Genomic DNA, 64,645 nt, shown 5'->3' on the forward strand with positions numbered 1-64,645 from the left:
CTCAGGGCTCAGCGGCAGAAAGTGCCTCCCTCGTCCTGGCTGCCCTGCCCTCTCTGCCCACGACACCCTGCGCAGGTAGCATTTATCACATCACCTCTAATTATCTGCAGTGTCTGCTAGCTCCAGGGGGTGGAGGAGAAAGGCTGAGCCTCTCTGGCCCCAGCCCCCACCCCAGGGCAGGGCCTGGTCTTGTCTCAGAGGGGCATCTGGTCTTGTCTCCGAGGGGCATCAGTCACTGACTCGAGCCTGTCTGTCCACGCCTCTCCAACCCCCCCAACCCCACCCCCGAAACTCCCCCGGGGGGGAAGTGTGCCTCTGTGGTTCTCCTGATGCCAAAACCACCCAACACTTTCCCTGCATGCCCTGCTGGCCCTCCACCAGAGCTTCTAGGAGCCCCCACCCCCTGCCACCTCATTCCTCGGCCTCCTGCATCTCTTCAAGTTGAACTCGGTTACTCTCTGAGTCCTGCTTGCAACATTTTGTGAGTTGCTGTTTCAGAAGCCTCAGGTCCACATGTGTGCCTAAACCTGAGCTAAGTAACAGCCCTCCCCATAGCTCCCCGCAGCCAGCCTAGCCTCAGTGCCCCGGCCCCAACCTCACTGGTCCTGTCCAACAGCCTTACGTCTACCCCCCTCCTGTCTGCACGGGACCCCAGCCCCCCTCACCTGGCAACTCCTCCTCGGGGTCCACAGCCACTGTTTCCCTTCTGTAGCCCCTGCTGAACATGCAAATCTGAGCACTTCTCTCTCACTAAGAACTCTTCAAAGGCCCCCACAACCTCTAGATAAATTCCTGCCTTGCTAGGGCCCCACCCCTTCCTCCCTGAGGCTCATCCCTTGCTCCCTGCTGGAACTTCAAGCTGGCACTCCTCCTTCAGACCCCAGGCTCAATGCAACCTCCTCCGGAAGTCCTCCCCACCCTGCCTCCTGGTCAGGTGTCTTCCTCAGCTCCAGTAATGCCCCAGAGTGCCCCATGGGGCCCCATCACAGCTCCCCACCCCTGTGGGCATAGCTGTTAGTTTGACTTCCTGTGTCTTAGGCTCCACAGTATCCACAGGGCCCAGTGGTCAGCACTGAGTGGGCAAATGAAGGCTGTGGGGTGGCTGCGGGGACTCAGTATAAAGCCATAGAAAATCAATTTGTAAAAACACCGCTGTGTGCTGGACTCTTTGTTGTGTCTAATCCTACAATAAGATGCCAGGCGGGCATCCTATTTTCCCCATGTCATAGATGAGGAAACTGAAGTTTGCAGAAGCTACCATAGTGACTTGAACAGCATCCCCCCAAATTCATATCCATCCGGGAGCTCTGAAAGTGACCTTATCCGGGAATAGAGTCTTTGTAGATGTCGTTAGCGTGGGCCCTAAATCCAATAACCAGCGTTCTGATAAGAAGGCCATGTGAGGGGGCAGCTGGGTGGCTCAGTCAGTTGAGCATCTGCCTTCGGCTCGGGTCGTTGTCTCGGGGTCCTGGGATCGAGCCCCGCATCAGGCTCCCTGCTCAGCGGGGAGCCTGCTTCTCCCTCTCCCTCTGACCCTCCGCCCAGCTTCTGCTCCTGCTTGGCTTGCCCTCTCTCTCTCTCTCAAATGAGTAAATAAAAAATCTTAAAAAAAAAAAAAGGCCATGTGAAGAGGGGGCGCCTGGGTGGTGCAGGCGGTTGAGCGGCCAACTCTTGGCTTTAGCTTGGTTGTGATCTCCAGATCGTGGGATCAGGCCAGCCGGGCTCTGAGCTCGGTGGGGAGTCTGCTCGAGACTCTCTCCCTCTCCCTCTGCGCCCCCCTCCTCTCTCTCTGTCTCTCAAATAAATAAATCTTTTATTTTATTTTATTTTATTTATTTATTTATTTAATTTTAAAAGATTTTATTTATTTATTTAACAGAGAGCTAGAGAGAGAGCACAAGTAGGCAGAGCACAGGCAGAGGGAGAAGGAGAAGCAGGCTTCCCACTGAGCAGGGAGCCGGACGTGGGGCTCGATCCCAGGACCCTGGGATCATGACCTGAGCCGGAGGCAGCCATTTAATCAACTGAGCCACCCAGGCGCCCCGATCTTTTTTTTTTTTTTAATTTTATTTATTTATTTGACAGAGAGAGAGAGAGCACAAGCAAAGGGAGCGGGAGAGGGAGAAGCAGATTCCCCGTTGAGCAGGGAACCTGATGCGGGGCTCGATCCGAGGACCCTGGGATCATGACCTGAGCCGAAGGCAGACGCTTAACTGACTGAGCCACCCAGGCATCCCTAAATAAATAAATCTTAAAAAAAAAAAAAGGAACGTCATGTGAGGAGAGACACACGGACACAGATAAGAAAGCCAGGTGACAACACAGGCCCGGGTGGCAGTGATGGAGATGGAAACCAAGGAATGCCAAGGATGCCAGCAACCGCCAGAAGCTAGGAAAAAGCAAAGGAAGAGTCTTCCCTAGAGCCTTCAGAGGTAGGGCAGCCCTGCCAACACCTTGATTTCTGACTTCCAGTCTCCAGAACTGTGAGGGAATACGTTTGTTGTTTAAGCCACCAAGTTTGTGATAATTTGTTATGACAGCCACAGAAAACTAACACAGCTACCTACTTTGCCTATGTTCGTACGCCCTAAAAAGGACAGGTCCAGGCGATTCTAATCAGTCCCGAGCCTACATCTGTGACCCTACCCCCCATGGAGATTCCTGGCCCTGCGGCAGGCTTACAGCACATCCCTATAGAGCCAGCTCCAAGAGAAACTGTTTCCATTGAGTGTCTGTCTGCTTCTGTCCTCCTAGTGAGTTCCCAAACCATCCTGCATCCTTCTCGGGAGTGGCTGCCAGAAGGCTCATTGTCACCTGGCTCCTCGCTGAGGTACCATAAACCTTGCAGGTACTGGGGCTTAGACTATCCCACTGGGTGGATAGAGAAGAGGCCCAAAGGTGGGGCAGGTCCAGTTCCAGCCACAGCCACACCCTTCTCCCCTTCTTCTGGGTCATCTGGACCTTGGTTCCCTGTCACTCCAGCTCCCTGTCACCACATGGGGTGGCCAAGAGCGTGGGAAGCCAAAGATGTGACTGGCACTGCTGCTTGTCTCCTGGCAGGCCCCACCTGGGGCCCAGGATGTGTCCCCAGCAAGGCCTGGGGTCCAGCTGTGTCCCTCGCACCTGACTCTCTGGCTCCCCAACTTCCCCCCTCACTGGCTGTCCAGGGGCCTGATACAAGCCGCTGAACCCTATCAGCCCTAGCGGCTGGGGGGGCAATCAGAACACACCGCTGCCCCCTCCACCCCCAACCCATCCACCAAAGAGGGTCTCCACAGACACAGATCTACAGAGCAAGGCAACTTCAGGGAGAGAGGCCAGTGGCCTTTACTTAAATATACACGGAGACTAGTAAGGAGGAATGATGCCCCCCACTCCTGAGGGCACAGCTCTGTCTCTGGGGCCTCCTACCCAATTCAGGTTAGGCCCGAAACACTCCCTAAGAGCCAACTCAACCTAACCACCCCCACAGGAGGCAGAGGGAGGCCCATCCAGGGATCCAGGCCCAGACGCCACCTCCCTCTTTTTCTGGGAAAATGTCCTCCAGGAATCTCTCAGCCAAGAACACAGAGGGTGGGGTAGGACCTGAGGGGTGTGGGGCTGGGGGGTAGTTCTCTGCTTTCCACAGGACTACAACTCTGAGCACCCCTGCATGCCACTGCCTGGGTTGCCCCCTCCGTGACAACCAAGCTCGACCCTACCTCCCCACCCCCCTGGACCCCCACCTCGGCCTTCTCATGTTTGAGGGGACAATGTCCAAGCCTGGCTCGGCCTCTGGAAGGATATGGTCAGGATTTGGGAGACAGCCCAGTTTTGGCTCCAGCCCTGAGGATGTAGAGGAGAGGGAGGGGGTTCTTACCAGGCTGCCAGCTCTGGACAGGGGTCTGAGAGGTCCCTGGGGCAAGGGGCTGCTGCGTAAGTCTCTGGTCCCGTCACCACCACGTCAGGTCAGCGACAGCGCCTGGGCCCTGGAGGAAGGCAAGCCAAGCGGTCATGCAGGTTTGCCAGGAAGGAAACCTGTGGTGCCAAGGTGGCCCCAGGACAATGCTGACTACAGAGGGGGGTAGTGGAGGCTGCTAGGTCCAGCTGGCGGATGGCAGGGGAGAAGGGGGCCCAGGATAGAAAGGCCCCAGGAGTCCCAATGGGGGTGTCCAAGCAGGCAACAACAGGGGTCAGGGTTCAGTGGATGGTCAAGTGACAAGGACACTAAGCTGTCCTCTGTCTTAAATCAGGGGCTCAGCCCTGGGGGACCACAGTGCCCAGCACCCTGTCCCCAGACACACTCCTGGAGGGCAATACTTAACCCAAAAGAGGAACCTGCATCTGCCCTCACTTACCATGTGCCCTCTGATGGCCACCCCTTACCCCACACACCCCCTGTCTGTGCTCACCCCTCCTGCACTGGTGCCCAGGCCCACTGTCCTCATAGGCTGGACACACCCTCTGGGCTGTGGGAGTTGGGGATCTGGAGGCTAGTGCTCCAAATGTCCCCTACCCAGGGAATGTGAGGGCCCAGAGCTGGGAGGGGGGCCTGCAGGGGACAGCAGGCCCCCAAGTAGGCCCCTAGAGCTGCGGTGGGTCCCTAGCTCAAACTTGATCCCTGGAGGAGCCAGGGCTCCCCCTCCTCACACTGCCTCCCCACCCCTGTCAAGCTGGAAGAAGGAAGCCTGGGACAGGTGCAACTGACCTGCTGGCCAGCCTGCCCAGAGCTAGCCCTAGGGTTAACCAGCACTCTTCATCCCAGAAATCTGCCAGGCCTGGATCAGAGGGAGCCCGAACCACCTAGGCTGCCCCGGCCTGCCCCCAGCCAGGCAGGGAGGGGCAGTAAATATTTGTCAAGCAGGAACATCTATGCAGGTGGACGGGTCATACTACAATTAATTGCCCACTGCCCGGGAAAGTCCTGAAGGCAGGTGATGGCACTGCCTAAGGCTGGCACCGGAATCCCCACACGCCCGGCCTGACTCCGAGTCCAGTGCTCTTTTGCACCACCAAAGCCACTGTTCCACTGTCAGCCAGCCAGAGGCCATGGCCAAGCGCCACCTCGTCCGGCCCTGGCTCAGCGTCTCCCCCAACGGCTCCAGGCCCTGGCGACAGAGCTCCAGAGCCCAGTCTAGCGCGGGCCGGGGCCTCTACTAGCGAGACCTCCCGAACCGAGTGTTTGGGAGCTCCGGGGCCCCCAGCAGGACCCCCCCTTCCACCGCGGCGGCCCCGACCGGGCGCGCACCCCCAGATCCCGCGCCCCCCACCGGTGCAGCCCCGGCCGGGGCGGGGCGGGGCCGGGGGCGGGGCGCAGACGGCCGGGACTCCCTTCCAGCTCCGTGCCCGCAGCTCAGCGACCATGGGGGCGCGGCTGGGCCGGCGGACCGGACCCGAGGCGGGCTCGGAAGCCGGGGCGGCGGCGGGGTGCGGGCCCGCGCCCTATGAGCGCCGGGTGCGCTGGCTCCGCGAGATCCAGTCCACGCTCCGCGAGCGGCGGCCCGAGCGCGCCCGGCAGCTGCTGCGCCTCCTGCGCCAGGCGAGAGAAGGAGCGGGCCGGCCCGGGGCTGGAGGCCGGGGAGGGGCCGGGAGCCGCGGGCTGCGGGCCTGGAAGGGGCCGGGAGGTGCTGCGGAGCTGGCCCGGGGCGCGGGAGGCAGGGCTGGCCCCGGACGGGCGCGCGGGCCGGCAGGGTTCCGAGGGGAGGGTACGACTGGCTGAAGGGGCTTGTCTGGGCGAGAGGGCGAGGGACGGAAAGCAATCGGCTAGAGCGAAGGCCCGCGAGGCTGCGGGGTGGGGTGGGGGCTGTGAGTGCGGAGGAGGGGGCCGCGACGGTGTCCACCTCTCTGGGGTTTGAGAGGTCAGTTGTGTGTGTTGAGGGTGCCCCAAGCCTGGAGCTAAGGACCCAGATTCAGGCCTTGGCGGGAGAAGGGAGGAGCGGCAAGGGAGTGGTGGGAGGGGGACGATATCTTATACTGCGGGGCAAGAGGAAAAGGACAGATCCTGGCTCCTCCAGGGTGAAGGGAGGCACTGCACAGGAGCCTGGAGAGAGGACCGTGGGAAGTGACAGCCCAGCTGGTCAGCCAGTGCGACCCACCATGAGCCTATAGCAGCTACAACTCACATCACCCATCCTCCTAACAGGCAAATCACACCCACTGAGTACATACACCTGGCATCTGTACATCACAACACCACATCTGGACTGGGGGGGTGGGGGGGGCAGTGCGCCTCTGGTCTCACACACACCAGGTACCGGAGCCAGCCCGGGGTGCCCTAGGAGACATGGGTTCTGGTCCCAGCATCACCACTGGGCAAGCCACTTCCCTCTCTGGCCATGTCCCCATCACCCACAGCAGCTGCCACCACAACCTGCCCCGTCCAGGAATCTGAAATCAGCCACGCAGGTGTTTGGCCTGCAGGTGGATGATTAGAGAAGGGAAACTGAGGCTTGGAGAACAGTGGTGAGCCTATGACCACAGAGCAGACTGGGGGGCAGCGGAGGCCGGAGCCCAACCTCTAGTCTCCCAGCCCCGCTCCCTGCTGCACTGGGTTTCCTTTCTCTAGGCTGACAGGGCTGGAAAGGTGGGGCTGGCCCTTTAAGAGGAGCTGTCCAGACCAGCAGAAGGCTGGCTGTGTCTGGGGCCCTGTCTGGGTCAGCCCAGGCTCACCAGCTAGCCCTCTCTTCTGGATCCTCCCTAGCTGGCATTTGTAACTTGAATGGTGTTTAAAATGCAAACAGCAAAGCAGCACCAAATCAGCTAGACCATCCAGAGGTACAGATCTTTGTCTGGGAGGGCATCTGGAGCCCAAGCACCAGCGGGACATTTTTTTTTTTTTTTTAGCTGGGAAACCAGCTATGTTGCCCCCTTGTGTCTCAGAGGTCAGGATTCCCAACCAAAGAGGGGGCTGTCCTGCCCCACAAGCCACAGGGACTCTGCAGTTATGGCCCTTGGGCATTCCCGCTTGGCCTATCTTCCTGTACACAGGGGGCTTGCGCACAGACCGCGTCACTCTCTGGCTTGGGGAGGGCCCAGGGGTCTGGAGGCCCCTCCTGGCTGTGCCTGCCCCATCAGCTTGTCAGTATAATCTCTAAAAGGGTGTTCAGTGCCACACCAGGCCTGTGGGAATAACAGGAGGAGAAGCCCAAGGACTGAAGGGCAGGCCAGGGGCCCGATGGTGAGGTCTCTGTGAGGGGTGGGAGACCTGGAGGCTGGAGAGAGGCTGGTGGGCTGGGGAGGGTGGGAAGGCCAGGCCGCTCATGAGTCTCTAGTGTTACACAACGAGAGCATTTGGTCTCCACCAAAGGGGTTAAGGGTCAAGTTTAGGTGTGTGTTTCCTGGAGCTGGCTCTGGCAGCCCAAGGGTGGGAATAGATGGGTGTTGGGAGGTCGACAGGCCCGGGAGGAGGCTGTTAGGGAGAGAGGCCTGAAACTCCTGGAGCAGTGGGGAGGGAGAGCTGGGCAGAGACGGGTGAGGGAAGAGTGCAGGGTGGTTCTGGGCCCCTGCCTGAGTGCTGGGAAGATGGGGATGGCGATGCCCTTTACTATGGGGCACAGGAGGTGAGACGCGCTTCACGGCAGGAGGTGAACACACCCAGTCTAAGCTGCCTTTGGGACATCTGAGCTGAGAAGGGGGCCCAGGCCTACAAAAGGGGCCCGGACCTGTCAGCAAACAGATGGTGGCCAGAACTCAGGAGAGCTCAGGAATAAATGGAAGAGAGGCAAATGGCCCCGAAGGAATGCTGGAGGACAGCAGCATTGGGGGGGGGTCATCGGAGGAGCCCCCCAGAGAACCCTCCAGATAAGCCCAACCCCAGCGGAGGCAGGTGTCACAGTACCATGTTTTGCCTCCAGGGAACCAGTCTAAGGGTTTGGGAACCTACTTATCACCTCCCTGAAGCCCCCAATGCACTGACACTCTCCTCATCCAAAGGGTCCACTTGCCTCTGGACAGTTGGCCCATTGCCGCCTGGAAGCATCCGGGAGGGAGACAGAGAGAGGGGAACAGACGTGAGGGGCTGGCTTGTTTGGGGGCCTGGAGAAGGGAGAGCCCAACTCCTGGCTCACTCAACTCTCCTCACCACCCACAGGACCTGGGCCTCGAGGGGACCCTCCTCACCGACATCCTCTACAGGAATGTGGCCTTCCTCAATCTGGTGGACCCCATCTCCCATGACCTGCTTGTGAACCTGGCCCGGGACCTGCAGTGCCCCAAGACGGTGAGGCCAGTAGACATGGACCTCAGGCTGGGCAATGCAGCTGACAGGGACCAGGAACGCCCAGGGCTGGGAGCTAGGAGCCTCATTCTCATCCGGCTTGCTTCGAGGCCTTAAGCAGATCAATGTCCCTCACTGGGACCCGGCGTCAGCTTCAGTGTACTAGGAACACATGTGAGCTGTGCTTTCCTACACCTGAAAAGTCATGTGTTGGGTAGACCTGCTTCCTCTGCGCCAGGACCCAGGATCCAGGCAGGAAGTCATACAGGGACCCTGCGGGACATAGAATGTTCTGACAAATCTGCTGACGGAACCAAACTCCCAGCCTCTGAGCTCCTGGGGCCAGAAGAGAGCCGCCCTCAGCTGGAAACCCTGTCCGCATGTCCCCATCCTGTATGGATACACTTGGGGACAAGTGCTCACTGCTTCCCATAGCAGTGTGAGCCACCAGCAAATCCCTCCTCATGTTGAATTGGCGTCTGTCACCTGGGGCCTCCATTCCCCCCCCCCCTCCGCCCCTCCCAAGCCGCCACATCTGCTCCAAACTCCACTCTGGTGGCACCTGCAGACATCCGGCCATGAACATTGAAGGTGCTGTGCTCCTGACACAGCCATCAGCCCCCAGCCCCCATCCCTTTGTCACAGTGAGTCCCTGTGTGAAACAGTGGTGCCCACTATGGGCCCGGCCAGCCCCGAACTCCTACACTTATATGCAGACATCACCGAGGATCCTGAGGCTAGCCTAGAGCCACACAGTGACTGCCAGGGCTTGTTGCCACTGTGCGTACACACTGTTAACAGGGGAACAGGGCAAAGAATGTGCTGGGTAGTGGAGGTTGCACAGGGCCAGCTTTGTGGAAAGCAGAGCATCCCTGTTTTTCCACCCGAGCTAGGTCTCTACGAGGGCCCGCGTAGGCCCAGGAGAGAGCCAGGTGGCGGTGCTGTAATGCATGAACCCTCCCAGATCTGGCAGCCCAGACCCAGGCCCTACTGGCAGTCTAGCTTGGAGAGTGAGAGGAAGAAGAGCATGCTGACCTGGCTTGTTTCTATTCCCTGGGGGTGGCGTCAGTGGAGCAGGGTTCCCTGGAGGGGCCTGGTTCTGCCTCCCCTTGTGGCGAGTCCCCGGGGAGCGCTGAGGGTGGGCAGGGAGCCGGCTGATAGCCTGGGACACTGGCCTTGGGCCTGAGGACAGGGAACAAGGGCCCATTGTCTAGGCCTCCTCCCGCCGAGCACTGCGGGCCTCAGACCAGCCTGTCCAGTTACCAGCGGGCAGCCTCCCCTGGCTCTGTGCCAGGCTACAGCCAGGGTGGGGGGTGAGAGGGGGAGGCTAGTGGGCAGCTCAGTGATCCATGATGAATCATGTGCTGGGCCACACACTTGGATCCCCAAGGCCCAGAGGGGGATGGGAGGGGCTCAGCCTCACCCTGACAACGCCGCCCCTCAACAGGACTATGAGCTCTGGAAGTCCTCGGATAAGATCTGCCGGCAGCTAATCTACCACCTCACCCCTCACTCCAAGCGGCAGCGGGGGTCCAGCCTGCCCCGGAGGAAGACCCAGAGCTGGTAAGGGGAGCCTATAGCCCCAGCCCCACCTCGTGGCCCCTGAGGGTCCCTTCCTAGGCTGGCATGGAGAGGCAGCTCAGCAAGAGGCTGGTGCCTGAAACCCTACCCTGTGAGCCCCTCACTCTTGTCTGCACCACAGCCCTGGAATGCTCCCCAAGCCAAGCTGCACCCTCTGTGTGACCTGCCTCCTGCCGTTCGCTTGCCCCTCAATCCCTGGCCTATCACAGGGCCTGGCCCTGATCCGGGCCAAGATGACCTCAGCAGACGTCTGCTGAATCCTCACAACACGCTATGGAGGGAGACAGATTCTGGGACATGATTCCAGTTTTACAGGAAAGGAAACTGAGGTTGGGAGAGGCAAAGTGGCTTGCCCAAGGCCACACCCTGCCCTGATTTTCCTACAGCTCTTTGAAAAGCCTTTGCCAGGCTGCCTGAAGCCAAGGCCTCCACAGCCAGCCTGAGAGCTTGCTCTGCCATGGGGTCCCCCTCCCAGTCACTCCATCACAGCTCCGCGGCCAGACAGCCCGGGGACTGGCTGCAGACAACCAGGTCCAGACCACAGACCCAGAACCACAGCCCCAGAGCTCTCCTCTACTTGCTCCCCCATCCTTTGAGCCTGGTGGTTCTCAATGAGCCCAGAGCCCATGGGGTTGTTCCCTGCCACAGTGGGTGAGGGCCCTGGAGGTGGTCACACTGCCTATATGCATAGTACGGCCATGTTCAAATGACAGGAGAGACCTAGAGGGGGCTCCAGGGGTGGTGGGGGTCCCTTCTCGGTCCCTAAACTTCCTTTCCAGCTTAGAACACAGGGGGCCCTTCACCTCCCAACAGCCCACCCCTACACCTCCCAACACATCCCCTCTTGCTACTCTGGGCCTGTCCCCTCTCTAGCCCCCAAAGCCGGGGGGACCAGCCTGATACCGTGTCACCCTCATAGGAACATCTATCTGTACCCACAAAGGGTCAACCTTGGAGGAGGTGTGGGCTCAGGAGTCAGAGCACCTCAATTTGAAGACCTGGCTTCCCTCTTAGCGGTGTGGGACCATGCAAGAGTCCTGTCACCTCTCTGAGCGTCATTTGCTCCTCAGCAGAATGGGATAATCATTCTTACTCTAGATGTAACAGGTGTAGCCACGCCAGGCATGCAGTAGGTTTTTATAATAATGGCTCGGGGAAGCTTAACACATGTTATTCCTCACAACAGCCAGGTCCCCTTTTCACCAAAGGAGAAAATGAGGCTCAGAGGGGTTCCAAGAATTGCCCATGGCCACCCATCTAGAAAGTAGCATGGCCTGACTGTAGGGCCTGGGTCCCGCTACTACCGCGGGCTGCCCTGACAGGTCACTATCTGCAGCCAGTGGGGACCTGCCTGGGCCATGGACCCTTGCTCAGTCCATCCTTGCCTGCCACCTTCCCACAGCCTCAAGAGCAGCCTCCAGATGACTCAGCTGGCGGGGGAGACCGTGAACCTTTCGGGGATTCTGCTGTCCACGAGGGATGTGCGGCACATCATGCGCTACCTGGGAAGCCAGGGAGCCGGGCTCACGGTGCTGGACCTGAGCTTCACGGGGCTGAGCGACGAGCTGCTGTGCCTGATGCTGCCCAGCCTCTGGACGCTGCCCCACCTCACCCAGCTCCTGCTCAACGGCAACAGGCTGACGAGGGCCACTGCTCGCGAGCTCACTGAGGCCGTCAAGGACTCCGCCAAGTTCCCCGCGCTGGCCTGGGTGGACCTGGGCAACAATGTGGACGTGACCTCCCTGCCCCAGCCCCTGCTGGTCGGCCTGCGCCGGCGGCTCAGCCAGCGCACCTCACTCCCCACCATCTACGAGGGCCTGGACCTTGAGCCTGAGGGCGGCGTGGCTGGGGCCACCTCTGCTGCATCCACCTGGGGCTCTGCAGCCGCTGGGCCAGGGTCTGAGCCCCAGGCCTGCTGCACGAGGTGACCCGCCACCCACCCTGGCTCCTGCCTGAGTGCCGATGCTCCTAGGCACATGGCATGGGGGATGATGGAGGCCCTCCAGGCCCCCAGAAATCCAGTGTAAATGCGCAGCCTGGGATGAAGGGGATGGAAGGAGAAGGGGTTCACCAGAGTCCAGATGGTCAACCCAGGATGGACTGTCAGGCTTCCCTCGGCAGGAAGCGCCCGGCACCTGCTGTGCCGATCCCACAGTAAACGGTGATGTCCTGCTCTGCCTCAGCCTTTCTGCACCGTGGACCTCAGGGCCACTGAGCGCCAGCCCTGCTTTTGGGGTGGGGAGGAGGGGTGGTCAAAGATTCAAGGATGCTGTCGACCTGAAAGGGAGGGACCAAGCTCACACTGACATCCCCCAGGTGCTCCCTGGTCAGACACCAAGGTGTGGGGTTGGGTCCACCTGTGCGCTGGGGAGTTAGAGGAGGCTGCCAGGGACCTGACCTTCACATCTGGGTTGGGCTTGGAGAGGAGTAGGTTGGGAGGCCACAGAGGGGCAAAGCTCAGAATGGAGCCCCACAGTAATCTTGTGCCTGAGCCCAGGACCCCTTGGACTGGGGACAAGACTGTGCTGACAGGAGGCAAGGTTCATCGCCCACAGAGCAAGTGCTGCCCACCACCCCTAGTACCCACGCCCCCAGGCTCCCTGTACTTAGTGGGCAACTCCACGGGGTTAGGAGATACCTCCGACCAGAGACAAAGAGCTTGTGTGTTCCCTCCAGGCCCTGAAGGCCCACGTGCACAGTCCTTCCCTCTGGTGGACCCCAAAAAAGCATGCAGGAGGTGGACTTGGGCACATCCAGCAGCGGGTAGTTGGGGGTGGAGCATTCCTAGGGCTGCCCCAGGGGTAGCCTGTACCCAGCAGGGGGCTATCTCCCATCCCCCTAAGGGCCATCAGGGCAGGCTCCAGATCAGAAGCCTAAAGTCATGGTTGCCCCTCCCACCCCAGCCTTGTGTGGAGAGCTGGAGTACAGCCCAACTAGGTGTTGGGCAGGGCAAAGACAAGGAAGGCATTTAAAGATGTCCGGGGGCGGGAAACTGAGGCCCAGAGTGGGGAAGCCAGCAGCCTAAGTCTCCCATGCAGAGCCAGGTCAGGTCTGGGGCAGTGGGGATCCTCATGGATGAGGAGAGACCTGGTGGCAGAGAGAAGCCCGCTGGGCCAAAGAGAAGATGGAGCTCACCCCTGGGCCTACGTACCCAGGCCCACCAGCTGACCTTCCTGCACATTTGGGCCCACAGGGGACCATGAGTCAGCACGGATTCCAGCCTGGCCAGATATACAACAGCCTCTTGGGCCAGAAAGGAGATGGTCAAGAAGGGTGAGGACGGCATGGTGCTGGGTTCCAGGACCAGGCAGGAGGTGGGGAGGAAAAGAGCTCCCTCTCGGCTGCTGCCTGCCCACCCCGAGGGCAGGCCCCCGCCAGCCTGGCTGCTTTTGGAGGAACCCTTATCTGGATGTGGTGGGAAGGGTGTGAATAACACCAGGTTCAGCCCAGCTCTCTGCTCCTGACTTGCTGTTGGGACCTGGCCATGGCCTCCTCTCTCCCGGCCTTGGGTCTCTCCTTTTTCCTCTGTATTAAATAGGGCTGGCTCTCCATAGTTCCTTCCAGCTCTCAACCCACCATCCTGGGGTCCTGACCCTCTCGGTCATCCTTGTTTTAAAGACATGGGCCTGACCATTGGCTTGGGAGCCACAGAAGTGTCTCCGGTGCCCTCACTCCGGAGCAAGGGGCTCAGGCTCCCTGGAGCAAGGCAAAGCAGGGTGGGGGGTGAAGGAGGCCGGCAGAGAGGAGAAAGATGGGGAAACCAGCCTTGCACTGGGCAGGCTGATAAGTCCATCACAGGCAAGAAGTAGTGTTCTCCTGTGATTCTTTGCTGGAGAAATGCCAAGCTCTCTGCTCCCCCCAGCCCTCCTGCTCCCCCAGCCCTCCTGCTCCCCCAGCCCTCCTGCTCCCCTCGCTCCCTGCCCACCACTGGCCCCAATCCAGCCCACAAACCTTGAATGTCGCTGCTGCGAGAGACTCCTACCAGAATGGTGTGACAGCCTGAGCGGGGTGTCACCCGGCGAGCTCTGGGAGAATTCAGGCGGCAGCAGCTGGTCTCAATCTCCCCGCCTCTCAGATGGAGGCACGCGATGCAATAGTTGAGCTCGAGCATAAACCCGCTCAAGAGAAGAGGGTTGGCCTTGTTGCCAGGCAGGTGTCCACAGCCCCTTCACAGGCCCTCCTGTCAGGGCCTCGCAGCCACCGGCTACTCTACAAGCAGGGACACTCCGGGAGGAGGGGGCTTGTGCCGTGAAGCCTGGTGGGCAGAGAGCCCCCGCCAGGTAGCCTCCAGCCTGAGTTCCAGACCCGAGAGGCAGCAGGTGGGTCTGGCCCAGGCCCCGTCTTGGAGGCAGGTAGGCGCGGCCTGGTCGCAGCCCTGTCACCCACTGGCAGTGTCCTCTCGGGGCCTGTTCCTTCATCTTGGGAACTAGTACACCAAGCCTCCCCTTATCCTGCTGGAGAGAGCATGACAAGGTCTGGAAAGTGCCTGCTGTTGGGCGGGGGGAGCCCACAGGGCAGGCACTCTTCAGCATCAGTGGGGCCCCCACCCAGGGCCCCCTGGATGGAATGGCAGGAGCCCAAACCTTCAGAACTAGGCAGAGCTGAAGCCCTTTATTTATTTGGAGAGTACTCCTGTAGCTTTTCAGTGGGCTAGGTACTGTTCTGAAGGCTTTACACTCCTTTAATTCTCTTCTCACTTATAGGTGAGTAGCTGAAACAGGGAGAGGTTAAGTGATCTAAGGTAAAGAGCTAGAAAACTGGAGGAGACGGGATGTGAGCCAGGAGGCCTTTGTCTGTGATGCTACAGCCATCCTGGGGGCTGGGGATTCACTGGAATTCTTGAGCAAGCCCCTGCCAAAGACATCATTCGACACAGGAGACCATCACAGGGCTCTGATGGCAGGTGTCCTGCAGTGGGAAAGACCCTCAGCCCACTCCCCCTAGCACAAGACCAATCAGGACCTCCCTGGACCTGTTTCTTCGTGTGCAAAATGGGTGGGGAGGGGAGCAGCGAGGACCCAGGCCTTGCCCTCTTCCAGGATTGAAAGGGACAGATGGGAAGTGGGTTCGGAAGTACTCATCAGACTGAATGAAACCCAGCCAACTGCACGTACCTTCACCTCTCTGGGCATCAGCCTCCTCAAGCCTAAACCCGCCTTGCCAGGATGTTCAGTGCACTGAAGGGAGATGTGTAGGAAAGATACCTGTGATCCACAGGACCTCTGGGACCAACACTTGGGGACTTCTTTTCTGTCCCAGAAGGGAGAATATTTGAGCCCAGATAAGGTGCTTTCAATATGAGTTTACAGCAAATGTCAGCCTCTGCTGAGTCTTCGTCTTGAAAATCCAAAATCTCTGGCAGCTGATACCAGTGGTTGATATCAACCCAGCACAGAGGTTTTTCTCTAGGTTCTGGAGGGAAAGGAAAACAAACTTCTTCCTCTTAGAAATAGTTGCCGATCATCAACAAAACCCAGGATTTCCTTTCCCAACTGTATACTTCAATTTTAATTTTTTAAAATTGTATTTTTATTTTTTTAATTTTTTTTTAAAGATTTTATTTATTTATTTGACAGAGAGAGAGAGTTAGCGAGAGCAGGAACACAAGCTGGGGTGTGGGAGAGGGAGAAGCAGGCTTCGGGGGGAGGGAGAAGCAGGCCTCCCGCCGAGTGGGGAGCCCAATGCGGGGCTCGATCCCAGGACCCTGGGATCATGACCTGAGCCAAAGGCAGATGCTTAACGACTGAGCCACCCAGGCGCCCCTATTTTTTAAATTTTTTTTTAAAAAAGACTTTATGTATTTATTTGTCAGAGAGAGAGAGAGAGAGAGCACAAGCAGGGAGAGCGGCAGGCAGAGGTAGAGGCAGGGTCCCCTCTGAGCAAGGAGCCCGATGCGGGACTCGATCCCAAGACCCTGGGACCATGACCTGAACGGAGGCAGCCACTTAACTGACTGAACCACCCAGGCGTCCCTATTTCTTTATTTTTTTTTAAAAAGATTTATTTATTTCGGGGCACCTGGGTGGCTCAGTCGTTAAGTGTTTGCCTTAGGCTCAGGTCATGGTCCCAGGGTCCTGGGATCGAGCCCCTCACCGGGCTCCCTGCTCAGTGGGAAGCCTGCTTCTCTCTCTCCCTCTGCCCCTGCTTGTGTTTCCTCTCTCGCTGTGTCTCTCTCTGTCAAATAAATAAATAAAATCTTTAAAAAAAAAAAAAAGATTTATTTATTTCAAGAGAGAGAGAGTGGGGGGGCAGAGGGAGAGAGAGAGAGAATCTCAATCAGACTTGGAGCTGAGTGTGGAACTCCACTTTGGGCTCAATCTCACGACCCTGAAATCATGACCTGAGCCGAAATCAAGAGTCAGGCGCTTAACCAACTGAGTCACCCAGGCACCCCCAGAATTGTATAATCTTTCATTGTAGTACAACTGAAATAATAAAGTGAACATAACAAGTGTTACAATTTTTTTTTAGATTTATTTATTTATTTTAAATTTTTTAGAGAGAGAGAACACATGTGGGTGCTTGTGTGTGCTTGCATGTGTGCGCACGTGGGAGGAGAGGCAGAGGGAGAGAATCTTCAAGCAGATGCCCCTCTGAGTGCAAAGCCCAAAGGGGGCTCAATCTCAATCTCACGACCCATGAGATCATGACCTGAGCAGAAACCAAGAGTCAAGACACTTAACCAACTGAGCCAGCCAGGTGCCTCAACAACTGTTACAATTTAAAGTGTACAATATGGTACATTCTGACTGCCATGAAACCACCACCACAATCAAGACAGTAAAGATATCTGTCATTTCCAGAAGTTTCCGTGTGCCCCTTGATAATGCATCCTTCCTACCCCTCTCTGCCCACTCCCTTCCAAGCAGGGGGTCTTTGACCTGCTTGCTCTCCTTATAGATTAGTTTGCATTTTCTAGAGGGTTTTGTTGCTTTTTTTTAAGTTTATTTATTCTTTTGGTAATCTCTACGCCTAATGTGGGGCTTGAACTCACGACCCTGAGATCAAGAGTCACACACTCTTCCAACTGAGCTAGTTAGGCGCCTCAATAGTTTTAGATATATGGAAGTTTAGATATATGGAAGAATACGGGGTGTACTCTTTTATATTTCTTTCACTCAGCATAATTATTTTGAGACTCCCACGATGTGGCATATATCAGTAGTTCCTCTTAATTGTTGAGTCGTATTTTATTGGTTGGATGTACCACCATTTATTCACCTGTCAATGGACATTTGGGCTGTTTCCAGTGTTTAGCTATTAAAATACAGCTGCTATGAATATTCATGTACAAGGTTTTACATGAACATATATTTCCTTTTCTTTTGGATAGTAGTATCTCATTATGGTTTTCTTTTCTTATAATATCTTTGCCTGCCTGGTTTCGCTTATCAGGGTAATGCTGGTCTCATAGAATGAGTTGAGAAGTTATTCCCTTCTCTTCAATTTTTTATGAAGAGTTTAGGAGAATTGATATTATTTCTTCCTTAAATATTTGGTAAACTTTCTCAGTGAAGGCACATGGGCCTGGAGTTCTCTTTGTAGATGGTTTTCAACTACAATTCCAGTTTCCTTAATAGGTATAGGACTATTCAGGTTAGTTTCAGGTTAGTATTTCTTGCGTAAGTATTGGTATTTTGGATCTTCTAAGGAATTTGTCCATTCATCTGAGTTGTTGAATTTGTTGGCATAAAATTTTTCATGATATTCCCTTTCAATATCTGTGGAATTGGTAGTAGTCACCTCTCTCATTCCTGAGACTGGTAATTGTGTCTTTTTTTTTTTTTTCCTGATCAGTCTGGCTAGAGGTTTATCAATTTTATGATCCTGATTTTCTCTATGGCTTTCTGTTTCCTATTTCATTGATATGCACTTTGATCTCTTTCTTCTGCTTACTTTAGGTTTCATTGGCTCTTCTTTTTTTTAATTTATTTTTTATTTTTTGTAAGTAATCTCTACACCCAACGTGGGGCTCAAACTCACAACCCCAAGATCAAGAGGCGTGTGCTCCACTGACTGAGCCAGCCAGGTGCCCCTTTTTCTAGATTCTCAAATAATTTTCTTGTCTGGTATTAATATAGGTGAGATCATTGATCTGAGGCCTTTCTTTTTTTTCTAATATATATGTTTACTGCTATAAATGTCCTGTTCCCCCATCCCACCAAGTTCTGTTTTAGTGGCATCCCACAAATTCTGATATGTTGTGTTTCCATTTAAAAGTCAGGTCATGGGGCGCCTGGGTGGCTCAGTTGGTTAAGTTTCGGCTCAGGTCATGATCCCAGGGTCCTACCATCAGGCTTCCTGCTCGTGGGGAGACTTCTTCTCCCTCTCCCTCTGCTCCTCCCCCTGCTCATGTTTGAGCATGAGCTCGTGCTCAGCGCTTTCTCTCAAATAAATAAATAAAATCTTCAAAAAATAAATAAAATAAAAGTCAGTTCAAAATATTAATTTCTCTTTTGGTTTCTTCTTTGATCCATGGATTACTTAGAAGTGTGTTATTTTGTTTCCAAATTATTTCGAGATTTTCCAAGGATCTTTCTGCTAATGATTTCTAATTTAATTTCTTTGTGGTCAGACAACATAGTATGGCTTTGAAGCCTTTTGAATTTTGGTAAATGTTCTGTGTGCACTTGAGAAGAATGTCACTTGAGAATTCTGCTATTGTTGGGTGGTTCTATTAAGTGTTAATCAAAATCAAGTTGACTACTATATCCTTGCTGGTTTTCTGTCTACTTGAGCTATTGATTTTTGAGAGGGGAACTGAAACCCCTGACTGTAAAGGTATTTGTCTATTTCTAGTTGCATTTTTTGCATCATGTATTTTGAAGCTTTATTATTAGGCGGATAAATGTTTAAGATTCTTATGGCTCCTTGATTAACTGACCCTATCATCATTATGAAATGACCATTATCCCTGGTAATATTTCTTTTTTTTTTTTTCAAGATTTTATTTATTTTGAGAGTGAGCAAGAGAGAGCACAAATGGGGGTGGGAAGGGGCAGACGGAGAGGGAGAAGCAGACTCCCCGCTGAGCAGGGAACCCAATGTGGGGTTCGATCCCAGGACCCTGGGATCATGACCTGAGCCGAAGGCAGACGCTTAACCAACTGAGGCACCCAGGCAGCCCCCTGGTAATATTTCTTGCTCTGAAACCTACTTGTCTAATATTAATATAGCTATAGCTACTGCAGCTTTCTTTTGATTAGTTGTTACCAATGGTATTATCTCTGTCCATCGTTTCACTTTTATAACCTATTTGTGTCTTTAAAGTGTGTTTCTTACAGGTAGCATATAGGTGGGTTCTGCTTTTCAATTTTTTAAAATTTTTATTTAAATTCTAGTTAGTTAAAATATAGTGTAATATTGGTTTCAGGAGTAGAACTTAGTGATTCATCACTTACATATAACACCATATCTTCTTTATCCATTCATCAGTCGATGAACATTTGGGCTCTTTCACAAAACTGAGATCTTGATGGTTGCTGAGACTAAGAGTCTGAAGCTCAACTGATTGAGCCACCCAGGCGCTCCTAATAAATTCTTTATCGATTTTAGATACTAACCCTTTATCAGATATGTCATTTGCAGATATCTTCTCCCATTCCGTAGGTTGCCTTTTAGTTTTGTTGATTGTTTCTTTCCTTGTGCAGAAGCTTTTATCTTGATGAAGTCTTAATAGTTCATTTTTGCTTTTGTTTCCCTTGCCTCTAGTGATGTGTCTAGTAAGAAGTTGCAGGTCCTGCTTTTTTTTTTTTGAAGATTTATTTAGGGGCACCTGGGTGGCTCATTGCTTAAGTGGCTGCCTTTGGCTCAGGTCATGATCCTGGGGTCCTGGGATTGAGTCCGCATCAGGTTCCCTGCTCTGCAGGGAGTCTGCTTCTCCCTCTTCCCTGCTTGTGCTCTCTCTCTCTCTAATAAACAAAATCTTTTAAAAAAATAAAGATTTGGGGTGCCTGGGTGGCTCAGATGGTTAAACATCTGCCTTTAGCTCAGGTCATGATCTCCAGGTCCTGGGATCGAGCCCCACGTCCGGCTCCCAGCTCAGCAGGGAGTCTGCTTCTCCCTCTCCCTCTGCTTGTGCTCTCTGTCTCTTCTCTCTCAAATGAATAAATAAAATCTTTAAAAAAAAATAAAGATTTATTTATTTTAGAGAGAGAGAGAGTTGGAGGGAGGGGCCAAGGGAGAGAACCTCAAGCAGACTCCCCACTGAGTGTGGCACCGAATGTGGTGCTCAATCTCACAACCCCTAGATCATGACCTGAGCGAAAATCAAGAGTCGGATGAGCCACCCAGGTGTCCAGCAGGTCCTGCTTTTTAAAATTCAATTTGACAACCTCTGCTTTTAAATTGGAGTGTTTAGGGGTGCCTGGGTGGTTCAGTCGGTTGAGTGTCTGCCTTCAGCTCAGGTATTATCCCAGAGTCCTGGGATCAAGACCCACATCGGGCTCCTTGCTCAGCGGGAAGCCTGCTTCTCCCTCTCCCTCTGCCTGCCGCTCCCCCTGCTTGTGGTCTCTCTGTCAAGTAAATAAATAAAATCTTTTTAAAAAATTAAAAAAATAAATTGGAGTGTTTATACCATTTATAATTAATGTGATTATTAAATGTGACTGTTAATGTGATTATTAATTACATTTAATGTGATTCTTGATATGGTTAGTATGGTTATTAATAGGTCATTATTTTTGGGGCACCTGGGTGGCTCAGTCGGTTAAGCAGCTGCCTTCGGCTCAGGTCATGATCCCAGGGTCCTGGGATCAAGCCCCACATTGGGCTCCCTGCTCAGCAGAGAGCCTGCTTCTCCCTTTCCCTCTGCCTGCCGCTCTGCCTACTTGTGCTCTCTATCTCTCTGTCAAATAAATAAATAAATAAATAAAATCTTTAAAAAAAAAAAGAAATTTGATACTTTTTTATAAAGAGAAAAAAATGACCTATTTTTTTTTTAATTTTTTAAAAAGATTTTATTTATTTATTTATTTGAGAGAGAGCTAGAGTGAGAGAGCACCAGCAGGGGGTGGAAAGCAGAGGGAGAGGGAGAAGCAGGCTCCTCGCTGAGCAAGGAGCTGATGCAGAGCTCGATCCCAGGCCCCCGAGATCACAACCTGAGCTGAAGGCACAAGGCAGACGCTTAACCAACTGAGCCACTGAGGCACCCCTCAAATTTGTTTCAATATCTAGTTTCATTTTTAAATTAAAGCTGTTAGATAATTTTTTGTAATTTAAAATTCATTATCAGAGGTGAGGAAAACATTATGAAGCTATTACTGACAGTGAATAAAATTATTGGACTATGCATTTATAAAAGCCATGTTTAATACTAAAAGTTCCAGTTATACTACTTAACTGACGGAAATATACTTTAGCTCTTTATTTCTAATTTTTTAAATTTTATTATGTTATGTTAGTCACCATACATACATCATTAGTTTTTGATGTAGTGTTCCATGATTCATTGTTTGCGTATAACACCCAGTGCTCTGTTCAATACGTGCCCTCTTTAATACCCATCACCAGGCTAACCCATCCCCCCACCCTATTTCTAATTTTAACACATTTTCATTTTGACATAACTTCCCCTTTTCACCCAATTATTAGTACGATGAACAAAGTTTTTCCAAATGTTAAACCTTTCTTTACCACTTACGAAACATGACTTACTACTTTTTAAGAATTCCTTACAAGAAATTTGAATTTTTAATTTTCACCATGAACCTGTTTGATCAAAATATAGAACATCACTACTAAATAAACTGAAACAAAGAACGGAATAAAAAACATAAAAGTGGCATCTATATAATCAGCAAATTATCTGATAAGACATTTTAACTAATTCACATTTCTACTTACCACAAGAAAGAATAACCTGGTTCCAAAGTACCACAAGGTTTGCATTTTTACTGCAAGCCTTATTTTTTTTTTAAAGATTTTATTTATTTATTTGAGAGAGAGAGGGGGCACACAAGCAGGGGGAGGAGCAGAGGGAGACGGAGCAGACTCCCCACTGAGCAGGGAAGCTCATGTGGGGCTCAATCCCAGGACCCCAGAATCAGAGGTTTAACCGACTGAGCCACCCAGGGGCCCCTTTACTGCAAGCTTTAGTCATAGTGTTATTTTACTCATGTTCGTAAGTACAAAACTTGTTATACCCGGTACGTGGTATCCTACATAGTCAATAAAAGAATTCTTTATAAAATTAGATTTTAAAAAATGCAGAATTGGGGCGCCTGGGTGGCTCAGTCGTTAAGCATCTGCCTTCGGCTCAGGTCATGATCCCAGGGCCCTGGGATTGAGCCCCGCATCGGGCTCCCTGCTCGGCAGGAAGCCTGCTTCTCCCTCTCCCACTCCCCCTGCTTGTGTTCCCTCTCTCGTTGTCTCTCTGTCAAATAAATAAATAAAATTTAAAAATGCAGAATGTCTGATAATTATCTCAAAGGCTAAAAAATGAAAAAATGCAGAACACAGAAATAGTCATTGGTTAATATTTGGCTTTGAGAAAGCCAGAAATGATTCTATTCCAAGAAATAAGCAATAATGATAAAAGATGTAATTAGTATACTATATGCCTTTTAAGCCAAAGCACACTTTTCACCTCAAGATAGTTCTGATTTTTACATTCTTAATTCCCTTCGTCCAGAAAAGAACTCCATTCTAAGCCATTATTTGAATAGAGTTCATAATACATAGTCATTATTCTCCACAGGATGTTTTCATTACAGTACATAAACTGCAAAATGGCAAATGACTAAGTCCGTTATAAAGAATTTATAGCATAATAAATGCCAATTTACAGTAACCATCAACAGACTTCTACACAGAGCCTAAAAGTTGCTGCAGTAGAAGTCACAACTAACATGACTCTTCCATGTGCTCAGACTTCGTTTACTACAAATTACTGTCATAAAAACCAGAAAAGAAACCTTAGTGGGTCCTTCCAAAGCTGCATAATTTTCCAAATAATTTTCCTCTGGGCGTAAGAAGCTGTTCATTCCTTCAATCCTTTTTCAGTCATTTAGCGTTTGCAATAGTTCCTTGACGGTTTTGCTTCTTCTTTTGCTCCTTTTCCCTCAATCATCTTGGCCAATTTCCCGGACAGTATGACATTTGTTAGAAACAATGGAGTAAGGGCCAAAACAACATTGTAAGGAAGCCAAGTGGGTCCTTTGCAGCCCATTCCACAACACACTCAGCCCAAGTCTTTATATCAAACATCTCTGTAAGTCTTATGCTTTAATAGTGATCTCCAACTTTGTCCTGAGATTATTAGTGAACTGATAACAATTTCAGATGACCCTTGGTTGTTTGTCTTCTTTGGCTCTACCATACACTTGTGAGACAAGGTTTAAATTCTGTATCTTCCTTCCTTAAGGAGTCCACCAGACTAGATCTCCAAACCAGACACACACAGCTCCTGAAGCTGCAGCTGTTGGTACTGCACCAGCATCAGCATGTCCCCTCCATCCTTTGTTTTCCCCCTTGCTCATTCTTCCTTCCTTACCCTACCCAGCCACCACTCCCAGGGGGCTCTGCCTACAAGCGGCTGCCTCTGCTGGGCATTGGGGCAAAACCTCCACAGCGACCACCACCAGCCTCCCCTACATCACAGCCGGGACCATGGGCTCGGACCCCTCAAGAGGCCATTATTGATGGCCCGTCATCTTGCTATTTCTTTTCTTTTTTTTTTTTTTTTTAAGATTTTATTTATTTGACAGAGAGAGAGACAGCCAGAGAGGGAACAGGCAGGAGGAGCGGGAGAGGGAGAAGCAGGCTTCCTGCAGAGCTGGGAGCCCGACGTGGGGCTCGATCCCAGGACCTGGGATCATGACCTGAGCCGAAGGCAGACGCTTAACGACTGCGCCACCCAGGCACCCCTTGCTATTTATTTTCTATTTGCCCCATCTGTTCTTTGTTCCCCTCTTCCTCTTTTTCTGCCTTCTTTTAGAATATTTATGAATCCATCATAAATCTCCTCTTGTTGGCTTAACTTTTTTTTATTGAGGCAAAATCCACATAATATAAAATTCCCCATTTTAACCATTTTTTATTAGATTTATTTTTAGGTAATCTCTACCCCCAGCGTAGGGCTCAAACTTACAATTTATAGAGATCGAGAGTCACGCCCTAAAGCCACTGAGCCAGCCAGGCATCCCACCATTTTAACCTTTTTAAAGTGTACAATTCAGTGGCTTTTAGTATATTCTCCCTGTTGTGCAACCATCCTAATTACAGAACGTTTTCATTACCCCATAAAAGAAACCCCATTGCCATCACATAGGCACTCCTTATTCTCCCTTCCCCAGTCTGTGGCAACCACTAATCTGCTTTGTCTCTATGAATTTGCCTATTGTGAACATTTCATATAAATGGAATCATACATGGCCTTTTGTGTCTGGTTTTTTTCACTTAGCATGTTTTCAAAGTTCATCAAACTTCAATTTGAAGTTTCTCCCCTTTCCTCCTTTTCCTTCTTTCTCCTCCCTTCCCCATTCCTCTCACCTCCTCTGTCTTTTTAAATCATCTATGCCTCTCCTTTTTTCTAAAAGATTTTATTTATTTATTTATTTATTTATTTAGGGAGTGAGTGTGCAAGTGGAGGAGGGGCAGACGGAGAGGAAGAGAGAGAATCTCAAGCAGACTCCCTGCTGAGCACAGAGCCCAACTGTTGGGGGAGTGGGGCTAGATCTCACAACCCTGAAATCTGAGTGGAAATCAAGAGTCAGACGCTAAACCTTCTGAACCACCCTTCTTAACTTTTTGAAAAAGGAAATAGTTAAAATAGTGTTTAATGTCCTTCTCTGCTAATGCTAACAATTGGGTCTGTTTTGGATCTGCTTTGACTATTCTCATTATGGGTTGTGCCTTCCTGCCTCTTTGCATGCCTGGTAATCTGATTGGATGCCAGAATTTTACCTTGTAATGTGCTTGGTATTTTTATATTCCTATAAATCTTGTTGAGTTTTGCTCTAGGATACAGCTAATTGGAAACAGTTTGATCCTTTCCCGTCTCATTTTTATTATTTGTTAATGTGGGTCCTGAGCAGTGCTCAGTCCAGAGCTAATTATTCCTCACTTAATGAGGCAAGACTTTCCTTGATACCTTATTTTTTTATTTTGTTAATTTTTTAAGTGTTTTAAAAATTTATTTTTATGATGCTTTGTGTCTTGGGGACTTGCTAATCCTGGAGACTGCCCTCCCAGAGTTGGTTAATTCCTAGACAGTAAACAATTCACTTGCAGAGTGAGCCTTTCATATACAAACTTACTAATCAAACTGTAACTCCAACCACCTTTACCTAATTCTCACATAGCAAACCAGTATTTCCTCTGTCCTAAGTCACGTCAGGGCCAGGTTATGGATAACTAGAGACCACTCCTATAGCCAAGAACCCTCTGAATTTATTTGAATGAACCAATTCTAAGCTTACTCAAACTTGCCTACCTTACCTTGCCCATTCCTTCCCCATGGAAACCACAGGTTAAAGGCCCCTCACTCCTACTGCCTCCTGACCTACTCTGGGGTTTCTTCATGTGACTCTGAATGGCATGGCATGCTCCCTTCTCTTGGAAACTGTAATCACCTTTTTTCAAGGCAGTCGTCTCCATGTCTACACTATACCTAATTAAAACAAAACCCTTGGTACATTTTCAAACAATGGTCTACCCAATATTCTGTGAAATTTTAAGATTTTATCTATTTGACAGAGAGAGACACAGCGAGAGGGAACACAAGCAGGGGGAGCGGGAGAGGGAGAAGCAGGCCTCCCGCGGAGCAGGGAGCCCGATGTGGGGCTCAATCCCGGGATCATGACCTGAGCCGAAGGCAGACACTTAACGACTGAGCCACTCAGGCGCCCCTATTCTGTGAAATTTTTATCTGGCTGGTAGGAACAATTCCCAGCCTTGTGTAATGCCAGGCAGTTATAGTCCTTTTTGATGGTTCTTTCTCTGGCCTCAGTTAGTTTTTTCACACTCTCGTGCTGACCAGTATTCTGAGTACTCAAGAGGGCTCTTCTGCAGATCTCCTGGGTTCTCTGTGCAGCTTTATTCTGGTATTCTGTCTCATGAACATGAGCTGCCTCAACTTCTCTGAACTCCTAGCTCAGACCCTTCAACCTTTCAGTTTCCTCCCTGTTCCACTGCCCAGAAACTCTCACAAGGCAGTAGTAAGCAAGCCATCTTAATTTGTTTCCCATCTCCTAGGGATTGCTCTCTTTCAGTGTTTGAGTTTTATTTAATTTTCAGGTTTGAGACCAAATCCATGCACTTAACTCCATTTGACCAGAGGCAGAAAAAATTCCTGCATTTTTTTTAAGCTAATGGAATACCCAGCAGGTAAGCATAGAGACTGAGATAGTATTGATGAATCAACTGAATCTAAACCCTCCCTTGCATAGATAACAAACTAGAGGCTTGGAAAGAAGTAGTGGAGGTAATCAGAACCAGAATCGATCCCTTAAATCTTGGTCTAGTTATCTGACATCATTCTTTGCTCTGTATCTTCTTTATCTTGCCAAGTTATTTTCCATTTTCGACTATTTTTTTTTTTTTTAAGATTTTATTTATTTGAGAGCAAGTGAGAGAGAGCAGAGCAGGAGGGAGGGAGAGGCAGAGAGAGAAGCAGGCTCAATCCCGGGACCCTGGGATCATGACCTGAGCAGACACTTAACTGACTGAGCCACCCAGGCACCCCTAGACTAATATATTTTCAAACAATTTTTAAAATTTTATTTATTTAAATTCAATTAATTAACATATAATGCATTATTAGTTTCAGCAGTAGAGGTCAGTGATTCATCAGTCTTACATAATACTCAGTGCTCATTACATCACGAGCCCTCCTTAATGTCCATCACCCAGGTACCCCATCCCCCTACCCCCATCCCCTCCAGCAACCCTGTTTGTTTCCTATGATTAAGAGTCTCTTATGATTTATCTCCCTCTGATTTCATCTTGTCAAAATACATGTTTTTTTAAAAAGAGAGATTGTGCATCAATATCCAGACCTCCATGTGATCTTGAGACTGCTCCTCCCCCGCCTTGGCAAAAAGTTGGAAGCTTTTTCTCTAGAGGGGGTAGGTTTCTGGGGAGGAGGCCTTCTCAGAGACCTGGAAGACAAGTGAACCTAGGCATACTAGAATGCTGAAGCTCTCTAGCCCTGTTCCTTCACTGAGTTCCCACAAGGCCAGCAGCAGTTCAAGGTAAACCCTCCAGACATGAAACTGTAAGTTTCCTCCAGCGAACCTGACCAGTCCAAGAGGAAAGTCCTAAAAGTAGTGGACATTAGGGATTTGCCAAAAAAAGTTCAATCAGTTCATCTTACAAACACATATTCTTCTTAATATCCCACCTGTAAATATAAGCAGACTACCAATGATTGCCAGGTAGCTAAGGAAAGTCTATAATATGAAAGACTAAAAGCAAAACAAAAAGGGAAAAAAAAATCACGCAGGAGATGAAAGCTTCAACAAAGCATATTAATGTTCTCAGAGATAAGATGCTGCAACCATGGAATGAGGTCCTAATTAAAAAAAAAAAAAAAAAAAAAGGAACACTTAGACAATCAACAGGAAATCTTCCATAAAGGAGATCAAAAAGTCAAGAAAACGGGAGGTGGTAGGGACAGAAAAAATAAGAAAAACAGAGATAAGTCCAGGAGATCCAATATCTGAACAGGAATTCCAGAAAGAAAAGCCAGAAAACTAAAGGAAGGAAATCATTAACAACGAATTCAAGGAAGTTTCCCAGAAGTGAAGGACCAGAGTCCATTCTGAAAGGGTTCAACAACAGCCTGGCACTGCATGAAAACAAACCTTCACCAAGGCATGCCACCCTGAAATTTCAGAACGCCAGTGACAGAAGGGAGAAAGAGTCACATACAAAGAATCAGGACTCAGGAGGGGTAACAAGATGGTGGCGGAGACGGTGGAGCTCCATAAACTGAAGCTTGCTGAACTAAAGCAGGAATGTCTTGCTCGTGGTTTGGAGACCAAGGGAATAAAACAAGATCTCATCAACCAGCTCCAGGCGTATCTTGAAGAGCATGCTGAAGAGGAGGCAAATGAAGAAGATGTACTGGGAGATGAAACAGAGGAAGAAGAACCAAAGCCCATAGAACTGCCTGTCAAAGAGGAAGAACCCCCTGAGAAAACTGTTGATGTGGCAGCAGAGAAGAAAGTGGTAAAAATTACATCTGAGATACCACAGACTGAGAGAATGCAGAAGAGAGCTGAACGATTCAATGTACCTGTGAGCTTGGAGAGTAAGAAAGCTGCCCGGGCAGCAAGATTTGGGATTTCTTCAGTTCCATCAAAAGGTCTGTCATCTGATGCCAAACCTACGGTTAACCTGGATAAACTAAAGGAAAGAGACCAAAGATTTGGTTTGAATGTCTCTTCAATATCCAGAAAGTCTGAAGATGATGAAAAACTGAAAAAGAGGAAGGAGCGATTTGGGATTGTTACAAGTTCAGCTGGAACAGGAACCACAGAGGATACAGAGGCAAAGAAGAGGAAAAGGGCAGAGCGCTTTGGGATTGCCTGATGAAAAGCTCTAAATGCTTTCTGTTCTCCAGTGGTTTCCATCTCTCTGACTTTTCTTGGTCATATATATACCTAAATGCACAGTCATGTGCCTAGGTTCTGCCTCGTAGTGAGAGAGCATGTACCCTGGGTACATCCAGGAACTTCAGCAGCAATTTGACTCATTGCTGTTCCAACTTTAAGGTGGTGGTTGTTGTTTTTTAATTATTATTTTGCTTGTTAATAAAAAACAAATAGAAAAGAAAAAAAAAAGAATCAGGACTCAGAATGGCTTGACTCTTCTAACAGCAACACTAGATGGTAGGTGATAAGTAACAATGCCTTCAAAATTGTAAAGGAAAATAAATTCCAAACTGGAATTTCACACCCGATCAAGTATGAGAAGAGACATTTTTCAGACATGCGATTCACTCAAACTACTTTCCATGCACATCTTTTACTGCAAGCACTCTACCAGAATGAGGTAATAAATCAAGGGGAAAAACAGAGACTCAGGAAACAGGAGACTCAGCAGGGGAGAGCCCATGATGACAGCACGATATTAAGCATAAGGGAGAGCCAATCCAGATAGGGGCAGGTCAAGAAATCGATAAAACAGATGATGTGTTAATGTCCTTAGAGAATTTGGGTTGAATTAATGACAAGTAGAGAGAAAACTAAGCTAGTAACTAATAAAAATGCAAGAGGATTACTAATTCTAGGGAAAAGAAAGTTCTGCAGGAAGGTAATCTCATCCACTACATGGCTCAGCTGTGATTTAAACACCCATAGTAAACACTTAATATATAACCTAACTAGAATTATATCAGGGGGATGGGTGATGGGGAGTACCTGCATGGTGGGCAAGAGGAAGAGAGAAGTCAACGATAATGCCTACAATGCAAACATCAATAAATAGCCATGCACACGTTTAAATGGAGACTTGGTGGCAAATATAAACTTACCAGCCAACAGCTGAAAGGGAACACCATGAAGTGGGAAAAATGGGGAAGGGCAGATAGGGTAGGAGGGTTGCTGTTTTTCTTAACAAACGTCGCAGAACTACTTGCTTTTTCAATGCAAAATAACAGATTTTCTTCCTAAAATGCGGGGTATAAAACTGTTTACAAACCTATTTTGTTAATTTATTGTTTTTAAAAGTTTCAAAATTTTGCGAGTGCCTGTGTGGGTTAGGGGCTAAGAGTCTGCCTTCGGGGCTCAGGTCATGATTGTGGGATCCTGGGATTGAGCCCTACATCAGGCTCACCGCTCAGCAGGGAGCCTGCTTCTCCTCCCTCTGCCCCCGCCCCACGCTCGTGCTCTCTCAAATAAAATCTTTATAAAAAAATATTTTGAAAGTTTCCAGATTTTTACTGCGCACATTTAATTAAAAACGAAACCATAAATGGAAACTCCACTTTTCAGGATCTAGGTAGGGTTACAGCTAGTTTTTACTGCGTGTAGAATCATGCAAGACTGATATTCCTGCATGGTTCCCAAGGTAAACCATATCCGGTCAGCTTTTTATGCAATTCATGTGTTAAGTATAATGTGTAAGTAAAGTCTTGTTTACTATAAAAGTATGATAATTTAAGCAGTGACCCTACTAAAGTAACATATTCTAGTCCAGGATATCAAAATGTGGCCACAGACCTACTGAATCAGATCTACCTAGCTTGGGTGGCAAGGGCATTGCTTAACATGCAGATTCCTGGGCCCTATCCCAGACCAATTATTCAGTAATCTCTAGGAGTAGGGCCTTTCTGGAATTTTCATTTCTAACAAGATCCCTAAAGTGATGTTGAAAACTACTGCTCTCCCTCACTATATTAGTAATTCAATAGTGTTCATTAATAAGCCAATAAATCAATGTCTGTAAATCAAGCTCACAGGCAGGGAGGAGGGAAAGGAATCCATGAAGGGTAGTGGATATCACGTCTACCTGAAAGAATTCTACTTAAAACACTTAAGAGAAATTCCACTCCAGGGGCACCTGGGTGGCTCAGTTGGTTAAGCGACTGCCTTCGGCTCAGGTCATGATCCTGGAGTCCCTGGATCGAGTCCCGCATCGGGCTCCCTGCTTGGCAGGGAGTCTGCTTCTCCCTCTGACCCTCCCCCCTCTCATGTGCTCTCTCTCATTCTCTCTCTCTCAAATAAATAAATAAAATCTTAAAAAAAAAAAAAATTTTCTAAAAAAAAAAAAAGAGAGAGAGAAATTCCACTCCATATGTAACTCAATGTACAAGTTTCTTTTCTTATCAGAAACAATATATTAACTCTTGGTCAAACCTAAAACAAATGAACTCTAACTCCATTCACATGAAGTTCATTTGAAATGGTTCCCAGTCCAGGAGCAACCCCCCCACCCCCTGGGGGTAGCACAGCCTGCAGGGCCATTAGCATTCATCCAAATGTGTCAGAGGAGCTGGGGCTGCTGGAGCAAGAGGTGCAGGGGTTGCTCTGGGGGATGGATCTCTGAAGCCTTATTTCCGGGCCTGCAGTATCTGACCAACACTCTGAGGCTTATTCCTTAGTTCTTTATTACAGAAATAACGCAAGGTCTGTTAACACGGTGGTAGTGTCATGATTATAAGGCAAAGCTTGTTAGAAAATTCCTACTTGATGCCTAGTTAACAGATGTGTTGGATTTTCTTCTTTTATTACTTGAACAATGTGTCCCATGAGCAATGTTCTAAGGGCAATTAATCAATCCCTTTTCCTCGTAATAGTTTTTGCTGAAGCGCATCCTATACTGAACCTGTGGCAAGATCTCTTTTCAGTACTTGACTTCTTCAAGCCTGCTTTTCCAATTTCTGTGTTTTTGCATACCTTGTCCTACCTCTGCTACATTAAAAGCCATGACTGTGCCACTGCATGCTGAGATGCTCTGACAAATGCCTAAGAACCTGTCCCCACAAATCACCACAACACTGCTTATGAAGCCAGTGTAGGAGCCACAGATGTTGGCCACTAGGATTCCCTAAATTATCTTTTAATATTAGGTTACTTTTGCCAAATGCTGAACGACTAGTGTTTCCAGGCTACAAAAATCAGAATGGTGGACTTTTTCATCGGCGAGGAGCACCCATGCGGTGTTGTTTAAGCTGAGCTGATGAAATCTCCACAGAGGTTACCTGAACAAAGTACCATACAAATGCTTGTGTCTGAAGACACAATGAGACATCTATCTGTGTGTTCTTGGAGTTTTTCCGAGGGTTTAACCAGCAACTGGCCTGGAACAGTAGCTTAAACTCTTATCAGTAACTGCGCTCTTTCAAAGTACTGGCATTCTCCCAGGGTATCTTCCTGGGTGTCAAAATTTAACCTGCTGCCAAAGCAAACAGAACACCAAACCCCACAATGAACACACAGTCCTTATTTTTTCAAAAAGAAAAACAACAGGGGCATCTGGGTGGCTCAGTTGGTTAAGCATCCGACTCCCGGTTTTGGCTAAGGTTGTGATCTCAGGGTCATGAGACTGACCCCTGTATCCAGTTCAGTGCTCAGCATGGCGTCTGCTTGGGTTTCTCTCTCCCTCTCCCTCTGCTCCGCACGCCCCACCCCCCAGCATGCTTGCGCTCTCTCTCAGATACATAAATCTTAAAAAAAAAAAAAAAAGCAACAACAAAAAAGGCCACCATATTTATTTAGTTTAACATTTCCCCTAATCTAAAGAGAAAGATGTCAAAAGAAAATCTAGAACATATACATAAGCACACACCCCCCTGAATCCAGATAACCTAAAAGAAAATAATAATGGCAAAGTTCTGTTCAACAGTTAAATTTATCTTCGCTTCTGGAAGATGTTTCCACGCCCCATTCCACGTCCTCTTCCTCTCGCAGCCACTGAAAGGTGGGAAAGAAAGGACAAGGCCAGGTCAGTGCAGTCAGCGAATGCTCATGCCACGGAGCGGCCAGAGCCCTTGGACACGGGCACAGGAAGGGGCCTGAAAGGCCACCTGGTCCAACACCATGCCCACCCCATGGCATTTCCTCATTGCATGAGGACTTGTGGCTGGCATCAGAGTTGGAGTGCCTTCCAAAACTCCTGCCTTCCGGTCCACCACTGCTCTCAATATAAGGCTGGGAATCAGGGTGTTGAGAGCTAAGGTGATTTGGGGAGCAAGCCTGAGAACCACAGAAAAGATGAATTCCCAGCACTGGCCAAGGGGAAGCTAATAAAACAGGACAGATGAACTTAATTCACACTTAAAATTCTGAAACAAATCGTTAAACATCTGTTAAATCTGGGTAACAGGTTTTATTATTTTTTAAGCTATTCTGCAATATAAAATGTTTCATAATAACAAAACAAATAAAACCACTCCCCATTCAAAGGGCATACAAGCTGCTGTTCTCTGTGACTCCAAGAGTTCCAGGAGAGGTCCAGTGGCTTTGAAGGACAGGTGAAAATATTCTGATGGCTACTAACTGGAGCCTTACCCTCTTCCATCTTCTAGAGCCCCTTGAAGAGGGAGGAAAGTCACCCAAGAGCCCAGCCACATGCTGAAAAGAACCAGAGCAAGGGACTGACAGAGCACAGATGGCTCAGGCAGAAGCCAGTGGGCGTGGGCAAACTCACAGCCAAGTGCCTTCTAGTGCACAGCTACTGGGCTGCACCTTTGTTAGAGATGATGGTGCAGTTATACAGTGACAATGAGGGCAGCCCTTCCCTGAGAAAGCAGAGAGAACAGCAGTTCTAGTACGAAAACCAGTATTCCTGAAAACCATTCCTTCACCAGGACAAAAGGTCCAGAGCTTCCGGTTCTACAAATGCCACTTACCTAGGAAGGGAAAGGAGATTCTCCCATCAGTGTTTTTGAAGGACATTTTAAAGGATTACTCTATTGCACCTTTAAATTCAAAAACTACCTCATATATAAAATATGCACAGCAAAAAAAAATACTGAAGGAGAATCCAGTGACTTTCCTGCACTACAAATCTTTTTACCGATAGTCAGATAGTTTCTAATGAACGCACTTGCTTCCTAGATAATCAACATGGCAGAGCTTTTCACGGACCCAAAGATAAAACCTCTGACTGGGCTAACCCAAAAGAAAGGCCAGACTAAGGCAGGTCAATGGATCACTGGGGACATGCTAAAGGAAGGATTTATTTTCAAATATAAGAATATTTGAAAACAGAAGTCCAGTCCCTATAATGGGTAAAGATGGCTTAAAACTGCTTATTTCTTAAGTGAAAATGGATCCCTACTGTCCGCATTTTGCCCCACTTACGCTGGGTGTCCATAAACACCCCCAGCTCTCAGGGAACTGTTGCCCCACTGCTTTAGGTGGCAGCTAATCCATACCACAGTGCCCCTGCTCAGCAAACTAAATAAGAGCAAGCCTCCCCCAGACTCTTTGGACAGAATTTCTGGAAACAAAGGGGCCTCCTAGAAATTCATTATAGGAGACTTATTCACTCTCTCATTTAAGACAGGTGTCCCCTTCTTCGTTCTAAGGAGGCACTTTGGATTTTGCATAAGCCCTATGAATGTGATCAGGTGAGGCAAGACAGAGAAGACAAGACATGGCCCCCAGCCCCTCAGAGGTGGGGGCCCCAAGACTGCAGGGTGGCAGTGGATGTGGAGATGGCTGAAGTCCAACTCCACCCCCATGCCCAGGCAACTGACAGGGCCCTTTCCTAAAAGATACAGGACAAACACATATGTTAAAAATAGTGCAAGAGGAGCACATACCTTGGGCCTTCAGAATAGCAGCTTTTCCCCGGCCAGCCCCTGAGCCTTGGTTTTTATTTTTCATGCTCTTTAACATGGGCGCATTTTTCAGCATGTCAGGCAAAATGAGAAAGCGGATCTTGCTGCCACGGATGTACACCTGCTCCAGCTGTGCCACTCGGCCGTCTCTGTATGTGACTGTGATGTTGGACATCTGGAAGGGAATCACCAGCTCATCAACAAGGGCCAACAGCACCAGCACACAACAAGGACACACAAAGAGGGGGAGCCTTGGCTGGTGGTAGGGGAAGTCCAGAAATGCACAAACCAACATCGTGAAATAAAGGAGCCAGGCAAAGCACTTCACATGTTTGGTCTTCACAGCACCTCCAGGATAGGCTATGGGCATTCCCGTTTTTTACAGATTAAAAAAACCTAAAGCACTTGTCCAAAGTCCAACAGCCAGAATGAAAGAACCCAGATTCAAATCCAGCTGGCCTGACTCCAGAGCCCTAACTCTGGATACTGCCTCCCTTGCCAGCATGTGAAGGGTTCTCATGGTGAAAAACTCTAATCAAAACAGCTGTGAACTGCTTGTCCAAACTCTGTCCTGCATCTGCCCGGTACATACACTGCAAAGGCACCACGAAGGTCATGAGCGTGCACCAGAGGCAGCTCCTATCCTCCCAGAGTGCACACTCGACAAAGTGGGACAGAGCCCCTCTAGCTTCAATGCCTAGGGATGAGAAGTATAGGGGGCAGTGCCTGTACGAATGGCTCAGAATCATTGGGAGAGGTGTGAGGCGAGAGCCTACACTGAGAGACAGGACACTTGGGCACAAACCTACAGGATACAAGGACTGGAGCAGAGCAATTGGGAGGGGGAAAAAGTTATCACCTTGGGAGACTATGGGGCTCATTCATTTGTGGACAGACGGAGAGTGGACAGGGTTAGGATAGCACTTTGTAAAGATCAAATATGCCAACATGGGTAAACTGTGGGATGGAGAGACAGGGAGCCTAGAGGTGAGACCAGCCAGCAGACAGGCTTGGCATAGGAAGGGAACCTAAACTTGCCAGTGCCAACCTCAACAGGCACCACATTTACCACAAAAAGTAGCTTATTTTGAGTCTTCTGGATGAAACAGTATATACATTTATTCAGAATAGGTCAAAGCCCATTGCAGAGAGAGGTGCTGTGTCCCCAGATTTCTGACTGGTTTGTTGCCACCTTATACTCATTCTTATCCTCAAAGTGCTAACTGGCCACCCAGCCTCTGCTTGAACACCCAGTTTGCAAAAAGACTAACAACATTCTAGGGCCATCCTCGCTAAATCTGTGCAGTTGGAATGGTCTGTAGAGCTTCAACCCACTGCCCCTGTTCCACCCTCAGGAGTAACAGGGCTCAAGTTTCCCATAAATCTTCTACTCCAGGCTCAACATTCCTAGTTTCTTAACAAACTTCCCCACAGGTTCTAAATCCTTGCCATTCTGTTCCTGCCTCAAAGAATACCATAACCTCTGGAGGCGCCTGGGTGGCTCAGTCAGTTAAGTGTCTGACTTCAGCTCAGGTTGTGATCTTGGGGTCCTGGGATCGAGCCCCGCGTCAGGCTCTGCATCCAGCAGGGAGTCTGCTTCTCCCTCTGCCCCTCCCCCTGCTTGTGCTCACTCTCTCAAATAAATTAAAAAAAAAGAATACCATAACCTCTGGTGCCACAAGTGAACATGAAGTATGACTAACAAAGCCAACTTTTATTGAGCACTTATTAGTATCCCAGGCAATTTCACATCATAACTCCTATAAATCACATGGTTCTACAAGATAGAGATCATCGCCATCCCCACTAGAGATAAAGAGGCACAGCCAGCAGAGGCAGGCCTGTCCTTAGAGGCCACACTCTCACCCACTCTCTATTCTTCTGCCTAAGGTCACACTACCTGTGTGGCCTACAGAGCACTATAAGCTCAGGTCTAACTCTAAACCCACATTCTGAAACCATACATCAGATCACCACTTCCTCATCATCATTCACTCTGAAACCATACATCAGATCACCATCAGATCACTTACTTCCTCAAATAGTTAAGGAGCTAACTAAATGAGACAAATATGTCTAAACGCTGTTCCTATTACCGAGCATATATTAGAAGCTCAGTAAACAATGAATCTAAATGACAGTCAAGACATCTATTTTGGAGGCTATGCTACTGCTAAGCTACTTCTCCTCCAGTACATTCCAGTACATACATCTCACCCCTTCCTCTGCTACAACCTCCCCAAACCACTTTGAGAATCCCTGACAGAGGGTGTTCTGTAAGACCAACAGGACAAACGGTTTTCACAAATGGATGTGTCCTGGCTGACGCAGGAAAGGGTCCAGCATCAACTGACAACCCTAATAATGACCAGGTCGGCTACTGTTCTCATGCGCCACCCTGCAGCACCAGCAGAGAAATGGCTGTGCTGTGTATAAAACCCCACAGTCCCGCCCACCTATACAGCTTGTTAATAAGCCCAAGCTATGTCTCCATCATAAGCCAAAGGCAACAACTTGAGTGAACTAGGTTTCAATGAAGTCAGGTAGGAATACCCACTCTACTCAAACTTCCCACTTTCCCAAACACCCATAATGAAACATAGGTGGCATAAGCCAGGTGCCCAACTGAAAGTGACATCTTGGGGGAGAGAGAAGATCTTAGTACAGTCAAAACTGTGGGAATTTCCTCACACAGGGCCAAGAGGAGAGCACTAACTCCAGGACTATAAAGCAATGTTGGCGTGCTTTAGGGTCATCAATCACAACATCCCTGTTGTGGGGCACACAGCAAGTGCTCAACAAATGTCTGGTCCCCTCCCCTATCATTAATAGCAGAGCCTCCCTCTTTTGCTCCCTTCTACTCATCTTCTTGCCTGAAATCTGATAGAGTGAGGGTCTGACACTTCTAGAAGCAACAGGACCTAGCAGGTTTATTATACACCTCATCTTCAGAGACTACAGTTAAGATCAGATATTTGGGACTCAGACTTGGATTTAGATCCATTCCTTCTATGCTTGGTCACCCTGGGCATCCGGAAGCTTGTCCTCAGAGAGGTCCTGTGATAACTGAAAGATCAATTGTACATAAAAAACACTAGCATAGTGCCTGGTACAGAATAAGCATGCAATGAATGGAAGTTTCTGATACTACTTTTTTTCCCCTTTAAGTTATTCATTTATTTGAGAGAGAGAAAGAGAGACAGCACACGTGCTCGAGAGGGTGGAGGGAGGGGCAGAGGGAGAGAATCTTCAAGCAGACCCCACCACCACCACACTCCCTCCCCGCCACCCACCACTGCTGGGTGCCAAGCCTGACATGGGGCTTGATCTCATGAGCCTGAGATCATGACCTGAGCTGAGCTGAAACCAAGAGTGGATGCTTAACCCACTGTGACACCTAGGCACCTCATGAATGGAAATTTCTGGTACTATTAAACACAGCCTTTTGGAGACGGCTCTTAGCTTGACACGTTAAACTAAGACTTTTAAAATATTTAACAGTACCCAGGTCTTGGTTTTTAAATTCTACTCCCAACCAAAAAGAAACCAAGGCTACCTGAAGAAATGGCTGATTCCAGAGCTGGGTTAGGGAAGGTAGAAGATGAGCCTGCAACAAACATCTTATTCCAGAAAGTTAAGGATGTGCTCCCCCAAAATGGCCAGGAGACACCAAAAGGACACAAAAGGAGTCATCTTCTGGACAAATTTGAGATAAATCAATCAAAATAATGATACTAACAGATTATAACCCATTTAATGAAACAGAAACCCATGAGCCTATACTGATAATAAATGAATGAATAAATTGGGAATAAGGGAAGGCTCTTCCATACAGCAGACCTAGTTAATATAGAAAGAATGATGGAGTTATAAACAAAAAACATTCTCAGGCACCTGGGTGGCACAGTGGGTTAAACATCCGACTCTTGGTTTCGGCCCAGGTCGTGATCTCAGGGTCGTGAGATCGAGCCCCACTCTGGAGTCTGCTTGAGATTCTCTTTCCCTCTCCCTCTGCCCCTCTCTCTCACGTACGCACTCCCTCTCTCTCTCAAATAAATAAATCTTAAAAAGTAAAAAAAAACAACAACATTCTTTTGCAACTGTCATGGTAAAAAGATTCAAGCAAGAATCTTCACTGGATGCTAAAAGGGGGGTGGTGGAGGTGGTGATGAGAAACAGAATACTCACAAGATAATTACTTAAAGAACCTCCCTCACAAAATTCTCATTAGTTGCCAAAGGAAAAAGAACATACAGTGGAGAGACCATACAACACTTCAACCAAATTATCAAGGTTAACATGCACCAGTAAGGGGCAAACAAGTGTTTTGGGCCTCCTAGTGACACCTGAAGGAGAAGAAGTCACTTACACAGTAACAGCCACAAACAGTACCCCACACAAACAAAACAAACCCCAAATCCAATCATGAGGAAACACCACAAAAACCCCAATCAAAAGACATTCTAAAACAAATAACTGGTCATTATTCTTCAAAAATGTCAATGCTGTGAAAAGCAAAAGCAGAAGAACTGTCCCAGACTAAAGAAGCACAAAGCAAGCTGATCACTAAGTATAATACATGATCCTGAACTGAATGGCACAGAGAGGAAAACACTGCATATATAGATAACATAAAGATAGGTAGTTTTTCATTCTAGCTAGAAAGCGTATCTGGAGAAATTCCCAACCACCCTGCATTCAGAAAATTCAAAAACTTTCCTGATGTTAATTCTGGGCAGTTTTCTGACAGTCATGTGAGGGCTTCTCTCAGGTTATCATTTTTACAGAAAGAAATCATGCACAGGCCATTTTCCCACAGACCATTATTCCATAACCAAAAAAATAGCGTTTGAACAGTCCAGTCAGTGATGGGGTGGTCATGCTAAAGCCCCAAAAGCACCATCTCGGCTCCAGGAGAGTCTCTGAACTCTGTCACTCTCTCCCACCAAAATTTCCAGGAATTATAATTGCTTTAAGAAGTGAAATTTTGCCTTAAAAAAAAAAATTTAAAAATAAAATAAAATAAATAAAAAAAAAAAGAAGTGAAATTTTGGATTTGATCATTTACCCTCTTCTTTTTTAAAATCTATTATTATTATTATTATTATTATTTTAAGATTTTATTTATTTGACAGAGAGAGAGAGTGAGAGCAGGGAACACAAGCAGGGGGAGTGGGAGAGGGAGAAGCAGGCTTCCCGCAGAGCAGGGAGCCCAATGTGGGGCTCGATCCCAGGACCCTGGGATCATGCCCCGAGCTGAAGGCAGACGCTTAGCGACTGAGCCACCCACGCACCCCTATTATTATTATTTATTTATTTATTTGACAGAGAGTGAAAGAGCATAAGCAGGGGGAGTGGCAGAGGGAGAGGGAGAAGCAGGCTTCGATGTGGGGCTTGAGATCCCAGGACCCTGGGATCATGACCTGAGCCGAGCCGAAGGCTGACGCTTGATGGACTGAGCCACCCAGGTGCTCCTACTCTCCTCTTCTATCTAATTTTCTGGGTCTTTTTGTTTTATTGAGATATAACTGATCTATAACATTGTGTAAGTTTAAGGTATACAATATACTGATTTGCTACATTTATATTACAATGACTGCCACTGTAGCATTAACTTCTTTATCAAGTCATATAATTATCATTTCTTGGTGATGAGAATAATTAAGATCTCTTATTTCAGCAAGTTTAATGCCTATAATAGTTTTGTTGCCTCTAATTACTGTACTGTATATTAGAACCCCAGGACTTTATTTATCTACTAGTTGCATACCCTCTTTTTTTTTTTTTTTAAGATTTTATTTTTATTTATTTGACAGAGAAAGAGAGCAAGCACAAGCAGAGAGAACAGCAGGTAGAGGAAGAGGGAGAAGCAGGCTCCCTGCTAAGCAGAGAGTCTGACGCGGGCCTCGATCCCAAGACGCTGGGATCATGACCTGAGCCGAACGCAGACGCTTAACTGACTGAGCCACCCAGGTGCCCCTACCCTCTTCTTTTTAAATAATCTTTACTGTGCTTCATGATCATAAACTTAATACATATTTTAATTTTTAAAGTGGACCAAAAAAAAAAGTTTTTCTTTTCTTTTCTTTTTTTTTTTTAAAGATTTTATTTATTTATTTGACAGAGAGAGACACAGCGAGAGAGGGAACACAAGCAGGGGGAGTGGGAGAGGGAGAAGCAGGCTCCCTGCAGAGCAGGGAGCCCGATGCGGGACTCGATCCCAGGACCCTGGGATCATGACCTGAGCTGAAGGCAGTCGCTTAACCAACTGAGCCACCCAGGCGCCCAGTTTTTTTTTTTCTTAAGAATTTTAATCCCCCATGGGGCGCCTGGCTGGCTGAGTCGGAAGAGCATGGGACTCTTGATCCCAGGGTCCTGAGTTCAAGCCCCACGGTGGGTATAGAGATTGCTTAAAAACAACAACAACAAAACAACCAACCAACCCCCCCACCACCACACAAAAAACAACATTTTGTGGGACTGTCACCTACAGATGATGCCACATCCTGCAGCACGGGCTAGCGGACTATGCTTGCCTTGCAGCTGTGGAGTACAGAGCGGGAGGACAAGACTCCCTGCCTTGCCAGCCAAACCTCAGATGCAAAGAAGTATCTACACCCTCTGACCCTATGAGCCCATCTCAAGGACCTCATCCTAGGATTAATGCTTGCATAGATTACATTTGCATGGTCAAAAAAGAGCTCTGGTAACAGGCTACATTAAAAATATCTGAGGAACCCAAAAAGGTGTGGTTTGTATGGGGACGCTGGTGATGACATTATCTAATAGTATAAGACTGTATCTCTTTTATCAGGGCCAAGGGGAAAAATCTCTTCCACATCTGACTGCCAGGGAAAACCACACAATTGGTATTTTATCTTAAGGACACTACGCACCTTAGAACTGCTGATTTCCCTCTGCCGGGCCTCTAAGTAGCTTAGAACAGAATATCCCTTTATTAAATGTACAGGGATTCAGATTTACGTTTCTGGGTACTAACTGCCTGCCTGGCTTCACTTTACGGTCTACCCCAAGTTACCTGCATCTTGACCTATCTGTCCATTTTTACCTTATTGTATAATTTTTTATAAACCACCTCTTTTTTTTTTTATACAGATTTTATTTATTTGAGAGAGGCAGAGAACACGAGTGGGTACAGTGGGGGTCAGAGGGAGAAGCAGACTCCCCACTGAGCAGGGAGCCTGATGCAGGGCTCAATCCCAGGACCCTGAGATCACAAACTGTGCCAAAGGCAGACGGCCAAAGGCAGACCAGGTTAACCAACTGAGCCACCCAGGCGCCCCCTACCTCTAACACTTTTTGAAAGCAGACAGAGTAAAAAATAAATACTAGAAACACAAGACACCTTCCTAGGGGGGGAAAAAAAGTCAATGCCAATTGTGGTTGTGGTGAGATGCTCTTATCTGTTTTCCAAATCTTTGTAGTGTGTGACCCACCACACTTTTGTAATAAAAAATGTTAGGGGCACCTGCATGGCTCAGTCAGTTGGGCAGCTGACTCTTGATTTCAGCTCAGATCATGATCTCCAGGTCGTAAGATCGATCCCCGTGTTGGGCTCCACACTCAGCTGGGAGTCTGCTTCAGGATTCTCTCTCTCTGCCCCTCCCCCCACTCTTTCCCGCAAGCACGCTCTCTAAAATAAATAAATAAATAAATCTTTAGAAAAAACCAAAGTTATTAAAACCCAACATCCAATGGCAAACACTAAACTCCAGCTGTCCTCTAGCAAAGGCTAGAAAGTGCTAAGGGGATGCTCTCATCCCCAAAGGGCAGACTAACTGGGGCCAGGAAGGAAGGAAAGCAGCGGGAACTGCAGGAGCCATTGGTTTCACGCATCCTGGGATGTGTGAATGAACTGTGCTGGGCTTGCCGCAATATATCCAGCTCTGCCTTAGCCTGCTGGTTTTTATTCAGTGAGCCAGGCTTAGGTAAACCCAGCAAAGCCTCAGCATCTGGGCATGGACAGTGTTATAGGCTGAATCCTAACTGCCTCCAATTCATCTGTCTTAACCCCCCAGTATCTCAGAATGTGACCATATTTAGAGTCTGGATCTTTACAGAGGTAACTGAGCCCTAATTCAACGTGACTTGTGTCCTTATGAGAGATCAGGATACAGATCCACACAGAAGGAAAACCATGTGAAGATACAGGAAGGAGAGAGCCATCTACAGGCCACAGAGAGAGGCCTGGAACAGATCCTTCCTTCACGGTCCTCAGAACTAACCCTGTGACACCTTGATCTCAAACCTCTTGCCTCCAGAACTCTGAGGGAATAAATATGCTTGTTTAAGCCACTCAGTGTGACACTTTGTTATGACAGCCCTAGCAGATTAACATAAGCGGGAAGCAAGTGACTGGCTCCCCCCACCTGACATACATTCACTCATTTATTCTGCACTATAATGCTGAGGCTGAGGTGTTATTTTTAATCCTGACTTAGAAAGGAGAGAACACGGGCGCCTGGGTGGCTCAGTCATTAAGCGTCTGCCTTCGGCTCAGGTCATGATCCCAGGGTCCTGGGATCGAGCCCCACATTGGGCTCCCCGCTTGGCAGGAAGCCTGCTTCTCCCTTTCCCACTCCCCCTGCTTGTGTTCCCTCTCTCGCTGTGTCTCTCTCTGTCAAATAAATAAAATCTTAAAAAAAAAAAAAAAAGAAAGGAGGGAACAGAGGGAGGTCCAAAGCTGGACCCAAGTCACACAAGGTAGCGGGCTGCAACCTGATTCCAGATCTATCACCAGGCTGTGTGCTTTATATCACACTGGCTACATTTGAGAGACCACCAAGGTCATCTGGTCAGACATGACAAATGGGCAGTTTGAGGCCCTGAAAACTCAGTCAGTTGTCCAAATAAATAGCTGAATAAACACATTAAGGTGCCTTACCCCCAGTCTTGCATTCTACTCACCAAAATAAAGTACCTTAAAATGGATGAGGATGCCTTAAACCAGAGGACTGGATCTATGACAGGGGTGCCTCACAAAGACAAGGCAGGCAAAGCCCCACAGGACCTTTAGAAAGCCCACACCATCTACCTGTACGGCATCAACACTGAAGAGAGAAACCTGCAGTCACTAGATGTCTATCTCCCTGAGCCAGGGAACTGGCCCCACTGGTCAACCTGGCAGGAAGATGATGCTCAAAGCTATAGAGCTATCACAAGTAAATAAGTGAACGCTGCAAAGCAATAGACAGGACACCTGATTTGCAGTGTGATCTTAGGGAAGTCACCTTCTCTTTCTGACCTTCGGTTTTCTCACCTAGAAAACATTAACAGAAACTACATGTGGACATGTAAAATGTGCGTGGTGTGAAACTAGCTGCTGCACATATATAACTAATCTGATCTGTAGAACAGCCCCAGGGTGTGGGTGTTATCCCTATGGCGGTCTTCAGAATGCACTGCTCAGATCTCCCTGCAAGGGTCATCAGGCTATGAGGCACGCATGGAGCTGACAGTCTCCAGCTGCCACCTATGGGATCCATCACAGCATTCACCCTGAAGCCACTGTCTCCCCAGGCTGCCGGCCAATGAGTGATCACAATGGGATCCTAGAGCCAGGCCATTTCTGCCCCATGCTACACTCTTCTAATGAGCAACTCCTGCTGGCTGAGACTTCCTCAGAGATACGCTGCGGTATAAGGCTCTTCCCACTCAATCTTGTCTTTTCCCTCTCCTTTCCCCAGCACCAGACCAGTAATAGATTGAAAGCTCTCCTGGTTACTCCTACTCCCTCTCCTTTATCCTTCATTATTATTTCCCCCAATAAATCTCTTGCACAACAATTCTGCCTTGGCAACTATGTCTCAGAGGACACAAAATAACACCATTCCCATTTTAGAGACAAGGAAACTGAAGCAATTAACATGATCAAGGTCAGATAATTAGGATCCAAACCCACATCTCTGATTCTGAAGCCCAAGTTCTTAACTGATGATTTAAAGAACAAAGGAGAAAGTGTGCTGATACACCTTACCAAAGCAATGCTATACAAACTCATGTGATTATTAGCAAAATGCAAAAGAGTGCCATGGGAAGGGCACAGTATGAGGAAGCTGCTCCAATACTTGTTAGCGGAAGGACATTCAGTAGATGAAGTCTTTTAATCTTATTCTCCCTATTTTATGGATGACAGAACTATCACCGAACCTGCCTACCTCATAAGGTAGTTGCTATAATCAAATGAAACTCCTCTTCCAAGAAAGATGGAAAATAAACGTGGTATGTGAGCGGAAGATTCTACTAACTGCAAAGCAGTTACACAAACATGTAGGGGCAAATGGAGAATGGCCCTGAACTTGACAGATTCTACTGAAGGGAACAGTGCCACTTCTTTTAAATTTTTTTTTTTTTTTAAAGATTTTATTTATTTATTTGAGACAGAGAGAATGAGAGAGAGAGAGCACATGAGAGGGGGGAGGGTCAGAGGCAGAAGCAGGCTCCCTGCCGAGCAGGGAGCCCGATGCGGGACTCGATCCAGGGACTCCAGGATCATGACCTGAGCCGAAGGCAGTCGCTTAACCAACTGAGCCACCCAGGCGCCCCAGTGCCACTTCTTTTAAACAAGTTTCCAAAATATAGAAGATGATCATAGGATGGAGAAAACACACTTCTAAATAGCTCTTATTTATGCCCATATCAGCAGCAACTATAACAGCGCCTGGCACACATCAGGCGCTCCATAAATAACTGTTCAAGGAGGGGAACTTCAAAAAGACCTCCAATCACTATCTTTCTGTGCTCCAAGACAGAGGCCCAAGCTTCCCCCATAACCTCATGTGGAAAGCAGGATACCTGGCAGTTCATGTTGTCCTCCGCCTCAATGAGCTTCCCACGATACACCTCACCAGTGTTTGTCTCACATGTCACAATGTGACCCTCAGCCTCATGTAGGACTTTAATCGGCACACCAATAGACATCTTGGCAGGAAAAGAGCTCTACAGTGAGAGAGACAACAGTTAGTTCATCCTTTAGGGCCTAAGAAGTCATGTGGCACATATCATAACTCCCTTAAGGCCTGACACTCCATAAAATTTAGTAAGAATGCCAAAGCTGCCATTTTCCACAGGGAAAAAAAAAAAAGCTTAATTCCTAGTTTGAGGAACTCATCTGGCAAATACATGAAAGATGTGGAATGGTGAAGAATGGGGGGGGGGCTAGAGAGAGGGAAAGCTAATGGGATGAGAATAAAGTGCCTTCCATCTCCCTCCCTGCTACCATATGCCTCTTCATCTTCATCAAATAACCAGTAACCAATACTGTGTGTGTTGGGGACAGGGGATTGAAATGTACATACCACACGATGTACATGCCAACCCACAGTTGTGGATGACACCACTTTGAGAACCCATGATATAGACCTGAGCTGTCCAATACAGTAGCCACAGTCCACATGTAGCTACTTAAACTAAACTTAAAGTGAAATAAATCACATTAGCCACATTTCAAGAGATCAATGGCCTTGGGCTAGTGGCTAAAGTACTGGGCAATACAGACATAGACCAAAGGATCCAGGCAAATCTAGAAGAGGCTGTGCATTTAATTCGACTCATTAAGTACCCACTGACCCTCCACTTCTTCAAGGTTAAATAGAAAATAAAGTGTTCACAAAGGGACAACGTGCTATAAGCAGGAAATGTCTGGAGGAAAAACATAATCAGGGAAATCACCTGATTTCATGTAAATAAAAGAAACAAGCAGTAGATTTCATATTCCCAGATGAGCAACAAATGAAGGTTGGGACACATCATGTGTGTTCAAGATTGAAAAGGGAACGTGAGGTTGGGAAAGACAGGTTCCCTCGGTGAGGAAGTAGCCTTTAGGAGTTTGGCTTTTATGCTAAAGACAGCGGGGAACTATTGCAGGACTATGGGTAAGGAATGATCCAATAAAAAGGCAGCAGCACTTACAAATGGATCAAACACAGTTGTTTTTTTTTTTCAAACAGTTTAGAAGCAAGGAAACTTGATAAGGCTCCTGTAACAATATGGAAAGCATGAGAGGACCAGTGACTGAAAGGGGGTTGGGGGCAGAGATGCAAACAACTTTGAAACGGATTGCCCAGAGAGAACTTGGGGGAAGGAGGCAGCCAGAAATATTTCAAGACTATTGCCTGTATGTTCGGAAAAACATGGCCTGGAGAGGCACAGAAAACGAAGAGCATGTACTTTGGGGAAAAGCTAATGAGAACTCACTTTCAGGCGCTAGTGAGGCAACGCTGATGTTTGAGTGACCCGGACTTCCCGCTCTTCTCCCTCCCCGAACCTCCCAGAGTTGCTCGGCAGCGCGTCCTTCTCCAGCCCCAGGCCCCTCACGGGTGCTTCGGGTCTACCCTCGCCTGCTCCCGGCCTCACCTCACGGGCTCCGGCCTACTCTTCCTTTCCGGCGCCGCGGCAACTCTAGCGACTGCGAAGGCGTGAGCAAAGCGAATGGCGGGTCTCGCGCTCCCAGAATACCACGCGTTCCCAAAATGCTGTGCGTAGGGCCCGGCCCCTTCCTTTTCTTAGTGGTGAGCGCGGTCTTGCCTTTGCTTCCTTCTCACTCGGCCGGCTGGGAAACGTGGACTCGGCTACGATAGTTCCGGCCCCGGAAGAGAGCTGGTGACAGGGCCCAGGTGCCGCCGGAAACACTGATCCATAGGCCGTCAAGGGGGTGGGGGGAGGGGCTTGCGTTTCGAAGCACCTAACACCGGGGACAGGCTGGACAGCAAGGTGGGGATCTGGGGCTTGGGCCCTCGGATCGGGGGCTGAGGGCCAGGACCTACTCTCACAATTTAACCTTTGGAACCCGGCACCACCAGGTAAGGGGCGCCCTCAGTAAGGCGAGGTATCTCACCGTACGGATAGAGAAACAGGTTTAGAGTAGAGCGGGAGCCGGCCCACGCCGTCCCTCAAGGAAGTCGAAGTAGTGTTAGGTCTTCTGGAGCCCCGCGGTGTACGGATAAGACCTGGCCTTAGGCCTGAGGTTGGCAGAGAAGTGCGGCCAGGCAGAGACGGAGTTCGCTAAGGTGAAGAGTCTCCGGGGAACCAGTGCCGGTGGAAAGGCAGGGCTGGGGGGCCGCGCTTAGGCAAAGGGGCGGAGCTTCCGGAGAACGGAGGCGTGAAAGGGCCTGCGCGTCTGCGCGAGGAGTGGGGGAAAGGGGCGGGGTTACCAGAAGCCGAGACTGCCAATGGCCAGGACCCGTTTAGATCCAGAGGCTGGGGGCCTCTAGGAATAGAAGTCAGGGGAAAAGAAAGGGAGGGGCTTCTTTGAGCACCAGCGAAGGGGTGGGGTTTAAAGAAGGGGCGGGGCCCCGAGCCGAAGACTGGAAGGGGCGGGGCGGGGCTTGGGGCGGCCCTGCCGCCGCCTCCCCTTCTCCCCACCGCGGTGGAGGTGGCGGCGGCGGCGGCGGTGGCGGTGGCGGTGGCGGCGGCGGAGGAACCTGACACGCACCAGCCCCGCTCCCGCCCCAGTCGAAGCCGAAGCTGCAGCCGGCGCCGGGCCGGGGCCATGGGCGCCCCGCGCGGCCCGGGTCATGAGGACGGAGGCGGAGGCAGCGGGGCCGCCGCTCGAGCCCGGTCAGTGTCTCCCCGAGGGCCCGGGCTTCGCCGGGGGAAACGAGGGGGACCCCGCCCTAGCGCGGGCAGGGTCCAGCCGCGCGACCTTGGGTCCACCGCCGCCACGGGCCGGGCTGTAGAGCTTTGAGCGATACCTGGCCAGGTGTACACTCCCGCCTTGCCCGCTCAACCCCCAGCCCGGGTCCCTTGGGATTTCCTGATACTCCTAGGGCTGGTACCCCAGTCAGCTCTGTGAAAGCGGTCATGGTGGGAGGGTCCTGGTTGCGGTGCAAGGGCGGCACCTTCCCCAGAAGCGAAAAGTCCTGCTGGAGCGCCTTAGGAGATCCCGCGTCCCCTCCGGGGAACTATGGGGGAACTGAGGCCTAGAAGGGCAGGGACCTGGCTGAGAGCATAGAGCAATGGATGTGCCCCTTACCCTGGCCTCCCAGACTTAGCGGTTTGTCTTGCTGTAGTTCTTGACCCTCGGGTTCCTTCTGCCCCCAGGTGGCCTGAGTTCCTTTGGGGCAGAAACTAAGGCTGACATTCAGTGCCGTGGTCCTCAGTTTGCTTCTCTGAGTGGGGGAGGGGGAAAGGAATGATTCCTGCTCTCCAGGTTGATGAGAAAGAGAAAGTGCTAGTAAACTCTAAAGTGAGGTGCCAACTCATGGGAGAAGTCAAGAGCATGTGGGACCCTACGCTAAGACATAGGGACCTTGGTGTGACACCCAGGGGTGGTCTCTTTTGTGAATGCAGCAGGGCATAGGGTCTGATGCTATCCTGGCATTTGCATCCCTACTCTTCCAGTTATCTAACTCTGTGATCTTGGACCAGACATTTGCCTTTCCTGAGTCCCAGTGAAGTAATGGCTCACATTCATAGGGAGCTTTCCATGAGCGGACACTGTGCTAAGTTGTTTACATGCAATGCCTCATTAATCCTCATAAGGACCCTTTTGTAAAGTAGGTTACCATTGTTACTTGCACTTTTGCACATGAGCAGATAGAGTTGAAAGGAGTTAAGTATCCAGGGCTTGCCTTCTTGGACAACAGCTGCCAACTGAAGCCAGGCCAGGGCCTTACAGGCAGACCCTACTTTTAGGTGGGACAGTCCCTTGGCTCCAGGCATCAACATCTGGCAGTAGTTCTGGGCTTGGAAGGCCCTCCCTCTCCTTATCAGCCCCCCACAGGAGTATCTCTGGATCCCTGTAAGCTGACCTGCCCATGCCAAGACTGGGGATGGCCACGTGGGAGTATTTAGCCTTGCAGGGCCTGGGGATCAAGGGGTTCTAGGATCAGGGCAAGAAGAGGAGGGGCAGTGGAGTTCACAAAGACCCTAGGGAGCTGCTGTCCTATGCCACATTTACAGCTGGAAATAGGGAAAGGCACAGACAGAGGCAAAGCCGGGCCATTAAGATGACCCAGCTAGCTGGTGCCAGAGCCCAGGCTGCAGAGTAAGGAGGGAGCCGTGAACAGGGGGGCTGTAGTCTGGAAGCCGGGGTGTGGGAAATTGGGGGAGGGGTTGGGGCATTGTTGTGACAAGTAGGCCTGGGCATCTCAAGGGATAAGGCCTTTTTGGAAAAACACCTTCCATTCATCAAGCATGTCTGAGTGCCTGCTCTGGTTCAAGGGCTGGGGCGAGGCACACGCAGCCCTGTCCAGGCCTGCCACTGAGATATTCTCAGTCTGTCCAGTGGGGAAGGCAGACACAATCCCCTCAAATACTCATATTGAAGGGCTCAGAGAGGGAAAGAGACCAGAGCATTTGGCTGTTCAGAGATGGGAGACAACATTCCAGACTAAGGGATATGCAAGAGCAAAAACTGGGGAGTAAACAGCCTGTGTAGAGAGAAACAGAAAGACAGTTTATGGCCACGGTGAAGGATTCTTGAAAAGGGAGGCATTCCATCATGAGAGAATAGCACCTTGCATAGAGCTCTCTCTCCACTCAGCCCATTGGGGGCAATTATTTTAGACTATGAATCTGGAGGGCAGGACTTGGGACTTAGTCATCTTTAGTGTCCCCAAACCATAGCACACACTGAGTGCTTAATAATTTTATTTCTTAAAAAAAAAAAAATAGCTTCATTTCTTCTAACAAATGTTTGTTGAGTTACTGCTAAGCATCAGATACTAGGCATTGGGAATAACAGTGAACAAGATTAGCAAATTCTCTGTCTTCAGGAAGCTTACAGTCTTTTGGGGAGACAGAGTAGCTCTATTTTATTTTTTATTTTTCTCATTAATTTTGCCAAGTACTTTGTGAAGGAAACAAACAGGAGGCTGGGAAGGGGGGACCCTCTCCCTGCAAAGGTGTAGTCAGAAAAAAGCCTCTCAGAGGAGGAACATTTGGACTGGGACCTGAATGACAAAAAGGGGCAGCCTTGAGATCTGCAGGGGAAGAAAGTTCCAGACAGAGGCAGCTGTACATGCAGCTGTACAATGAAGCCTGATGGGTTTCCCACAGTAACTGGAACTGAGTGAGTGAGGTGTAAGGGCCAAGGTGAGGGTGGTGGGGCCTGGGGCTGGCAGGGCTCTGCAGGCCATGGTGTGGAGTGACAACTTTATTCTAAGAGCAATGGGAGACTGGGACTGGGATCCCTCTGGCTACTATGTACAGATGGGAGAGGAGCTGGGGGTGGAATTTAGGACAGAGGCTAAGCAGAAGTCAGGCTGGACGGAGCCCTCAGAACTGAATCCAAGACAGTGGGAAGAGGCAAATGTGGGAAGGCCTCGAATGATGGCCTGGGTTCCTTTTAGAGGCATCTGGGGTCAGGGGAGGGAGGGAACAAAGCCTCAGCCCAGTTGGGCTCAGGGCGCAGGGCCCTCTAGATGGAGTGCAGGGTTCATGTCAGCACTTGCAACACGCTCTTGCCCTGGGTGCTCATAGCACTCTGCAGGCTGACATCTGTGGCAGTCCATTTCGTAGAGGAAGAAGCAGGCACAGAGAGGCCAAGTGCCTCTCCTCAAGTGACTCAGCCAGCAGGTGGCCTATACTCACCCATGCCATCCTGCCATCCATAGGCCCTGTTTCATGCCCTTGGAGGTGGGGAATGGAGGGGGGAAGGCCAGTACAAGGCAGTGAAGGAGCAGTCACGGGTCCCTGCGTCCTGAGAATGTACAACAGCTCAGCAGGACACAGACAGGCTCAATGCAAGGGTCCTCTCCTGTGAATCAAAGCATGAACTCTGGCCTAGCAGAGTGCAGATGAGGGAAAGGGTGTGGCCAGCCTAGGATCAGAAAAGGCACCAGAAGTGGTAGCATCTGAGCCAGGCCTTGAAGGCTGGGGAGGGTTTAGACATAGGAGAGTAGGAGCTTGGGACTCGCTCCAGGCAAGACACTGCCCAGACAAGGCCAGCAGGTTGAAAGGCCAGGACAGACAGGACCTTCTGGTTGCTCCCTGCAGTGGGAGCCGGGGCTGGCATGGCAAGTCGGCTTCTGGGGCGCTCTGCACAGGCAAGTTGTGGGCTCAAGAGAGACCCCAGAGACCCCCCAAGATGAGGAAACAACGTGGGCTGGGTTTTCACATGCTGAAGGAGTGTCATGAATGAGCAGTGGGTGATGATCACTGAAGGGAAGTCCCTCCCATTTCTTCAGACTCTGAACTTTGTCCAGATTCATGGGATCCCAGAGTAGGAGGTTCCAGTAGGCCACATTCCAGCTGGCCCCCCTTAGCATGCTGTTCCCCTCTGTCTTGTGTTCCCTGACTCTCACTCTCTAAGGCACACCCCCACCATTTCCCCAGCCTAGCCCTCTGTTTTTCTCTTACCCTTCCAGGACAGGAATCTGTTTGTGTCACTTACCACCACATCTCTGGTTCACATGCCAGGTACTAGGCTCTTGGGAAATATTTGTTGATTGAATGACTGAATCAGACCAAAGTCCCCCACTTTAGAGATAGCCAGACTCAGTCCAGCAAGAGGAAGTCAGTTGCTCAGCCCACAGCCAGGCTGTGACAGAGCTGGGGCTAAAATGCCAAAGTCGGGCCCTTTCTACTCCTCCACACCGTTTGACAAGAACAGACTGAGAGGTTACCTAGGGTAGCGTTGCACATACACAGATTACATGACAGTCTCCCTTCCGTCTAACCGTGGACTTCATACTTTGGTGGCCCTGGGGGCTTTGGAGCTGGGCAAACCTCCAGGGGCCTCATGAATTCAGGCATGAATATCTGCTGAGCATCTCCCATGTGTCTGCCCTGTGTGCTAGCCTCCTTGGAGGTCCCACCAAAAAGAGAGGCCTGTAAGGCTGGGAGTGCATGTAGTTGGGGGCTAGGCATGATGAAGAAGTGACATCCAAAGGCAGGAGTTAGGTCAGGCACCTGGGAGGCCAGGAGAGTTCAGACAGGGGGAAGAGGTGTGCAAAGGCCCTGGGGCATAAGGGATCACAGCAGGTGAAGGTTCTGCCTAGAGGTCGGCCCAGTGAGGACGAGGGGAGGTGAGAGGGCAGAGGGTGCTGGGGCAGCAGCCATGAAGGCATTGTCCTAAGAGATACAGGAACCAACCCATTGGAGGATTTTGTGTAGGGCTGACCTACTCTGACTGGTGTTTGGGGGAGATTACTGCTATTGTAAGGAGAATGGGTTGGGGCACCCAAAAGGCTGTTTGCTGGCCCCTGAACAGCCCCTACTCTGGGCAGGAGCCAATGACGGTGGCCTCAGTGGGGGTGGCAGTGACAGGCATAATGCTAAGGGTCTGTGACCTCCCTGTGTTTCCACGCAGGAGACTTTGTGCAGCTGCCTGTGCCCATCATCCAGCAGCTCTACCACTGGGACTGTGGCTTGGCCTGCTCCAAGATGGTGCTGCGGTGAGTGGGCAGGCCCAGGCCCTCCCCATCCACACCATCTGCTCTGGCTGGAAGGAGAAACAGGGAGAGACCTGGGTGGGATTCATCATCCATATGGCTTTTCTTGGGTGGGGCTTACAGGAGGCCCAGCTTCCATCCAGGCTTGGTCCCATCTGCAAAAGCAAGCAAAGGGTGGACGAGGCCTTCTAGGTAGCGGCTCTGGGGATAACCAGGGAAGTCCCAGGTACCTGGGCCTGGTCCACAGAGTGACCCCATCACTGGGACACGGGACCTTCCAACTTGAGGCTCCTGCAAGACTGTGTCATTAGGGAGCCAACTGTTGAACTAAGGCTATGTGAATATCACAGGAACCTTGACTGTCAGAGCATAGAGCGCCATAGTCATCTCCTTGTAGGAGACTTTTCAGGTAGCTGCCAGGAACCCCAGAGCAACCTGTCCCTTACCTGTTTTATATCCTGGAATTCCAGGCAAGATCGTGTTCAACAAAAGGGTTCTGTGCCTAAAACTTAGAAAACCACTAATGTGGTCCAAGCATCTCATCCTAGAGATGAAGCTGGTGAGGCCTGAGAGGTTGGCAACTTACCCGAAGTTACATAACCTTCAAGAGATTCAAGAAGCAGAATCCTTGACTCTGGGGCCAACATGGTACCCCAGGCAGCCTCAGGTCGTGCTCAAGAAGTAGGCAAGATACAGGATTTCATGACAAAGGCTGGAACCTTTGGGGAGTGGGAGCCCTGATAGTGGCTGGTGGGCCCCTGGGAGGAGGGTGGCCCCAGCCACCTTCCCCACGTAAGCAAGCCAACCTCAGCAGCCCATCTGCACACAGGTACCTGGGCCCGCTGGACGACGGTGAGTTTGAGAGTGCCCTGCAGGAGCTGCGGCTAACCAGGAGCATCTGGACCATTGACCTGGCCTACCTGATGCGCCACTTTGGCGTGAGGCACCGCTTCTGCACTCAGACCCTGGGTGTCGACAAGGGCTATAAGAACCAGGTGGGCAGCCAGCCACCAGGCCTTCACCTAGGTCCAGTAATTGAAAGGGGGTATGGTCAAGGCCTGGACACCCGAGTGGACACACAGGTGTACAGAGACCAGACTCTATGGGTAGGACTTTCGATCTAGCCAGACTAGGTGACCTTGGGGTCCAGCCTGCTCAAAGTCTCTGAGCAGTGAGACTCCTGTTGCCTGCCTTCAAGAGCACTTGATGATGTGCAGAGGAGCATCTCAGGCTGCCTTCCTGCATCCTTTCCTCCTGTCGCTCAGGGCCCAGGGCCTCAGAGCATGTCACTCTGACCTTACCCTGCCACCACTTGCCCATTTTCTTCCTTGTCACAGGGACAGATGGCTCCAAGCTGGATAATTGGTATTCCGGAAGAAGAACTGAAATACCGTCTTTCCTATTTTTTTTTTCTTTTTGAAAAAGAAAAAGATAGCCTCACCATTATACTAGTGCCCCCCCCCCCCCCCCCCAGCCACCGACCCATGTAGTTAGAGCCAGTCTTGCCTACTACAGAGGCACATGTTGGCCCAGGCTCCAAAACTTGGCAGAGTAGAGTCTCTGCTGGCCTCGTTGGCAAGAGGGTTGTCACATGGTGGCCAGGGCCAGTCAACTTAACTTTCCTTTGACCCTTCCAGGCCAGGGGAGGAAGGCTAATGGATCTGGCTTGATCACTGTAGCTGCAAGGCAGAGAAAAGAGCCCAAGAACAGGGTCTCTCCTGCTTCCCCCACAGGGGCTCTAGCCCCCTTCAGTCCCCTACACCAAATGAAGTATGTTCCCTGGACCTCACCTTGCTAAGCCAAACAGTGGAGGAGCATCTGGGTGGGCTCAGCCACCCCCTTTGCTCATTTACCACAGATTCCTGCTCATGCCCACAGGGTACACAAGCCCAGGGATGACTAGCCTTGCTGGGGGAGCTGACCCGAGCTCAGCTGCCTACCCATCTCCTGAGCATCCTCCTCATGCCTCTGTGTAGTCCCATGCACTCTGGCCAGCCACCCTGCTGTTGAAGACACACACAGCATTCTGCCCAGGCATGCTACATGTGCCATCTCCCCTAGCAGACTGGGCTCCTCCCCTCTTTGACCATCTTTAACTCCATCATGTGCCCTGTACTTCATCCAGAAGGGGCGAGGGCAGCCAGGACAGGCAGCCCCTCCAACCTGCCCTACTGTCTTCAGTCCTTCTACAGGAAGCACTTTGACACAGAGGAGACCCGGGTGAACCAGCTGTTTGCACAAGCCAAGGCCTGCAAGGTGCTCGTGGAGAAATGGTGAGCCTCCCCTCACTCTTGCTTGTGTGCCTGCTCACCCACATACTTGCTGTCAGGGAGGCCTCAGGATGGCGTACAGGAAAGGCTAGGAACTTTGGCAGTCAGGCAGAACTGGGGTGTCCTACCCAGGTGGCCAACGGCATGGACTTACCCTCCTGAGCCTTACTGTTTCTATCCATAAAATGGGGACAAGTGGGACTACGTACCTGCTGTACACAAAACTGTGGCCTAGGATGGATCGCAAGCAGGCCCTGGAGGGACAGGTGAGCAAGACAGACTCCAGCCAGCCCTCAGGCTGCTCACAGAATGGTAGCTTGAGACAGAACACAGGAACCCTTAATGAAGTGGTGACAGCCTAAGGAACATGCTGGCAAAGTGATGGAGGGTGACAGGGGACAGCCCCCCGCGTGTAGACCTGGCCCTCAGATCTCCCCACAGGCTTCTGTGACCTTATGTGGGTCTCCCCCATTCTCATCGATACATGAGGGCAGGATTCGGGCAGATCCCTGGGAGTAACTTGCCCCGATGCTAATATTAGACTTTCTTCTCCAGGCTGAGGTGCATTAGCTTAGATCCCCACTGGGCTACCCTAGATCACTCTGCTCAGGTCTCCCTGTTCTTGAATGACTTCTGTTTTCACTGTTAACATCATGTTACCACACGATAGGTAGTTACGAAAACGGGAACAGTCTCCACGCATCCGTCCACCGCACAAGCACATGTTGGGAGGAAAGGCACCCAATGTTCGTTTAGTGGCACGTGCCACGTGCTGTCTTGCTGAGTGGGAGCTGGTGCTGTCCCGTGGGAAAATAGTGTGAGGGGCCCACAGTCACCGCTGGCAGCTCGGCCATGCTGTGATCCAAACCTGGCACTCCGCACCCTGTTATTCCGTGGAGCATGGTGCTTTTCCTTCCAGGCTAGCCCCCGCTTTTTCCCTGTAGCTGAAATCCCGCGCTGGTACATACCATTGGGAACTCAGCCAGCTACTTCATTTCAAAGACCAAGTGGAAAAATGGCATGTTTCCCTGGGCTGAGGCAACCAAACCAGATTGCCACATGACTTGGCCGTGGGCTGGAGTTGGGCCAGGCCACGGAGTGCTAATGCCGTCGCTCCTGTTGAGACTGTGGAGGAAGGAGGCCCCTCACTTAGGGGCCCACTACCTCACAGCCGCTCGCCCGTTCTGGATTCTTAGTTTGAAGAAATCTTAGTTTGCTGCCTTCTGAGAGGGCATTGAATGGGGCTGTGCCTAAGAGTCTGCCTCGGGGAACAGCTGGCTCTGCGGAACTAGGGATCCCCTGGAAGCGCTGCTGACCCGCCCCTTCCCAGACAACCCCTTCTGCCTTGGGAGCCTTCGAGAAAAAAAAGAAAAAAAAGAAAGAAAACTAGTCTTTTCAGAGAAGGATGTGGTTTTGAAACTGACAAAGCCACGCTTGGCTCAGATTTGGGGGATTAAATTGGACTGACAGCTTCCAGCGTAAACCTCACGTGATTTAGAGTAAATGACCAAGGAAGGTGCTCAGCAAAAAAAAAAAAAAAGAAAAATTCACCAGCCAGGCCGGGAGGTGGGGTCCCATGTGCTGCTTCAGTGGCCCGTGACAGGGGCCCCTCTGGAGCCGACTTCCTGCCACCCCTGGAAGACCTGACAGGGCCAGCTTGTCCTTGGGCACACTCAGAGCCCTCCTGCCCCCTGGCACTGGTCCCATGCTTAATCCTGGGCTGAGCCCAGGCCACAGTGACAAAGCAGGATGTTCCCACCTGCAAGGAGCTCAGGAGGGAGGGCAGATGAGCCACGGCCCCAAGCTTTGTGATCCAGGCAGGGGTCCACTTGAGAGATGGGGAATGGGGCCCAGTGGCACCAGCTGACCCTCCTCCCGCCCACAGCACAGTGAGCGTGCAGGACATCCAGGAGCACCTGGCCCAGGGCCACGTGGCCATTGTGCTGGTGAACTCTGGGGTACTGCACTGCGACCTCTGTTCCAGTCCCGTCAAGTACTGCTGCTTCGCCCCCAGTGGCCACCGCTGCTTCTGCCGCACCCCCGACTACCAGGGCCACTTCATCGTGCTACGTGGCTACAACCGGGCCACTGGCTGCATCTTCTACAACAACCCAGCCTACGCCGACCGTGAGTGCTGGGCTGGCTGGGGACAGCGGGTGGGGCAGGCTGCATTCACCGTCCAGGCCCCGTGACTCCTTCTCATTCGACCCGGTGGCCAAGACTTCCCTCGCTGCCTTTCCCCCAAAGCCTCGGCTCCTCCTGGGCTCCTGTCATCTGTGCCACTCCTCTGGCCACACACAGACTAGCCATACACCTGAGGCCATACCGGCCTCCACACCCCAGTCATTGCGACACCAGGTTAGGCCATCTGTCCCTCCCACACCACCAGCCCTACCCCACTGCCCAGGGCCCCACCTCATTCTTACTCTGCAGTTTCCTCCCCCCGCAGCTCCCTCACTGCAGCCTTCCCAGGACAGCCAGCAAGCACACTCATCAGAAAGGAAAGTCTGCCCAGTCCCAGCTCCTGCTCCAGATGCAGCAAGGGCTCCCCACCGCCCTGGGGACTGGAAAGGACTGCCCCGACTCTAGCAGACTTACCCCATGTGTCCTCAAGCATGTTTCTTCCCCTCTGGGCCTCACCTCCATCTGCTAAACTGGGGGAAGGGTCAGAGAATGAGTTCATGAAGGCTAAAGTAGGCAAGGAAGGCTTCCTGTGGGTGGAAGACGAGTGGCAGAGGGTGGCCAGGCAGGTGGGACATGGCCAGAGCTCCCCCAGCTCCCCTGAGCGTCAGCGAGGCAGGTATAGTCCCCCGCCCTCTGACCCCACTCTGCCCTTCCTGCCCCCAGCAGGAATGTGCAGCACCAGCATCAGTAACTTCGAGGAAGCCAGAACAAGTTATGGCACAGATGAGGACATCCTCTTTGTCTACTTGGACAGCTGACAGCGGGAGCCTGGTGTGCCCAGGCCCTCACACCCTGCCCCACCCGAGCCAGGCCAACTCAGGAGGCCTTGGCCCAGGCCCCGAGCTGCTGGGGCTTGGATGCGGAACTGCAGCCTTGACCCGTGTGACAAAGCCCCAGGGATTTCTTAGAGCCTGAGGCATGCGTGCTTTGTCTGCCAGCGTCATGCGTGTCGTCATGCCACTTAGCCTACGCACCTGCTGGTTGCTGGAGGCGTCCCCAGAGCATCTGAGTAGAGCCTCCCCTAGGACCCCAAGCCTGACTTGAACCGTGCCCAGAGGACTTCCAGCCCTCTGGGTGCCCTTGTTGCCTGTGAACCAGACCCAGGGCAGGGGAGAAGCCTGAGCTCATTTCCCCACAGACCTGGGGGTTGAGCCCTGGAGATGCCACTTGTCAGGATGGTGTCCGTGTGTTTGGAGACCGTGTAGCCAACCCCGGCCCCCAGGGCTGTAGACTACTCCAGGCCTTGCTGGGAACTGCCCTCCCCCCTCCCCCCCAGAAGTGCTATAGATCTCCCTGTGCCCTTTGGTGGATGCCACCGCTCCCTCCCACCTCCCAGGGGACCCAAGTTCCTGTGGCTGTTTGCAAGGCTTCCAGGCCCTGGGGAGGGCTGGGCCTCAGGCTGAAAGGACGCTGAGCCCTCCCCCCGCAGCCTGCAGGTACTATAGCACTGTAGTTTGGAGGGCCCTCGGGAGTAGACAGGGCCCTGGCTCTTGCTAGCTAGCAGTGCTGAGTGTACTCCAAGAATGCCTGACCTGGAGGGCCAGGTGCAGCCGCCTGGGTCCCAAAGGTCCCCCCAACCCGGGAGCCTTCCTAACACTAGCCTAAGCCCCGACAGTGGGGCCCATTCTCTGGGTGTGGGGAGCCCCAGGCCAAACAGGCCTGGGGGCTGGGGTGCTGGGGCCTGCACTCCTGAGGCAATGGTGGGAGACCGCCTGTGGCCTCCCACCCCCCCCAATCCTCATGCCAGGACCTTTTGCACAGAATGTTGGGTCTCTCCTGACAGAAGGGTGGCACCTGCCCAGGGTCACACAGCACTGCACGTAACATGGACTAGAGCTGTTTCCTTCTTTCTGTTTTTTTCTTTCTTGGTGGGTGTAGGGGGTTGTTTGGTTTTTTGTTTTTGTTGGGTTTTTTTTGCGATTTAAGTTTTTCACTTGTGGGGAGTGAGAGTCACCCTCAAGTAAGACAATAATAGTGAGATTGCAGGTACTTTGGAACCACTGACACCTCTCTTCACAGAGCAGATAAGCCAGCCCAAGTTCTCTTCCAAAGAGAAAGGGACTCAGGGCTGGCGGGCTGAGAGCCAGGGCCCCTCACCTTACGGATAAAAACTGGCCATCAGTCTCGGGGGAGTTTGTCCAGGACAGTGGTGGGGTTGGGTCTCGAACCCAGGTCTGCACCTAAAAGCTAAGGGAACTGGATCATTCCCAAAGGGGCCAAGGACACCCACCCCTCATGAGCTGTCCCTGGCAAAGGAGCAGGGCTGTCCCAGCAGCCACACTGCCCCTGTACCCCTGTGTCTTGGTCTTCTGTTGCCCAAGGCATGTCGCGGTGGTAGCTGCTACCCTCTGGACTGCAAACCATGCCCAGCATCTGTTCCCACCAGCCGGCTGACACCTCCCCACCATGGCTGCTCTGAGGGGCAGAGGTGGGTTCTGCTTATGAGGGCTGTCAGACCATCCAGCCGTATTGCTCCTCAACACCAGATGCAGCCTTCGGCCCAGAGGGAGGCACTATTAGCTGGTTAGCTGCCAGTTAGCCACCCTGGTTTCAGGGACTAGCGGTGTCTTCAGACTGGTCTTCTCTCTTTTGCCTTAATGTTGGGTGGCCCAAGATCCCCAGGGAGCTCCAGTTTCACGCCCAAGAATACCACGTGTGGCAGCTGTGGGGTTTGGGCACCCTCAGGAAGGATCTGGCTCAAATTGTGGTGAGAATAGACACATCAAGGAAAAAGGAAAGCAATGAGGAAGTGAAGCTTTGGATGACGGGGAGCAGCCTCCACAGAGAGCGGTCACAGCACCTCAGTCCATCACACGGCATGTAGAAACACTCAGTCCCTGGGCAAGCCGCAAGTTGGAGGTCACCCACCCGGAAGAATAACAAGAAAGCTACCCGTGCCTGAGACAGTGCCATCTGCCCGGGAGGGTCATGGGGGTGGAACGCAAACGTAAAGGCGTTCTTGCACACGTCCTGAACACAAGGCTGGAGAAAGCCCAGACTTCAGGAACTTCTGCCCATAGCACTTGGCACCCATGACCCCTGTCCACATTCTGGGGGCCCAGCAAAGCCACACTGGACACTTGGTTTTGTTCACTCCAGCCGCACAGGGACAAAAGGGATCTTTTGCATTGCAGAGATTTTCTACATATATATATATATGTATATATATATATACATATATATATTTTGTTTGTAATGAGCCATTCTCAATAAACATTATTCTCACTGCAAAATCAATGGCATTCCCTGTCCCGCTTTTGTGAATTCTTGTTTCCCTCCCAAATTCTCAGCTTGAGCACGTGCGAATCCAGGTCCTTGACCTGCCATGCCAGGTTTTAGCTGGGACTAGAATCCTGTTTACTGCTTTTCAGTTCTGCCTCCCTCCTGATGCTTGTGCAGGGCTTAGGTAGGCACTGGTGGAGATGGAAGGGCCTCAGAGCTGAGCTTGATGGCGGTTCTTGAAGAGGGCATGGAGCGCAGACAGCCTCGGGCAGGAGGAGGGTCTGGGGGGATGTGGAATCGAATGAGAGGGACAGTGGGGCCCACGGGAGGCAATAGAGTGGGGAGCCCTGCGGGCAGGACTCCAGCCCTCCCTGTACCTTCCACCCCCAATCAGCAGCTCCCCTTATTTGCTAGCTATTGGGCTCTTCTAGTGTTACATTTGATAAGAATTCTATTTCTGAAAAAGGAAGTGTTTGGAAATCCTACCTTACCCGGCAGCTTCAGACCTGCCCCAGGTCCCACAGGGAGCTGACAGAGCCAGAACTGACTTCTTGGGTAGGGTCTCAGTCTCTGGCCTCTGTTCTCGTCCTGACTGACTGCTGCTCTGTGGGAGAAAAGTGAAGATGAGGGAGGTGTTGAAATGGGGGGCCAAATATGGATGAGGTAGCGAGTACTGGGTAGAGTTGGCTGCCTGCCCAGAGCATGCAGGGTGAGGATAGCGGAGGACAGGCTAAGGATTCCTGGGAGGGGCCCCGCTGGGAGCCAAGGGGCCAGGCCAGAAGGGAAAACTGGGTACAGCCGAACAGGTGCCTATGGCCCGGGGTCTCTCAAGCTGTTGGCCAGGGCTGCAGTCACCTCAGGGTTTGACATACTGGAGCGTCTGCTTCCAAGCTCACTGACAGGGCTGCTGGCCATAGGCTGCCTGGGTGTCCTCATGATAGAGCAGGTGGTAAAGACATGGAGGGAGGGAGAAAGAGGGAGGGAGGGAGGGAGGGAGGGAGAGATTGAGAGGGAGGGAGAAAAGAAGCACCCAGTATGGAAGCCACAGCTTTTTAATAAGCTAATCTCAGAAGTGACATCCTATCATTTCTGCAATACTCTATTTAGATAGAAGTGCATCAGTAAGTCCAGCATACACCCGGGATTTACACAGGATATACCACGAGGCAAGGATCACTGGACGTCTGGTGGTTACGTTTTTTAAATCTTAGAACAGAGCTAGGAACACCCCTGGAGACGTCCCAGCTAGCACATCCTGAGGCGTGCCCTTCAGAATACCAATGGTGAGAAGTTCTGTATAATGGGGTGCCCTGGTCAGGTCAGTTTGGCAAATACTGCATGCTACAGTCCCCTCCGGGGGATTTAAGAAGTGCAGAAAAGGCTCTGTATAATCCTGCAGCAAGGGGACTCCCTTCATTTATGGTTTCCCCAAATTCCTTAGCCACAGCTGTTCTTGAGTAACACTGTTACTCTGTGAAATATGCTAGCACTTGGGTAACCACTGGTCTAGTCCAAGGGGAGAGTGCAGCCCAGAGAGGGGAGCAACTGGCCCAAGGTCATCACTCAGTGAGCTAGCTATAGACAGAGCTAGACCCCAACCCACCAGTGCTACTTTCCCAACCTTCAGCCCTGACCATAGTCCAAAGTAACCCTGGTGGCCCTGTAGGGGCGAGCCAATGCCAGAAGAGCCAGGAAGTGAACTCTGAGTTCTGGAGCTGGAGATGGGCTGCCACAGGACCCTGGGGTTCTGCCTCCAGGTAGAAAGCCTGGCATGTGGCCCCAGTACTCTGGAAGAGCACAGATCCTGCTCTCCTTGCTGACTTGTCTCAAGCTACAGTATCCAAGAACACACATCACGGACTTGCCCCCACCCTCCAGAGTCAGAACAGAATTGAGTAAACCAGGAAGATACTGAGACATCATCCTGCTGTGCTGCTGGTCCCGGGGGCCAAGTGATGGGACCAGCATGGACTTAAGTGTTCATGGGAAAGCCTCAGTGCCAGGAAATGGAGGCTGACACTCCCATGGGCCCAGCGCGGTGGCCTCTCCAGTGACTTCTCCGTCCTCCCCAGGCCCCTCCCCTGCCCGTCTCCCTCCTCTGTGTCTCGCCCTGGCTGCCTGCCCCGACATGCATCCTGAATACTGCTTCCTGAGGATCTGCCCCCAGCCCCTGGGTTTCCCCCAGAACCAAGGGATCTGGTGAGCCAGTCTCCCCAAGCTGTTTGGGGCCCCTTGATTTACAAGGGTTACATTACATTAATGTCCACAGCTCAAACAGACCCATTAGGCAGCCAAGTTGGCCCCCTTTCTATATCTCTCACCCACCAAAGTCCTTTCTTTCCTCAGGGCTCTGCTCAATGTCACCCCTTTAAAAGGAGTACCTTTTTCCACACCCCTCAGCCACATCATCCTGTCTACCTGTCTCCACTACTGTAGCCCCCAGCCCTTGACACCTAGTAGATGCTTGATAAAGTATGTGAATGAGTGGTCAGTGGCAGATTTTTAATGATGCCTGTTTTAGTGGCTTTCTTGTACTTTTCAGAATCAGAGGTCACCATTCAGGGGAAGGTTGCATTTGAACCTATGATGTTATGCAGAATTCAGCAGACACTCTCTCTTACGAGAATGAGTGGGAGGATGAAGCCCCCCCGCCCTCCACTAGTGGCTACATTTCTGCACATCTCATGAGCAGAGACACTGGCTATTCATTCTGAACCAACTTCTCAAGAATGTTTGTATAGCAAGTAGCCTTGGAAGACATGAAGTATCTCCCTTCAGGGCCACAGACAGGCAGATACATTGCCCGTTATAAAAGATTTGGGCTCTTGGGGCGCCTGGGTGGCTCAGTCGTTAAGTGTCTGCCTTCGGCTCAGGTCACGATCCCAGGGTCCTGGGATCGAGCCCCGCATCGGGCTCCCTGCTCCGCGGGAAGCCTGCTTCTCCCTCTCCCACTCCCCCTGCTTGTGTTCCCTCTCTCGCTGTGTCTCTCTCTGTCAAATAAATAAATAAAATCTTTAAAAAAAAAAGAAAAAAGATTTGGGCTCTTTAAACTCAGGGCTCCTCTCCTGTAACACAACCCATCGCACGTGCAAGCGTCCCTGGCTTTCTTGGGAACTGGGACTTCCAGAATCTGCAGGACGATGCGGTACTCTACCTGGATGGTGCACTGGTTGCTGCTAACTCCCTGTGGGCAGCCTGTGGGCAGGAGGCATCCTGCACTATCTGGTCAGTTTCATGTCTGCCCCATTGTAACAACTAGTAGTAAGTCTCGTCCTGGTTGGGCAGATGGCTGTGACCCCTTTCAAACAACAGTTACAGAGATGCACACCTACGTGGAGCCCGAAGGGTAGGAAATTCAAAACAGCTGTGGGAGGAAAGCAGGTGGCTCATTGGAACCTTCGCCGGTTTGCTCGAGCAATGAGGGATTGGAGCATGTAGTGCTTGCCAAGAAGGAATGTCACAGTCGGCCCTCTGCCAGCTCAGTGCTTCCTGCATTCTCTCATGCCAAACTTAACTCCACTAGGAGACAATCGTAAAGGGTCCCAGAGGTTTTTTTTGCTGTGGGTTCAGGCTGCTGAAAAGAGCTTTGGTTCTCTTGGAGAGATTCCCATGAGACAAATTCCTATAGAAAGTCGTACAAGTACTGACCAGTATTTGGGCTCTTACTACCTCCAGTTGGGTTTGCAACGCTGATGAAGGTAGCTGATTATGAGAAATGGGCCCCACCCTGGAACACCTCCTCAAGAATCAACTTAAAAAGGTTTCTAAGTCAGCCTCCTTCACTCCTTCTTGGTCCACACCCTCTCATACGGCAGTTTGGATTTGGGGATTCAGACTTGATGATTCCTAGGCATGTTGCTTCTTCTTTTTTTTCCCAAGAGCAACTCTAGGCCAGCCTGGTTGCCACATGTTCTAAAGTGACAGGCAAGGGGTGTCTGGGTGGCTCCGTGCATTAAGCGTTCAACTCTTGATTGTGGCTCAGGTCACGATCTCAGGGTTGTGCAATTGAGCCCCACTTGGGGCTCCCCGCTGGGCATAGACGAAGATTCTCTCTCTCCCCCTCTCCCCTTGCTCCTCCCTCTGCTCACGTGCTCTCACTCATTCTCTCTCTCTCAAATAAATAAACAACTTAAAAAAAACCCCAAGTGACAGCCCAGCTAAAAGGAGGCCTAGGGCTTCAAACTTGGTTTTAGTTCAGCCGCTCGGATTCTCTTGCTGGACTGACCTGGCCATAAGTCATAAGAACAATGGCCACTAGGGTAAGTATGTCGTTTGCCAAGACCCACTACGGTGACCCATGGAGGATGAAGTTGGAAAAATAACAGGTCTAGTGCATTTTATAAAAATGCCCTTGTTCCTCTTGCCCCTGGCCCTTCCAAACAAAGGCTAGGGGGTTGAGAAAGGGGTAACTGGGAAGGTGGTCTCAGCTCTTGGAATTCACACTGACTTTGGAGGAGGAACAGCAACTTTGACACCTAGATAGGAAACAGCTTAGATTCTAGGAGCTAGGTAGGGAGGAGCACTCATCATTAATGATTTTTGTCTTCCATAATTGCCTCTGGAGCCTTCACTATGAAAAATGCCCCAGTGTGGCACTCCCAGACTT

At 50.5% G+C, this 64,645-nt stretch overlaps 4 protein-coding genes and 1 pseudogene across 9 annotated transcripts; 3 read left to right on the top strand and 2 right to left on the bottom strand.

The window, feature by feature from the left end:
• Positions 1–5,341: 5,341 nt before the first annotated feature.
• Positions 5,342–11,959, top strand: LRRC75B (leucine rich repeat containing 75B). The gene is made up of 4 exons (XM_021687909.1): positions 5,342–5,518; positions 8,069–8,197; positions 9,642–9,757; positions 11,178–11,959. The coding sequence occupies exons 1-4, from the start codon at positions 5,342–5,344 to the stop codon at positions 11,701–11,703; spliced, it is 948 nt and encodes a 315-aa protein (XP_021543584.1). The 3' UTR covers positions 11,704–11,959.
• A 10,803-nt stretch (positions 11,960–22,762) lies between these two features.
• Positions 22,763–23,473, bottom strand: LOC110578412 (annotated as a pseudogene).
• A 4,189-nt stretch (positions 23,474–27,662) lies between these two features.
• LOC110578358 (SAP domain-containing ribonucleoprotein-like) lies at positions 27,663–28,473 on the top strand. Its single transcript, XM_044921174.1, has one exon. The coding sequence runs from the start codon at positions 27,677–27,679 to the stop codon at positions 28,307–28,309; it is 633 nt and encodes a 210-aa protein (XP_044777109.1). The 5' UTR covers positions 27,663–27,676; the 3' UTR covers positions 28,310–28,473.
• A 3,443-nt stretch (positions 28,474–31,916) lies between these two features.
• On the bottom strand, positions 31,917–47,050 carry SNRPD3 (small nuclear ribonucleoprotein D3 polypeptide). Its single transcript, XM_021687867.2, has 4 exons — positions 46,383–47,050; positions 44,823–44,966; positions 33,990–34,182; positions 31,917–32,133 (listed from the first exon to the last, which is right to left on the bottom strand). The coding sequence occupies exons 2-4, from the start codon at positions 44,946–44,948 to the stop codon at positions 32,072–32,074; spliced, it is 381 nt and encodes a 126-aa protein (XP_021543542.1). The 5' UTR covers positions 44,949–44,966; positions 46,383–47,050; the 3' UTR covers positions 31,917–32,071.
• A 355-nt stretch (positions 47,051–47,405) lies between these two features.
• GUCD1 (guanylyl cyclase domain containing 1) lies at positions 47,406–60,044 on the top strand. 6 transcript variants are annotated; one of them, XM_021687863.2, is made up of 6 exons: positions 47,406–47,585; positions 52,282–52,366; positions 53,193–53,358; positions 54,545–54,636; positions 56,519–56,760; positions 57,481–60,044. In XM_021687863.2, the coding sequence occupies exons 1-6, from the start codon at positions 47,543–47,545 to the stop codon at positions 57,573–57,575; spliced, it is 723 nt and encodes a 240-aa protein (XP_021543538.1). In that variant the 5' UTR covers positions 47,406–47,542; the 3' UTR covers positions 57,576–60,044. The 6 variants fall into 6 exon arrangements, with proteins under 6 accessions (XP_021543538.1, XP_021543539.1, XP_021543540.1 ...); XM_021687864.2 differs by having other exon boundaries at positions 57,484–60,044; XM_021687865.2 differs by having other exon boundaries at positions 59,139–60,044.
• The last annotated feature ends 4,601 nt before the right edge of the window (positions 60,045–64,645 follow it).

The sequence above is a fragment of the Neomonachus schauinslandi genome, chromosome 14, assembly GCF_002201575.2.
Source record: "Neomonachus schauinslandi chromosome 14, ASM220157v2, whole genome shotgun sequence".
Taxonomy (NCBI): domain Eukaryota; kingdom Metazoa; phylum Chordata; class Mammalia; order Carnivora; family Phocidae; genus Neomonachus; species Neomonachus schauinslandi.

What these genes read in the sequence shown, in the direction of transcription:
- LRRC75B (XM_021687909.1), top strand. Translation starts at nt 5,342, where the DNA reads ATGGGGGCGCGGCTGGGCCGGCGGACCGGACCCGAGGCGGGCTCGGAA. An exon ending in TGCTGCGCCTCCTGCGCCAG is followed by an intron (nt 5,519 to 8,068) that starts GCGAGAGAAGGA and finishes CACCACCCACAG; the next exon opens with GACCTGGGCCTCGAGGGGAC. An exon ending in CGGAGGAAGACCCAGAGCTG is followed by an intron (nt 9,758 to 11,177) that starts GTAAGGGGAGCC and finishes ACCTTCCCACAG; the next exon opens with CCTCAAGAGCAGCCTCCAGA.
- LOC110578358 (XM_044921174.1), top strand. Translation starts at nt 27,677, where the DNA reads ATGGTGGCGGAGACGGTGGAGCTCCATAAACTGAAGCTTGCTGAACTA.
- SNRPD3 (XM_021687867.2), bottom strand. Translation starts at nt 44,948, where the DNA reads ATGTCTATTGGTGTGCCGATTAAAGTCCTACATGAGGCTGAGGGTCAC. An exon ending in AGGACAACATGAACTGCCAG is followed by an intron (nt 34,183 to 44,822) that starts GTATCCTGCTTT and finishes ATTCCCTTCCAG; the next exon opens with ATGTCCAACATCACAGTCAC. An exon ending in TGCTATTCTGAAGGCCCAAG is followed by an intron (nt 32,134 to 33,989) that starts GTATGTGCTCCT and finishes CCCACCTTTCAG; the next exon opens with TGGCTGCGAGAGGAAGAGGA.
- GUCD1 (XM_021687863.2), top strand. Translation starts at nt 47,543, where the DNA reads ATGAGGACGGAGGCGGAGGCAGCGGGGCCGCCGCTCGAGCCCG. An exon ending in TGCTCCAAGATGGTGCTGCG is followed by an intron (nt 52,367 to 53,192) that starts GTGAGTGGGCAG and finishes ATCTGCACACAG; the next exon opens with GTACCTGGGCCCGCTGGACG. An exon ending in AAGGTGCTCGTGGAGAAATG is followed by an intron (nt 54,637 to 56,518) that starts GTGAGCCTCCCC and finishes TCCCGCCCACAG; the next exon opens with CACAGTGAGCGTGCAGGACA.